General features: G+C 38.1%; 5 protein-coding genes and 3 long non-coding RNA genes across 16 annotated transcripts in view; 1 reads left to right on the top strand and 7 right to left on the bottom strand.

The window, feature by feature from the left end:
- Nucleotides 1–9595: 9595 nt before the first annotated feature.
- Nucleotides 9596–13031, bottom strand: LOC309511247. The gene is made up of 3 exons (XR_014210557.1): nt 12681–13031; nt 10689–10722; nt 9596–10440 (listed from the first exon to the last, which is right to left on the bottom strand). It is a non-coding gene; the product is annotated as an uncharacterized lncRNA (long non-coding RNA).
- A 15151-nt stretch (nt 13032–28182) lies between these two features.
- hoxa1a (homeobox A1a) lies at nt 28183–33091 on the bottom strand. Of its 2 annotated transcripts, XM_082185078.1 has the most exons (3): nt 30010–33091; nt 29842–29904; nt 28183–29636 (listed from the first exon to the last, which is right to left on the bottom strand). In XM_082185078.1, exons 1-3 carry the CDS (start codon nt 30473–30475, stop codon nt 29284–29286), a joined length of 882 nt encoding a protein of 293 aa, XP_082041204.1. In that variant the 5' UTR covers nt 30476–33091; the 3' UTR covers nt 28183–29283. The 2 variants fall into 2 exon arrangements, with proteins under 2 accessions (XP_082041204.1, XP_082041203.1); XM_082185077.1 differs by having other exon boundaries at nt 29842–33091.
- A 262-nt stretch (nt 33092–33353) lies between these two features.
- LOC309510340 lies at nt 33354–39821 on the top strand. Its single transcript, XR_014210318.1, has 2 exons — nt 33354–33599; nt 39703–39821. It is a non-coding gene; the product is annotated as an uncharacterized lncRNA (long non-coding RNA).
- On the bottom strand, nt 34574–36236 carry LOC309510341. The gene is made up of 2 exons (XR_014210319.1): nt 35982–36236; nt 34574–35370 (listed from the first exon to the last, which is right to left on the bottom strand). It is a non-coding gene; the product is annotated as an uncharacterized lncRNA (long non-coding RNA).
- A 213-nt stretch (nt 39822–40034) lies between the features above and the next one.
- hoxa3a (homeobox A3a) lies at nt 40035–59482 on the bottom strand. 7 transcript variants are annotated; one of them, XM_082185072.1, is made up of 4 exons: nt 59371–59482; nt 46089–46149; nt 42250–42808; nt 40035–41577 (listed from the first exon to the last, which is right to left on the bottom strand). In XM_082185072.1, exons 3-4 carry the CDS (start codon nt 42689–42691, stop codon nt 40784–40786), a joined length of 1236 nt encoding a protein of 411 aa, XP_082041198.1. In that variant the 5' UTR covers nt 42692–42808; nt 46089–46149; nt 59371–59482; the 3' UTR covers nt 40035–40783. The 7 variants fall into 7 exon arrangements, with proteins under 7 accessions (XP_082041198.1, XP_082041197.1, XP_082041200.1 ...); XM_082185071.1 differs by lacking the exon at nt 59371–59482 and adding an exon at nt 47848–48945; XM_082185074.1 differs by lacking the exon at nt 59371–59482 and adding an exon at nt 47954–48945.
- On the bottom strand, nt 52277–54935 carry hoxa4a (homeobox A4a). The gene is made up of 2 exons (XM_082185082.1): nt 53622–54935; nt 52277–53154 (listed from the first exon to the last, which is right to left on the bottom strand). Exons 1-2 carry the CDS (start codon nt 54031–54033, stop codon nt 52826–52828), a joined length of 741 nt encoding a protein of 246 aa, XP_082041208.1. The 5' UTR covers nt 54034–54935; the 3' UTR covers nt 52277–52825.
- Nucleotides 59483–60109: 627 nt separating the features above from the next.
- On the bottom strand, nt 60110–62357 carry hoxa5a (homeobox A5a). Of its 2 annotated transcripts, XM_082185080.1 has the most exons (3): nt 61988–62357; nt 61646–61870; nt 60110–61129 (listed from the first exon to the last, which is right to left on the bottom strand). In XM_082185080.1, the coding sequence occupies exons 1-3, from the start codon at nt 62184–62186 to the stop codon at nt 60879–60881; spliced, it is 675 nt and encodes a 224-aa protein (XP_082041206.1). In that variant the 5' UTR covers nt 62187–62357; the 3' UTR covers nt 60110–60878. The 2 variants fall into 2 exon arrangements, with proteins under 2 accessions (XP_082041206.1, XP_082041205.1); XM_082185079.1 differs by having other exon boundaries at nt 61646–62335.
- A 9035-nt stretch (nt 62358–71392) lies between these two features.
- Nucleotides 71393–72089, bottom strand: part of hoxa9a (homeobox A9a) — a 3093-nt gene continuing 2396 nt past the window's right edge. Inside the window, exon 2 of the mRNA XM_082185081.1 lies at nt 71393–72089. This exon is cut by the window's right edge and continues 301 nt beyond it. The gene's annotated coding sequence lies outside the window, so the exon portion shown is untranslated.

Here is a 72089-nt window from a genome sequence, read left to right as displayed (position 1 = left end):
AAACCTCTGGACACTTGCCTTTAGGTAAGGCATCCAACCCAAGGGACTGCGAATCTGACAGTGAACCACTCGGCCCGGATCTCAGAGACGGGGTATCCAGGAGATTATGACTCAGCAGAGCGCTTACAACCCTTGCCAGCGAGGGGAGTTTCTCTGCTTGATCAACAGATCTACCCAGCACTTGTGTTTCAAAGCACTGAGGAGGCCTTATCTACCTGGGAGGCCACACGAGAGGCCTACGACCGTCTGACCAGACTCAGGAGGCTGAGTACTCATAGTGACTCTCAGTGAGGCGAGCATATGGCCTGCCTGCTAGGCAAACCAGGCTGTAGGCTAGATAAATGTGGTTCCGGGAGGGAACCAGTAGCAGAAAATGATCATTAGTCATGTTTAGGCGCAAGCTCGCCTTCAGAAGCTGCCTGCTAAGGCCAGCTGAACTGATAGCAAGCGGCCACTAGCTGCCAGAACCCAGCGTCGCTGGGAGACCACTTACAAGGAGGCCTGGTGAGGCCTACTACCTGATAACCAGAGGGCTGACTACCTAGTACCCGTATTTGGGAACTTTCCTTTAGGGAGGCCTAGTGAGGCCTACTACCTGATAACCAGAGGGCTGGCTACCTAGTGCTCATATTTGGGAACTCGCCTTTAGGGAGGCCTAGTGAGGCATACTACCTGGCAGCCAGTACAGCTAGCTGTGCAGTTGCCCATCCTTGGGACTTCGCCTTCAGAGAGGCCTGATGAGGCCTACTACCTGCCTACAGGGAGGCCTGGAGAGACCTACTACCTGATAGCTAGCATCCATGGGAACTCGCCTTCAGGGAGGCCTGGAGAGGCCTACTACCTGATAACCAAAGGGCTGGCTACCTAGTACCTGTATTTGGGAACTCTCCTTTAGGGAGGCCTAGTGAGGCCTACTACCTGATAACCAGAGGGCTGGCTACCTAGTGCCCATATTTGGGAACTCGCCTTTAGGGAGGCCTAGTGAGGCATACTACCTGGCAGCCAGTACAGCAAGCTGTGCAGTTGCCCATCCTTGGGACTTTGCCTTCAGAGAGGCCTGATGAGGCCTACTACCTGCCTTCAGGGATGCCTGGAGAGACCTACTACCTGATAGCTAGCATTCGTGGGAACTCGCCTTCAGGGAGGCCTGGAGAGGCCTACTACCCGATAGCAAGCTACAACTGTTATTGCTATGAACCCTGATTTCGGGTGTCAGTCCCAGGGCGGCCTGCTAAGGCCTGCCAGTCTTGGGGCTCAGTCTCGGAGCGGCCTGTTAAAGCCGGTCATCTGAAAGTTTTCTTTAGGAAAAAAACTGACTGTCATGGCCATAAGGTTGGGGACCAGGCTACATGGTGGCCTGATAAGGCCAACCACCTGACAGTGGTCAATCCTATTCGGCTGATCTTAATTGGGGCTAGCCTCCAGAGAGGCTCACTGAAGCCAATTGTCTGATTGGCCAGCGAATTAACAGTCGAGCATCCCATGATGGGGCTCAGGGTCAGGGAGGCTTTGCTAAGGTCAAGACCATAAACACCACTGTTTGTATACACAGTCACTCAAGACTCGCTTAGAAGATTGAGAGCAATCAGTGCTGTGAGCCAAAATCATACTGCCAGGGACTCGCCATCAGTGAGGCCTGGTTTGGCCTGGTAGCTGATAGCCAATCTATTCTGCTACACACATACACCGTTGGGAACCATACTACACCAACACAAATATTGAGGCCACCCACAGGAGGCCTAATAAGGCTACTACCTGGTCGCAGCTATAATGTATGTCCCACAACGTTAGGACTCCCTTCCGAGGAGGCCTGTTTAAGGCCTACTACCCATCAGTGAGTCTACTGCCCAAACTACTAAGGCCAACCACCTGAGGTAAGCTGGTGCATGCTTGGTGCCGTCCCTCGAGCTTGCTCAAGCTTAATTTTCATTAGTCAACGCCAGACCATTAATCTTTTAGATTTCCAGGCTAGGGGTTCACAACTGTGAGATCAGAATTTGTAATTGAATGGGTTCTTGTTTTACATATAGGAGGCAGTTTGAATGGAGGATCTGGGGGAGGGAACACAATTAACAGACACATAACTTTTCTCATATTTTATAACCTCTTTTAGCTTTTCATTATGGTTGGGAGAATGAGATCATTTTACCAGGTGCACTGAGACACTTTAAATTATACCAAACATGTATAGTTACTTTTTGTACATACTTAACATTGCATAGGTTTTCAGTGAGATTTAGGTGAGGAGCAGAAGGGGGGAGAAGGGGGAGATGGTGAGATTGTAAAATTGAGGTGTGAGCTGCACTCTGTGGTACGCACAGAACTCAGATGTTGCTGTTACATATGCAAGAGAGAGTTCAAATGTTAATTCTCAGGAGAGTCTTTTGTTTTCTCGAGGGGTCGCTTAGACTTGCTGGCACCCGCCTTACAGTTGCACACAAAAATAACTCTTGAAGAAGACCAACTTAGCTCACCTATGGCGTGCAAAGTAAAGACTCACCAGACAGTTCTTTATGAACATGGGTTCTACCACCTTTACATGCCTGAAAGAGGCACTCTCACTAACCAAGCCGAGGTGGGCCATCAGAACATTGTCCTCACCATGGGCCCAGCCTCAGGCCTGAAGTAAGAAGCGCCTGGGGAGTCGGGGAAGAGAGAAGAGGGCTAAGATATTTTGTACGTTTGTAAGTCGCTTTGGACAAAAGTGTCTGCTAAATGACTAAATGTAAATGTAAGATATAATAACGCCCTCAGGGGAGGTGATCCATCACCGATGCTGTGTGCGTTTGTGCTGGATCACCTCCCTCAGATCCCTCTTCTTGCGGGAGTCGCGCCTCTTCTGTGACCTACTCCTCCACGGAGGCGGCGCATGAGAGGCGACACTGGTTGTCTGGCCCTGTCTACGGACCGTGGACCACAATGGGCCAGGCCCTCTCATCTGTCTGGGCGTGGATACGGATCTCAGCGGTATACATGGTCCTAAATGCAGCTCAGCACACCTTTGCCTCTCTGAACTTTCCAACCACTGCCTCCATGGAGGTGCCGAAAAGCTCAGAGGGCAAAACTGACGAATCGAAGAGAAAGCCTTTCTCTTTCTCCCCAATGTCGGCCAGGTTCATCCACAGATGTCTCTCCGTGGCCACTATCGCCGTCATCGACCGGCCGATCGCGGCAGCAGTCTGTTTGGAGGCCCGGAGAGCTGGTGTGCAGGGTAGCACCGGTCTGACCCGCTGGCGTGTATGCTCTGCCATTCAAACTGGCAGGGTTGAAGCTCTCAGTGTCGATGTCCGCTCTCCTATCGCCTCAACATCAGGGAGACTAGCCCAATGATGTCAGTGGATACGGGCAGAATATGGGTTCTTCCATGTCCTCTCGATCTCATTATGGAGATCGGGAAGAAATGGAAGGCTCACCTGAGCTGGAGCTTTCCTGTAGCTCAGTGGTAAGAGCATTGCGTTAACAACGCAAGGTTGTGGGTTCGATCCCAGGGGATTGCACATACCTATGTATAAATGTATAGGATAACGCAATGTAAGTCGCTTTGGATAAAAGCGTCTGCCAAATGCATAAATGTAAATGTAATGTTTATGACCGAGGAGAATCCGCTCTTATCGCGAGCTGCAGCTGCAGCCTGCCTGCGGCGCATTCCATAACATCAACCATGCCCAGCATACACAGGGCAGGGTGGCTGAAACATTCAGGATCTATCCGATTATCACCACCCTCATCAGCCATCTCCTGTTCGTCCGGAAGAGCACTCGCTGCCAGACTAAGTTCTCTTTTGTTAATAGAATAACTTTCATCATCCACCTGCAGCTCACCCTTGTCAGCCGCCGAATCGTCTGAGAGGATTACACCCCTCTCAAGGCGATTGGCGAGCTCCATCTGGGAACCCCATAATGCACGTCGCCGCTCTGCTTTTTCTTCTTCTTTTTTTTTTATAGCACAAACGTGACCTGAGCCACGAGGTCCAGAAGCCGAACCCTCTTCTCTCAAGAAGAGGGCCAGAGGAGAGCGGAGATTTCTCAAAGAAAAATGCTCACAATTTGCACAGGCAGTTCCCTCGAGACCTGCCTGTACGCGCTCTTCCTTCCCAGACAGAAAACGCACAGTTTGTGTGTGTCACCCGGCATCAAATATATTGAGCACGGATCTGCACACTTCTGAAAGCACTCAGCCTTCACAGTGCATTTCATAATTACCTGATTTTCAAGTGCGTACAGACAGAACAGTCCCTGAACACGAAAAGATGATTATCATGTTTGCAAGGCACCCTTATATACTTCCATGTCGCACATTAATGATTCATGGGCTGTCGCCGGTCGATAGGATTGCCGTGATTTGATTGTGATTTCAGACACCTGTCACGCCTGAGGCGTTCCCCTTAGCGTCAATCGACGCAGTGCGAGTTCCCTTTCGAAAGGGAACAATGAGCAAAGAACATTTGGCCAGAAATTAACGGCACAATTGAAGCTCACCGGAATAAGCAGCTGGAGGTGGCAGTCAGGGTTCAGAGAGGCGAGCTGTGCTATCTGCAGGTGCAACAGCAGGTGGTGCGAAATGGGCGCGTGGGCAGACTCTGTCTTTAATTGCTGGAACTGGGTGGTCAAGTCCGAAACCTGCGCTTTCAAGGCCTGAACTGCACAACCCGTAGCCATGATTTGCTCTTCCTGATGTTCTATACGAGTGTTGTTGCTTGACAAGATGTCTCTCAGTTCCGAAGCTCTCACTGGATCCATCTTGGTCAGATCATTATGTCAGGGTAAGAAACACAAGATCCAGTTGCAAATGCAATCAACAGTTTATTGTAAATAAACAGGAGAAATAAGCAAGGCAGGGTGGTCAGACGATATAGTGCAGGAATGGTAGCAGGCCTTGGCAGCGCGGAGACTGCAATGGGCTGGGATGTCAGTGAAGCAGTGATAATCCAGACACAGCCAGGCGGTAAATAATCCAGACACGAGCAGGAATCAAACACACAGGAACAAAAGACTAGAGAGGTGCTGATGAAAAACAAGACGGCAAGACATGAACACCAGAACGATCTGACAATGAACACAGCAAACACAAGACTACATATCGGGAACGGTGACGATCCGCAGGTGCGGCTGGTCAGATTAGTTAGTAGCTAGGCAACACTGACAAGCAATCAGACCAGTGACAAAACACAACAAGACAGTCAGAATGAACAGACAAACCTGCGAACCTAGGAAATCCATATTTCATGTTTCAGAGTTAAACAAAACCAAGTAATTGCTATGATACATAATAAAACACTCGGTAAATCTTTTTAACGTTAATCTACTCAGATGACATAGACACCTGAGTTTGTCAGGACTCAGGTGTCCATGTCAGTTGAGGAGATTAACGTTACAAAGATTAACCGAGTGTCAGACCTTGAACCACTTTATTGTTGTGATTACACGAAATACAGGGAGCTTTTCCCTCACCACTGATACCCCTTTTCCACCAAGGCAGAGCTGGTGCTGGTTCGGAGCCAGAGCCTAGTTTCAAATCGGTTCTTTGTTTTTCCACCGCCAAAGCACCAGCTCCGAACCAGTAAAACTGGTTCTTAAGTAGCACCAAATCATTGCAGGGTCTAGAACGGAGCCAAGAAAGAACCGCTTGCGTCAGAGGCTGGGGGCGGGGTTACCGTGGCCAACAAGACTGAAGAGAAACTTGTGACCGCCATTTTTAAATAGCAGCTAGTCGAGCTAATAGCAGCTCGATTATAATATCCGTCTATGTAAGTAACGGCGAGCTGCACGAACGCGTTGGATTCGCCGTGTTTGGATGCCCATTTATTTTCGCAAACCCATGAGCATCCATAGTAACGCAACGTCTATTATTGTTGATGCCTTGTTCGAGATGCATCGGAGCAGCGTGGACCGATCAGAGCTGCGGGAGTGTTTGGAGATCATACGACTCCTTGTGCTTTTTGATCGCTTTCGCAGTGCTTTGATTTCATGTGCTGATCGTTCTGCGAGAAGCCGATGCATCTCGAACAAGTCTGGTGTGTTTGTGTTTGGCGCTGCCGCACTAGCGTTGCTGGGCAACATGATACGTATGCAGTGACGTAAGATATAGCTCTGTTGTGGCTCTCTGGCCGGTGGAAACGCAAACCGGTTCTTAGTAAGCTCGTCAGTCGAACCAACTCCGAACTGGCAATAGCTCTAGCTCTGAACCAGCACCCGGTTCTTGTTGGTGGAAAAGGGGTATGAAACGTGCTGCTTTAGCAAGGTTCCGTGAAAAAGTTTCAGCTTTTATTTTCCTTTCACACCCCAAAGAAGATATGACTGGTCCATCAAGTTCATTGAAACTATCCATCCTCGATCACTTTTAGTCAGCTTTGACGAAACTCCTCTCAGCTAGAGCATCTTTTTGAAGTGACAAGCAGCCTTATCACCTGATCTGAATACTGCACGCTGATTCGCTAAAACTGACTTATCAGGTTGTGTTCACCAACAGTTGTCAGTTTCTGCTGTAAAACATGGGCCGTTTCTCAATGCGTTCTTGTCTGTACTTGTGTTCTTGTGGACTTGTGAAACGTCATCAGTCGCTGCCCAAGTACTGTTCCAATTCAAAGTTCACATCTAACCAAGTCCAGTTCAAACAGTGTTGTTTTTGGCAGCCCTTTTAGTTTTAGTCTTAGTCTTTTGGACGAAAATGCTTTTTAGTTTTAGTCACATTTTAGTCACTTATAAACTTCATAGTTTTAGTCAAGTTTTAGTCGACGAAAACGCAAAAAGGTTTTAGTCAAGTTTTAGTCAATTTTAGTAAAAAAAAAAAAAAAAGTAACTTAGTCTTTAAAGTCCAACTGAAATCAAAATGGACCATATTTACTTTGTTAGCGCATATTACTAGTCTTGTGGTGAACAATGAATCCGTGCAAGTTAAAACATACAAAAAAATGTTTTGCCTTTGTAATCTTTAATCAAAATCTGAAAATGCCCCTCCCCTCTGCATTGGAGGACCTTCCCTGATGACGTAGGTTTGAGGACTTAGGTTGGGAAACGCTTAACCACTCCCCTCAAATCGTTAGTCTGTAACGAGCGAGAGATGGAGAGGAGGAGCGCTAGAGTAAAACCCTGCCCTCTGTTCAATATTCCTTTTCACTGGGAAATACGTCACAGCACTGGAGAAAAGTCGTTTGCAACTTCCGGTTCACGCGGACTTTAAACATTTTTATTTAGGTTAAAAAGTATTGGACATGGGCTTAGGTTTGACAGGTTGTAGCAAGTGTTGCAATTCATAATTTTTTTTTTTTTTTTAATAACCCCTTAATGATGACTTCTGGTGAATATTGTGGAAACTAATTGATACATTTAGATAAATATATTTCATACCTTATAGCATATTATAATACAACTTATTAGGCCTATATAGGCCTATTTATAGAATAGCAAAGTAGGCCTAATCAATATACAAGACTGAACCACATAGATGTGAAATATAAAGGCTATCATGATCATTTTGCCAACAATGAACCATGGATTTGTTTAGTTTAATACGTTTTATTTTTAACTTAAACAAATACAACATATAACATTCAAAACTCACCGGCTTAGACTGCATTTGAAGAAAAATAAACAACAGTTTTCTGTAGCCTTGTGTGCGAATTTATTCAATAGAATTATTAGATTATCTCCTGATGCGTGCTGCTTAATATCACACACTCCGCCGTGACAAACAGAAAAAACGCGACGGCATATGGTACAATTGGCCTTGTATTCATTGTCCCTCACGCATTCCAGCCACGGGTAGTCATTTTACCATTCAATTTCACATTTCTGTGCTCTTTTCTTTCTCGCCGGCTGCTCGGAGCGAGGTAGTCATTTTTACATTTCCCGCTGTTGTCACTTGTCGTCATCGTTGCTACGATACGTGACTCACAATGCGAAACGACCAATTAAAAGGGCATTCTCTGATGATGTTCCAGGATGTTAAAAACGCTACGCTGATCATAGACAAACAGGGGGAGAAATTAGTATCTACCGCACCGTCTGGTTTTTTTTCTCATAGCCTACAAATGTCTTCGTTCATAGTCTGACATGAAGCTATGTCTGTCATGGATTTGCACTGAATTGATTCTCAAAAATACGGAACAAAGTGCGTTCCGTACCAGTTCAATACGGAACAAGACTTTATTGTGTCAAATACGGGACGATTCCGTATTATACAGAACGGTTGGCAACCCTAATTGAACGTCAGACTTATAATCATTTTCGTTCCGTCTCGTCTCGTCAACGAAAACTCGAAAACGTCTCGTCATATTTTAGTCACCTTAGAGCCATTTTTAGCTAGTCATCGTCGCGTTATCGTCATAAAAAAAGGTGCGTCAACGAAATCATTTCGTTATCGTCATCGTTGACGAAAACAACACTGAGTTCAAATCCCCGGATGTGATCTTGATCCGCCCCTTTTACCGAGGATGCATCGAGAGGTGACTTGTGCGGCCTTGAGACAGCCAGGTATCCCAGAATGCATCTCACACCAACCAGCAAGAGTCAATAGCAGATTAGAAAACCCGCTAATTTAAAAATGCTACTGTTATTGTGTCACGAAATGTAGTTTTAAGAGTTTTTCAGGCGAGAATGTAGTTGTTTAAAGCTCAAATCTTTGGTTTATTTATAAAGATAGCGCCTATTTGAACATTTTATCTGACATTTTCAGAGTTGTGAGATCCAGGCGATCACTGGACGCTCGGCGCTCATGTACCCCGCCGAGAACAGCCTTTCCTCGACTAGTCCTTCTGACGTTTGCCGCTGGCTCGGATGTCTCTAGTCTAGTGGTTTAACATGAGATATAAATCGTCTTGTGTAGGCTATATCTAACGGGCGATTTATTATTATTTTTATTTATTTTTTTGTCTCATTAATCTATAATTTGTTCCCTGGCGAAACGTTTTGGCTGAGGGCAAAGTGAAGTTTCATAGCTTTACATGTTTAGTCTATTTTAACTTTAACGTTGTAGCCTAGAGGGCTGACTAATGTTTGACTGAATCGTTTGCTTTATTATTGTATAGCTTCTTATACCTTTTACATTTACATTTATGCATTTGGCAGACACTTTTATCCAAAGCGACTTACATTCTATACATTTATACATAGGTACACTGTAAAAAAAAAAACCGTGAAAAAACGGTATTATTCCGGCAGCTGGGGCGCCAGAAAATTACCGTAAAATAACGGCAAAAAACAATCTCGTTAAAATACAGTAATTTTCCATAATTAAATAACAGATTATATCTTTAATATTACATAAAATCTTATGTAATTATTGGGATTTTTAACGTTTAAAAAAAGTCATATACACCTTTAAAACAATTAAATACTGTAAATTTAAGGTTTTATACAATATTTTATATAATAATGCTGTCTATCTACAGTAATTTTCTTTTAATATAGTTTTTCTGTGTAAAATAACAATGAAATTATGTATAAAAAATGCACACAAGTACATAAATTCAAATACAAATGTTTGTAAATTTACAGTTTTTATTTTTATTTGTACCGATCCAATTTCACAACATCTCTAATTAAGTTCTTAATAATAGCAAATGTACAGTCAATTTCTTTTAAATAACTAAATGTATGAGTACAGAATACCTGCATATTTACAGTATTAGTAATTGAACAAACACTAAACATCAAGATAAGTGATTGATAGGAAATAGATGCTTAGTATATAATTTAGAACATGTAAATATATCCACAATAAAAAGCAATTACCGTATACCTTTACAGTGTAACTTATTTTAACATTTACAATTACATTTTATCCAAAGTGACTAACCAATTAAGATAATAATTAAAGATAATAAAAAGCAACAAGTGCAGTGACAAGTCCCAGTTAGTCGCACAGTACACATAGCAAGGTTTTTTTTTTTACAAAGATATAGTATTATTGGGTGAAGTGTTTATGAAAAAGATGGATCTTTAGCAGTTTCTTGAAAATGTGTTGAGTTGCGCCGGTCATTCCACCACCAGGAAACAGTCCAGGTAAATGTCAGTGAAAGTGGTTTTGTGTCTCTTTGGGATGATGGCACCACAAGGCGCCGTTCACTTGCAGAACACATGCTTCTGGAGGACACATAGATCTGAAGCAGTGAGTTTAGGCATAGGGCTACCTTTAAAGACAACTCTTGCTACAGCATCTGGATCAGTTGCAGAGGTTTGACTGATACTGGAAGAGCTGCCAGGAGAGCATTACAATAGCCCAGTCTGGATAGAACAAGAGAGTTGTGTAGCTCCGATAGGAAGGGCCTGATCCTAATGATAAGGCAAATCAGCAGGATCACAGCAAGTATGTTTTGGCTGAAAGTTGAACCATAAGCAGTTCTGTCTTGGCAAGGCTGATTTGAAGGTGAAGGTCATTCATCCAGCAAGAATTTTCCATCAGGTAGGCTGAGATGCGAGCAGCAACCGTCAGATCATCTGGCTGGATTAAAAGGTAGAGATATGTGTCATTAAGATATTAGTGATAGGAAAAGTCATGTTTCTAAATGACAGAGCCTATAAAAAAAAAGAAAGAAAGATGGGTGGAATCTAACACAATCGTAATCTTGCTGTAGCAAATCCAAACCTTGTGCATACTTTTAGTGCAATCATATGGAATCAGAAGACTGTTATGAACATATGGAATCAGAACCATTATGATTTTTATGTTTTAATGAATTCTTCCCGTACCTTGTTTGCCATGATCATCTGCTTTCCACGTGACCTGAAATCACACACACACAAGTTATTTTAAAACTCAGTATTAGATTTACACATGTCAGAATATGTTCCATTGGGACAATGCAAAAACTCAACTGACTATGATCTTGAAGCTGAGCTGGAAAGGCCAGCAGTAATATTTTGAGCTGCCATGTGATTTTAGCTAAGTTACATTTATAGAAAGTAACATTAAATGAATATGATTTACTGTGACCTAGACCTAGATACACCTAGGGGTTCATCATGTTGTATTCATATTCTAGTCTTCCTGTTCTAGGCTTTCCTGTATCATCAACAAGTACGTTAAGTTACAGACAGTATTTCGATTTCTTAACGGTCTTAATAAAGTTAGTCATGTTAACTATTACGATATAAACAAAAGAAACACAGTAGGCCTATTTTTAGTAAAACTGTGGCTATTACAATGGTAAAAAAATCAGCTAAAAACGTGTTTACTACAATTTTACTATAATAAAATAAAAATAAAATGTTTACAAAAAAAAAAAAAATTTGAAAAATAACGTTTTCAGCTTCCAGACATGGTTTCAAAATGTCCCGCCATTTAAGAGATTGGTTTAATGTTACTGACTATCATAACGAAGATTTTATACACAATTATGGACTTTAATATGAATAACAAGTCTACTAAAGATTGTTTTAGGTCTATAAGTTAACAAGTAAGTTAGAGTGGGTTCAACTGATCTTTCTTAACACAGATCGATAATTGAAAAGACCCATGCTGCATTTGTGTTTTGCCCTCAACGCCAGTTATGACTGAACATAATTTAAGAATGCTAACGTTAGCATGGAAACAGTCTAACCACTTAACACAAATGTAATATAAAATATCATTTACATGTAGTATTATGGTGCGTTCACACCAAACGCGAATATGCGTCTGGCGCGAGTGATTTCAATGTTAAGTCAATGGTAAGACGCGTTTACGCGCGTCTGGAGGTCTTGCGGCGCGAATGAGGCGTTTAGCGCGGCGCGGTAGACGCGAATTCGCCTCATTCGCGCGAATTGAGCGTTTGGTTACGCGCGAAATTTATTAGTGCTATTTGTGCATTCACGCGTTTGACGCGAATTCGCGTCTGCCGCCCGAGTTGAAAAATCTGAACTTCTGCGTCAATTCGCGCCGCGTTAACCAATCAGAAGCCTGCTTGCTGCTGTCACGTGGTGAAGTGACAGTTTACAATGTTATTTTATGTTTGGCCTCAATAAATTATTTTGTAATATGACTAAAATGCACAACAAAGCAAATCTTTCACATAAAACTCGATTTCAATATATGAGAGATACTCATTTTGTATTGAATGCTATTTATTCCATATCTATTCTAGATTATAATGAAACATTATTATTCTAATGTAAAGACAACAAACACAATTTAGTGTATAAAAACAAAAATCACAGGACAGGTTTCACCTTTGGAGGCTGACTCCATTTATTATCAAAACAAAAATAAATGACAGATTAGGTGGGTGCGGGCGAGGGTGAACCTCGCGCCGGGCTGTAGAGCGCGGACTCGTCAGGCAGCGACCACTCGAGGCCGAGGCCTTACGGCCTACGCGGTCCTCGTCAGCGTCCTCACCGTTAGGTCCACCAAACCTAGCTCCTGGAGCAAATTGTGAAACTCCTGAAACCCTCCGGAGGGTCTGGTGGACCCGAGTACAGCGACGATGATCCCTACGCCGCTGTTCTGCTCTCCAGAGCAAATACAGAGCGGCGACTCTCTCGATAAATGACCGATCAATAACAGACATCTTGTAAAAAGATGGCCGCCAACGGGGTTCGAAACTTTCGCCTCTGACGCGCGTGACGCGCGTAAATTTCGCTTCAAACTTATTTCGCTCTTGACGCGCGAATGCACACAAAGTGGTCACGCGTATAACTAGACGCGGCAGGCGCGAATTTTGACGCAGATTCGCGTTTGGTGTGAACGCAGCATTAGACTCTTACCTCAGCCGTTGATCGGTCGGGATGAGGTCTGCTGTGACGAACCAGGCTCACTGAAAAAGGGCGCGTTATTTCCGGACTGACACCAGACTACAACTAATATGTGTTCAGCAGCGCTCCTGCTCACGGCTGCTTCTGTCGAATACGATTATAGCTCTGAATTCAAATCTCCCGCTTGCCCTTGACACAGATCGACGACAGAGACAGATTTGTAGCTAACCGTTGTGGGCTGGGCGGGACTAAGCAACGAAACGTAATGGCGGATAATTTGAATCTGCGCGCGGCCGCGCGCGCGGGCACACACACACACACACACACACACACATTCAAACGCACACAAAGCCACGCAATGTGCAGCAACGCAGATTTGGAAAAACGATTCATAAAAGACATAAAATATAGGCCTAAGTGAAATTTACGGGCAAATACAAATGATGATCAAAATGAACATCTATTTGCAAGACAAAATTAAAAGATTATAAATAATTAAATAGGCCTGCCTAATGTGTGGACAAATCTTAAAACTCACTTTAACCCCCACATGCTTAATAATCTTTAAGGAAAACATGTTAAGTGACTGCTGATTTCTGCAGTTATACCTTATTTTCTTTGTTTTCTAATTCCACAGAAATAATCTGTAAAATATTACTTAATTTTTTATGTAAAATTACACATAACCCTATAAAATTACAGATAATTTCCTTTAAAAAACGTTAAATTAATGTAAAACCACAATAAAAGCAATTACCTGTAAATTTAATAGTGGATCTTTAAATTACAACAAATATCTGTAAAATAACAGGTATTCACTGTATAATGACAAAACGGCAAAATTCTGTAAAAAATACAGACAGTTTCCTGTAAATTTACAGTTTTTTTTTTACAGTGTATGTGTAATCCCCTGGGATCGAACCCACAACCTTGCGTTGTTAACGCAATGCTCTTACCACTGAGCTACAGGAAACTTTTTAGGCTACTTATACTTTTATAATGGCTATTATTGATAATTAAAACTGACATTTAAACAAAAAGGGTTATGTCATTTTATTGTATATATTTAAAACATATAAAATATTTTATAGGCTATATTTATTTTATTATACATGTTGCCTACATTCTCTTCACTGTATGTACATAGCCTATATAATAAAATAAAATGACACAAACCCTGTCTCTTTTTGCTAAATGTCAGTTTTAATTATCAATATTATAATGTTTTTTATGTATCATATTTTTTAAATGATAACAAAAAGAGTCAGGGTTGTGTTTTATATTTCGTGTTGTTATAAATAAATGCAGTGAAGATAATCAATTGCGTTGCCTGAACCACATTTGTGTGGCCATTAATATGTTTAAGATTTTTTTAAATGAAAATGAAAAGAGGCAGAGTGGTGTTTTATAACATATTTTGTTTTATTGTAGCCTAAATATACATAAAGAGATAACCGGAGTAGCCAGAGCGAGCTGAGTGACGCTATCAAGAACGCCGCTATTCCATTTGCAGAATTATCGGACTTGCGTCCTTGCAAGCGGGTTTTCTAATCTGCTATTGACGCTTGCTGGTTGGTGTGAGATGCATTCTGGGATACCTTGCGTGAGTCGAACTTAGTCCGAACTACCAAGGACTCAAGTCTGAAGTTTGCGTACTTGGTATTGAGAAACTGTCATAACTCGCGATGCCTTGACAGTGACCTAGAGATACCGGCTTTTGTGACAAAACTTGTTTAGGGTTCAGTCAATCTTGTCAGGCACACCGAAACACACCGGCAGACAGTAGGCTACGGTGAGTAAACGAAAATGCGTGCTTTGGAGGAAATGCGGAGACGGACGTTATGTGAGGATGTGGAGAGTGTCACAATAAAGGTAGGCCTACCATATATCAATATAGACGTTTGATAAACTGGTCTCTTACCAGTAAAAAGCCAGATCGCCTTTGCTTGTGTGAACAGCATATTTGTGTAGGCTATTTACTAGTAAATTCATTCTGGTAATTTTACGGTAATTTACCGCGATTGCGGTGTGAAGTGGCTATAGTCATCTTACGCTGACCAATAGGTCCACGACCACATCAATTTAGTCACAGTGACACCTATTGATCGGAAGTGATAAACCATTAAATCATATTACTAGTGATTGTATTTAGCCTAATTATGTCTTTAATTGCTCATTGTTTCAGTTGGTCTAATGCTCCCAGCCAGCCACGCTGGCTTGATTTATCGTGCCTTCTTTGTGCTTGGCCTCTTTGCTGCTTACAGCTATAGGCCTATTTCTTCTTCTTCTTCTTATCATTATTATTATTATTATTATTATTATTATTATTATCAACTAGTCATTCTATGAATCCTATAAGCTTTGAAATAAACATTGTAAACTGGAGGTCCAAATATGCAGCAACCCTATATCAAACATAAAGCCAATAATTTAAATAAATTTAAACAGCATATTCTGTGTTTCACAAACTGGGCAAATAATTGCATTCTATTTCATTATTTTCAAACATTTATTCATCCAATTGACCACTGAATCATTAGTGTAATTACTACAAACGCCTATAGGGGTCAGTGCTAGCAGCTCCTGCGTTAGCCTACTTTCTAAAAAAGGTTTTGGATCCATTAATTCCCTCTGTCTAGTTGTGAAATAGGGCAATTTGGCAAAGATTAAAGGATAGTGTCCTGACCCTTCTTTCCACTTTTTACATCTAATGTATCCATAGAGCTGTATAATAGAGGTGAAATGGTTTCAAATAAAGCACCATCTGTTCTAATTCCACCACAAATGAAAGAATTGACTTGTCAAAAATGGGTTGTCAAGGTAACATGCAATCTGGTGGGACAGGTGTCATGGGACATTTTATCAGAGTGTTCTAGGTTTGTGTAACTGAGGCAGCATGTTTTGTATCAGTGTCAATGCAAAGCCATTTTATGTTGCTTTCACAGAATATACATTTACAGAGGTGATTTGTTAATTTGCCTTAAGTTAAAAAAATTGATTAATATTTTAAAGAGGTATCTATTGAAACATTGTGTTACATTGTTACACAATTTCAAGGTTATAGGCTTTAAAAAAATAGAACACATGCAAAAATACACACAGATACCAAATATACTAAATAGACAATAGTCTTTTATTTGCATGTTCTTATGTTTGTCTATATGTGCATAAGTGGCAGGTTGCCATAGCAATGCCCTGGTACCATTCCATCACAGCTGGGATGAGAGCAAAGACAGGGGCCTGACCCCTGTTTGAACCTGGTGGGGTGTGATGCCTTCAAAACACAAGCCGGTCACTTCACAGTATGAGCCAACATATGTGTTCCACCAGCCATAGGGGGAGAGCTGGAATATAAACAGAGACCTTCATACTGGTCCTTTACAACCTCTGTATGTCCTTGGACTTAAGACATAGTTTTGTTATTTAGATAGAGTGTATCTAAAATGCATTTCAGTTTATTTGGTATCTTTTTGACTTCAGTGTCGCATTCTGGTTTTCATTTGTAATATTATATACAGCCCTATAATATATGTATATTATATACACAAGATGTGTTGAATTTTATTTCGCAGGATCATCTCGGGCTCTTTTATTCTCTCTCTTGCATGCACACACTTACACACAGATGGTGGGTTTCCTTAGACATAATGAATTTTATTCTGTACAAACTATGCATTCTATCAGCTAACTCTACCCTAAACAAAACCCTCAATGCATTCTGCGTTTTTACATTTTCAAATATGATTTATAAGCACCACCAGATCAAATATTTCTGGTATTATCCTTTTGGGTACATTTTGTCCTCACAATGTAGGGAATACCTGAACCAGACACACAAAAGACAACATCCCATTTGTAAGATCAAGGTGTCTACCTCTATGAAGCCAATATCAATATGGCTTACAGAAACAACAAATAATATTATGGGTGAGAGGATGTGTTTGTTGATGAGATCTAACATGTAGACATATCTGACTTAAAAGTCTGTTACCATTTGCATCACTTCACCTGTGCAGTGTTTATATGCAGCATAAAGTAGATGCTTCATTTACAAAGCACACACACATTATGATGTATTTTCAACACAAGGGGCAGTATTGCTCTCTTTGTGCTCCCTTTCACCCTGCAGTATTTTAGAATAGAATTTGTGAGAGAATGTTTTAGCAAATTTAGGATGTTCTGATGGTGTATTGATGGTACCATAATTAGCCTATCTGAGGTTCATAATTTGCAACTTAAAGCCTAAAGTTATTATGACACGCTGTTAATACAATATAGCGGAGACAACCAGTAAACTACAGCCCCTGAAAACATTTACATTTGTATAGGTTTTTAATCTTCTTTGTCTGTATATACAAAGCAGGCTGGAATAATATGATGTATAATATTTCTTTGTCAAACATGATGTGATTTGGCTTTGTGTTATCTCTATCAACTGGTATTGAAAATGCAGAAAAGTTTTGTTCAGGTTATGACCCACTGGAGTGATGACCTCTCATGGTTTGCTGAACGCAATGGATATCATCCTTACAAAACAATACCCTCATGGATACATGCACACACAAAAAAACATCCTGGCAAAGCACAACAAAACATTTACATATACTCTGATCAAAAAAGGAAGTGGAAGAGCAACTGTAGCTCCGGGCTGCTTGGCAATAATTGACTTGCAGTCTCTGCATTCCAATTCATGAATAACTGTCCTCAAGAGATGTAATGTGTCATACGAGCCTGTGTAGAACAAGAGAAAGAGAAAGTATGAGAGACTGACAGACAATGGAATCTTGTATACTTAGCACTGAATACTGATATTAGTGAATGAAAATTAGTAGTATATGAAAAATATTTGAAAATACTGGACAATGCCCCATATTCATGATGGTCATTACTTGAGTTGAAACAAGTAAAGTACAGTGAAGAGATGCATGAAAACCACATCAAGGAATAATCATTCAAAAGACAAAGAGGGGTTGAAATGAGGCATGTCCCTAAGGCATCAGACATCACAGCTGCTAACTTCAACAAGAGTCACTGTGGGTCACCAAAATGTATGAAACATATTACCTCCATCTCTGCATTACATGTGGCTGCAGGGCTTTGAAGAAATTCCCATTTGAAACTGGTTCAGAGGTGTGGGGTTGGTTGTACAGTGCATAGTTTAGGAGCATTCAATCATTAAGATGGTTCCTATATGAGGAAAAAAAATGTAATTTAACTCTCGTGTTGGCCTGTCACACAATATCAGTCTTGAGAACATGAGCTATGTTGTCTTCCACTAGTATATATTAACAGTGAAAACTGTGGAGCCAGCAGTAAAAACTCCCGGAGCTAATTTAAGCATAGATGCATACTTTTTGTTTTTCTCCTTTTTCCTTTAGAATCCTGTGAGGACCTGTTATCTGGACACAGACATCACACTGACAATTGCCTTCAGCATCTTCTTATGGGGAAACTTTTGGTTGTTTGAATGTGTTTTGTAAATTAAGGTTTATTTATTAATGTAAATTCTACAAAAAAAAAAAAAATGTATGACCGATTTAGCTATGTTCTTGATAAGATTTGAATCCAGGATGTTGTAACTGCGGAGTGTGAGGGGAATATCTCTGCTTAAACCTTCTTGTTTAACTACAAATTGATTGCCGTTCCAAAATAGGCCCTCTCAATTGTGATGTGAACCTGTGACCTAAGGATGATAAAAAAATATCCTAACCTAATGAGATGTTGGTCATCTTGGTCAGCCCCCTGAGACATTGGGAAAAGATTAAACCGCTGTTTACGTCGCTAAGCTAACAGGCTAACACCATGCTAATCCCACTAAGCGGCTGTTTATGTAAACGCTCGAGCCAAGGAATCCCTGATGAGGGCTTTATTGACCTAAGGCTCAGACATGTGCGCGCACACCTCCACGCATTTAGATCACTTCACAGTTCCATGGACGTGTCAATGGAGGGATGGACAGATGGTCCCAAAGGTACTGAAATGGACACACACACCCTGTTCCTCTGACCCTCATCCCCATACAAAAACAGAGAAAATAAGACAAAGTTTAAGGGATAGTTCAACCAAAAATGAAGGGATAGTTCAACCTTCATACACAGAGAAGCTATTTTGAAGAATGTTGGTAACCAGACAGTTGACAGTATAGCCAATGACTTCCATAGTAGGAAAAAAAATAGGGTACATCAACTGTTTGGCTACCAACATTTTTCAAAATAGCTTCTTGTGTTCAGCAGAAGAAAGAAACCCATACAGGTTCGGAACAACTTGAAGGTGAGTAAATTATGACAAAATTTTCATTTTTGGGTGAATTATCCCTTTAAGTTAAGTTGATTTCTGAAAATCAGGGACATTTGTAGTTCAGGGGTCAGTGAATATATAACTTTCAATGTCATTTTGTATGTATTTAAAAAAGAAAGACAATTCAGGTTTTGTATACTTTGACCATAATAAATGTACTGTGATGAACTTTGGTATATCATACATGTAGTCTTAATATTCAACAATATCATTGATCTGCCTGCATTGACACCATTATATGAGAACTGAACTGAGTTGGACGATGACATCACTGTTTTGTCCAAACAATCTGTATTGTAAAAAGCGCTATATAAATAAAGGTGACTTGACTTGACTTCATCAATGCACACTATGAACAGTTCGAGACTGTTTAGATTAGTTCGTAGAGCACTCTTGTTCCCCCTACCTAACCATTTTTGCTCAAAGAATGTTTCAAAAATGTTTATGGTAATGTAAAATGTATAAAATATAAATTCATATTTGTATCAGAAAAACACTCCCTGCAATGTTCTGGAAATGTTAATTTATGGGGGTTTAAACAATTTATCTGTATATTTTATTAGTTTTTTTTTATGTAAGTAAAACTTGTAAGTAAAAGATTTTTCTTTGTCAGGATCAGCCTCAGTAATCTTAAATATGAAGAATTCAAATGTACTGATCTGTAACTTTAACTGTAAGTTAAAGACAAAGTTATTAGTTTAGCATGATTACATTTCCTCTGTGTTCTTCAACCTATTTAGGCAGAAATATAATAGACTGTCCTAAAAATGACCTCTTGATAAAACTCTGATTAATAGATTTATCAAACAAATGGTATCTTTTGAACAATATGCATTTAAAAAAAAAAAATTATACGACTTTTTGAAGGTTTTTTTAATAATTTTTTTTATCTCCTTCAGCAGCCAGCTGCCAGTTGGCTATTGGCGCTTGTGTCTTCAGCCTCTCCCTGTCCTGTCTTAGTATTGCCGTGACTGCGTTAAGTTCCTGTCAGGATATTGGCTGACGGAGTGTTTAGCATGCACGCTGGGGTCTGGTGTCTAAACGACCAAAATGCCAGTCTATAGATCATGAGGGGACTAAAGATCACATCACCGGCCACACAGACACATGGGTGACACGTCACGCTCCGATGGAATGATCCCTGCCAACGTCCGGCAGTGATGGTCAGGGTAAAGACAGCTCTGTCATTAAATGCTCGCTTGTACTGGGAATCACTTAACCACTGTTGCACGAATTATAATGTGGGGAGATAATAGTGCACAGGTGTGAGCCTAAAATCCCAAAGAGGTCAGGATCTGCAAATAGACCTAGGCTGTCTATGCAAAGTTTTTAAAAACGAGGAGCCTACTGAGGCTTTCTGGTCCAACACTAAACAAAACAGCAGCAGAGTATTAGTTTACTCATCCTCATGGTGAGCTATTTGTCTGTAGGATGAAATGCCACTAGACTTTAACCTATAAATAAGTGACAAAACAAGGGAAGGAACTGCCAGACGGTTTCTATTAATCGCAGACCTCTCAAAAGTTGATAACTTCATATTGTCATTAGACATATTCTGAGGATCATGGCGGTCAATGGCCAAAAATATCACAAGCTATATTTACCGTAAACTTCCGTAATACTGTATACACCCATAATTTTCTCATGCACCCTTGTGTTGTCCCATTGACTTTATTTCTTCTGTCGAAAGCAAATAAGATGAACTAGGAATCCCTCTCTTTATCTTATTATCGACTTGTCTGAATTTGCAGACTTAACCAGTTTAATGTCTCTAGTGTCCTGTCTTCCAAGTCTACATCAGCACCTGGTGATGATTCAGTTTAGTAACCTGTCCATCATATCCAAGCCATCAAGTCAACTATGAACAGCCAATGCCTCGTGGGAGATGTAGTTTGCATTTCATTCCGGTCTCATGCAGGTGTGTGTTAGGTGCGACTTGGCTTTGCCTAGAGGGGACAGGCAATAATTACTCTTGCATAGCTTCACTGTAGATGTCTGACAGCTTGTCTATCTTTGCCTTTCTCTGTTTTGTAAAAGACATTTAGTGTGAGAGTGAGTAGGTGTGTGAAAAGACATGATGTTTCAGTTCATAAATATACGAGTGTCACAGTCTCCCCGGGTTGCATTTCCATTCTTCTAAGAACAAGAATATCATTATTACTCAGACCTTGACAGTGTGACTATTGTTGGCATTAATAGGGAGCAGAGAAGCAGTTGTTGAAAACCATGATGTACAAATGATAACACTAATGTACCTCTAGCCCTACAGTCATTCTTGTCATTGAAGACCATACCTTAAAATGAGCATAACTGACCGTCATTTTACTGGTCTCCGTATTATTTATATGATCTTTATGAAACAAATGCATTTCCTGAAGCTTATCTAAGCATATATATACACATACACATACACATACACATACACATACACATACACATATACACATTGTATATATATATATTCTATCTTGAAAAAGCAAGATATATGCTTTTAAATGGACTGATTACTCTACTGATAGCTGAAAACTCTACATCTCTGTACAACAGAAAAAAAGAATAATCATCAAATCATCAATTTGTCACACCGAGGACTAATTGCACCAAATCCGCATACAATGTTTAAATGGTAGGCCTGTCAAAAGGCGTGTGAGTGTCATTTTTCATTTTGATCTTGTATGCCTTGTGTATGTGTGTGAATTCTTTGCTAGGAAGGAAGACTATTTCCTCAGGGCTAATTGGTGCAGGTGAGCTGAACTTGAAACAGAATCAGTATTATCTGATGAACTTTGGTTTTGCTTGTAGGAAAAACTGACTATGGAAATTTCCCCCGCATTTCATCACCTATCCTTTTTGTCCCCCTCTTTCTTGCACTGAAGGGCATTAATAGAACTTTATATTATATTATATTATATTATATTATATTATATTATATTATATTATATTATATTATATTATATTATATTATTTAAAGTTGCTTATCCATATAGGCCCTTTGACTGGACTGTTGACTATTGTAAATATATTTAAATCAAGAATTTGCAGAAGCTCCTTCAAACACATTTCAGAGCTCTGTGGAGTTTTGGTTTCAAAAGTTGTATATAGTTTTGAAAATCATAAGGCTTTAATTCAGCTTATTGTCAATTCACGATTACTCCTCTCAGTAACAGGCACAGGTATGGCTAAAATGTTTGCCCTATAGCCATTCTTATGCCATACATTTAAAAAAGCATCAGACAAGTTTATTGCTAAATGTATAATCGGTTTAAGCATGAACCTTTCAGATAAGAAATATTCTAAAATTAATAGGCTATATATGGGCCATTCTACAGAGTCAGAGTTGGAAACGTCTTGAAAAAAAGGTGTCTTTTCCCCAAATTTTACAGTGTCCTTGTTACATTATGTTACATTTACTTACCATAGAAATAACAGTTAATTATGCATAATTACATGCAACTTTCCCTCAACCAAATCCTAATCCTACCCTAACCCTATAGTAAGTACATGTAGTTATTACTCAGTACTTAAATATATAATTACACTGTAACAATGACACCTTAAAATAAAGTGTAACCGCAAACTGTATAATATCCAAGGTACACATTTCTGTTGTATTGCATTTTCAGAAAGTTTTGGAATATTTTTCCTCTCCCCAAATTTGTCTCTACCGAAACACAATAATAAATAATTTAATAAGAAGGCTTATATTGACCTATTCATATTTTGTTTACATCTACCTTGTAAATTGTTTTGTTTGTTGCTATTTTAAAAAGAAGTTTTCACAGGTAAATCAATAACAATTACAATTTTAACAATATTTCAAGTGTAATATATAAAAAAAAATTGTATTTTGAACCCAATATTTCTTTGTAAAAGGCATTAAGTTAATCATACTGATTTCAAAGTTAAGTATTCATTAGTTTGAATATACATTGATGCAAACACTATAATAACATTCTAGTTGATAATTCAGTATACTTTATTTTAGACAAAACATCCATTGTGACGGCACATTTTCTGTAGTGACAGTAATGTTTTGGAAGCGACCACATCACATTACAGAATTTTAACTCGCATACTAAAACACTACTAAAACATACCAGGTACTAATGATTTGCATAACTGTACACATTTTTTGTTTATTTCCCCCAAATAAATGATTATGTGTTCCCTTTTGTCACTACCAAAACAATGATGACATGTTTCGGTCATGACTGTTTCGGTAGTGACAAATTTAGATACTTTTGAGCCTAACTCAAAGATGGTTAACTAGCACAGTTCTGAACAGTTGTAAAAACTATTTTTTTTTTTTTGCTTAATTGCAGAAAAAAAGGTGTTTGGTAGTGACATTACTTAAAGTTACACACAGATTTTCAGACTTTTGAACACATTACCCTCAAAATTATGGTACCTATCTGTAATGAAAGAGAGGCTATGAGAGAAAGGCACACAAGAATATTTCCTGATCAAAAATGTAGGGGTGTGGTTAAAAGCAGTCTCAGCCAATGGAATAAAACACACACTGTTTTGGTAGTGACATAAAAATGCAGGACACATTTTTTAACATAAAGTTTCAAAGTTTCATGATTTAAAAATAAAACATTATATATATATATGTGTTTTTTTGTTTTTTTTACTTTACTTTTTAAAAGAAATCTAAAAGATATTTTTAAAAACAACAATGGAAAAAATAGAAAAAAATATTTCAATATCATTTTCACAAGTTGAAATTTAGGGGTTAGGGTTCGGGACATCCACCTCCAAATTAAAAGTACCCAATAAATTATGATTTTATATATATTAAGCTTACTTATATTTTTAATATTATTGTGGGATTCAATAGATAATAGAAGGATCTTAGTAAACATCTAAAATGTGAATACTTAAATGCTTTTTAAATGTGTTTTTTGGTTGTCGGACAGCAGTTTGCACCAATTCTGTAGAATGGCCCATTAGTTTGTGTGTGCATGAGTGCATTCCTTTCCCCCCTCATATAAATGGTTGTGTTCGTATATGGATATGATCTAAGATGCTTTGTGTATTTAAGTTATTGTGGGTCTAGTCATTTCAATCAAGTAGTGGCACTCACATCCGTTAAGTTGTAGCGAGACGTTCTGGGAGGTGTTGACAGATCGCACAAAAAGAGCATGCTAAAACGTTCAGTCCATCTCCACGGTTACCCGATCTCCTGCACAGAGGAGAGGTGCCTCATTGGCTGCCAGGCTGGGGTCACTGTGAGGTTAAGACAGTGTGATGGATGGACCTCTCTCTTTCTGTCCTTTTTACTCTGTCTGTCTCTCTCTACCCCCCATTTCTTCCTCTTTTTCTATCTGATTCTCGCTTGAACACCCCTCTGTAATGTTCTTCTTATATCAGCTTTTCTCTCATCAATTTTAGGCTAAATTATAGGCTTCATGTATGACGAGAATATGCCTATGTATATGTATATGTCTAATATGAAAATTCTGTGTGTGTTATTACACAATTTGTTTTACTGAAAGGACGGTTACATAATCACAAGAAAGGAAGTGGAAAAGTTAAGGTGTTTACTAACGTGATAGAACATGTCTTGTCCATTGCTCTCTAACATGCGGTTTCCATTGTCAGCTGCAGGGATGGACATTTGGAGATGTTTTCGTATATGCTATTGTTTCTAACACAGGAAAAGTCTGAAGTTTAAGTTGCACAAGCATCGTTTAAGCATATAATACTTGTTTTTTCCCCCCTCAAATTATCTTAGAGATGTTTTATATTTATTTTATTCCGTCCCTATCATTCTTGCCTTAAAATGATGTAATTCTTTGTTGACATAATGGAAAGAGCAGAGACAAGATAAGTGCATGTATTTCCATTGCAGTCCCAGTATTTCTTAATTTTGTGTAAATAAAATAACAGTAAGTGCATTTTTGCTATATGTGCATGTGTTGCTTAACATGTACTTTGTTAAGAGTGTCTCTGTGTGTGTTATGCTTAATACTCTACCACTTACATTAGGTTAGCATTAGGTTGTTGCTGGCTGGATGTTCTGACTCTTAAGGCTAAGTGTGTTGCTAAGAGTGTGACTGATCAAAGTAAGACCTCAGGAAAATTAAAGGTTTTAGTCTTGATTCTTCAGTTTTGCCTTATTTACACGTATATGAAAACTAATTGATTTAGAAATTTGGGCTCATACCTTTATGAAGAGTGAGTACATTATTTCATTTATATTTTCCATTTAAAAAAAAGAGAGAGAACAGATTAGAACTGAGTGAAATGTAACTTTTTATTAACAAAACACACAGACAAAAAACTATAGCAATTTTTGAGGTTTAGAGTTTTCAAAAGAATGAATACATTTTAGGATCAGTCCACTAAGATAAAATTAATTTATGTTAGACATTAGTTTTTAACATCAAACCTATAACAGGGTCCGCATAAGATGACCTTACTGTTTTTTCCCTCTTGCACTCTCTCTCATGTGCATAATCCAAAGTGACCAACAGGTGTTCCACCTTCAGCAATACAGACAAAGAAAAAGACTAGAAGACATGTGATTTCAAATGGGTCAATGCCTGCAGTACATGTGTTGCAGTGTTGTTGTTATATTCATTCATAATTCAATGGTCAGTCACATAAAACCTTTTAATTTTCAGTCAGATAGAAGAGAATGTTAATTGGCAAATATTTAATTAAATAGGAAAGGGTAATGTATATAAATATATCATATTTAATAAATAGGTAGATTTGATTTATTTATAGGTAGCCTATCATATATATTTAATAGCTAGAATCATTGATTGCCATATATGGAATTGCGTTAAGTAGCCTACTATAAATGTGCCATGACTTTTCTTTGTAAATTTAATTTATATAAATTCCTTATATAAAGAGATGTAAATTACGGCCTCTTTCGCTTGATATATATAATGGTATGATTGCACTCACTCAGTGTAAAGATCTCAAAAATATTATTTCTCAGTGACCGATAGGCTAAATGACCCCGGGGTTTTCTTTCGAAGGTAAGGTCAACCTTTAATGCAAAGCCGCAACTATTATTCTTTAAATAAATATCCACGTGAAAGAATCCATTTTTACCGAAATATTATTTTCTACAAAACAGAAAAATTATTATTATTAGGCTATATTATTATCATGGGATAATGAATAGAGTTGAATTTGCTCTTGTTAGTTTTTTAATAGAACTGAATGTAATAGGCTCATTTAATATTTTAATTTAAAAGAGATATTTAAGTAAAGTAATTAATAAACAAATGTATCACTTATAAATAATAATAATAATAATAGTCTTTCATTTTTTATTAATATTTCAGTGACATATTTCAGTTTTTAATCCTTTGTCATCAGTCTCCTTAAAAAAACGTCAAAATAACCTTTAATTATCGCAAAATATGAAGATTTATATAGGCTATAAAGATAACACAAACGTTTTTTTGTTGCCCGTTTTTTTATTTATTTTATTGACGTGCCTAAACGGAAAAGAATATGATCACATTTATGTTTTCACAGTTACGAGCCTTGCTGCTTAAGTCTGGCGATTAGAGACGCGAAAGGAAGACATTTAAATCTCATCATGGAGATCACTTGCACTTTAAATTGACTTGGCTTTATTTCCTCAGATTCTTTCTTCGGTTTTATATAATTGTAAATTAGGCCTATTTGCCAAATGTCGATTTTTATTGTTTATGGTTATTTTGATCAAATGATTTGGGTAACTTTGTTAAACTTTAACACAATGCAACCATGCATATTAAATATAGGCTATTAGTATTGGTAAATGCATAAAAATGGCAAAGTGGGTCATGTTTGCGTTAGCCTATAATTTACTTTTCATCACTTCAGCATTACCAAACAAACCAAATCGATAACTATTCAAAGTATTTTCACCGCGTTCAGGGGTGTGCCCAATTTCAGAAAAAAACAAACAAACCTTATTCATAAAGTTGAATGGAAAAGTTTTCTGTCATTTTATAGTATTAAACTGAATACTAATACTTAAGTGTTTTCAGTTAAGAAAATACATTAATAAGATTATTGTTTTAAACAGACAAACACACGTCTAGTTTTAGAAGAACTTATGCAACCGGACCAGCTCCACACGTAGGCTACTCACACGCAACCCTCATGTGCAGGTGCTTTTAAGGTAAAGGTGAAGCTCAATCAAGACCGTTGTGTAGTGTGCGTAGTGAAAATGCTCTCTGTACTCAAGGAAGTAAATAAGTTAACTAAACGAAACTTTTAAGGTGTGTGTGTGTGTGTGTGTGTGTGTGTGTGTGTGTGTGTGTGTGTGTGTGTGTGTGTGTGTGTGTGTGTGTGTGTGTGTGTGTGTGTGTGTGTGTGTGTGTGTGTGTGTGTGTGTGTTGTGTGTGTGTGTGTGTGTGTGTGTGTGTGTGTGTGTGTGTGTGTGTGTGTGTGTGTGTGTGTGTGTGTGTGTGTGTGTGTGTGTGTGTGTGTGTACATAACTATTTTTGGGGGGACAGATTTGTATCCAAGTGACCAAAACCTGACAAAATCTCCAAAAACCTCCCTTTGGGACGTCCCATTTATTTACAATGACGTTATTTATTTATTTATTTTATGTAAAAATGCAGAATGTTTTGTGTGATGGGTAGGTTTAGGGGTAGGGTTAGTGTGAGGGGATAGAATATATAGAATGAATGTGTGAGCATGGGTATTACACTGGTATTACAACATAAACGTGGTGACATTTCCTCGTAATGTCCTCGTAATTAAAATGGCTTAAAAGCGTTGCAAACAATGTTTTATTAAAAATGTAAAAATGCTGAACGTTTTCTGTGATGGTATAAGTTTAGGGGTAGGGTTGGTGTAGGATAGAATATACAGTTTGTGTGTGTATATATATATATATATATATATATACACACACAAACTGTATATTATATCCCTCTACACCAACCCTACCCCTAAACTTATATATATTACGCATGGAATGTCCTCGTGATGATAAGTGTACCAACGAGAGAGAGAGAGAGAGAGAGAGAGAGAGAGAGAGAGAGAGAGAGAGAGAGAGAGTGTGTGTGTGTGTGTGTGTGTGTGTGTGTGTGTGTGTGTGTGTGTGTGTGTGTGTGTGTGTGTGTGTGTGTGTGTGTGTGAGTGTGTGTGTGTGTGTGGCCAGATTTGTTGTTCAGACTTTATGCTCTTTATATGCTCTGTTACTGCTTCACTCGAAATGATATGAGGAAACACACGTCATCAACACGGACGGGGTCAGACCGACTCATAGGCCTACTTGTCGATAGTTGAGATGATTTAATCGATGTTCACTTTTTTTTTTTTTTTTTTTACCCCTTGTCCTTCGTTTGCCTTAATTCGATAAACTAACAGGTCAATCGGGTTGTCATCACGAATGACGGTGACAACACTGCGCATCTTCTTTCGTGGATAAACATGCTTACCATGTGCCAATATATTTTTGTCCCTGAGGAAGAAACAACGCGCGGACGCATACATCAGTTACGGAGCCAGAGAGTGAGGTATTGGTAGATTATGCAAATCGATGACTCAAACATAACAGTCCAGACAAAAAAAACTCTATAATGAACACATTTATCTAAACGTTATATCTTGTAGATGGCCGGGTTCAAATGTAAAGCCTATCATATTGTCAATAATATTTTTGAAAGTTAAATGTGGCTGTGTGCGGGATATGACAGGCATTATACAATCAAGAGTAAAGGACCAGTGTTCAAACAAATTGTATGAGAATTTTTAGTTCACACATTTAATTCACCCGTATCTTGATCTTTTTCTAAAGCATGTTTCTAACGGAGACTTGTGCTTTCATCTCCGACTGATAAAACTCAGTATGACCAACGACAACTTAAAAGAATTGCGCATCATGTTCTCACAACACATTCACAACATCAGGGTTAACACTATTCACGGTCCAGAAAAGTTCAAACAAGCATTTGCCGAGAGTTACAGTTGATTAATCTCTCTTAATAATACTACATTACTTAAATATATTGCACTAGGCTATTTCTTTTGGTTCTTGAGGTAGGCATTTTGACAAGTGGTGTACAAGTCCGACAAAAGACATGTGTAAAGGTGCAGCATTTGCTACTGTGCACGGAAATGCACAATCCACTTGTTCTATCTAGGTGCTTGACAAGGTGCCCAAGACTATTAACAGTCATTTCACAATAACACAAAGTAGCACAGGTAAATACACTGAGTGGTCAAAATGGTCCAGATCGAAACAAAATTGTGCAATGGTCTCTGTATGTCACATGATGATTTTGACAATGACCTTGAAACAAGAGTAACAGTTCTGCAATAACAGGTTGGCAGAACAAACGCCGTTTTAATTCGAGGAGTAGGCATCAACAGGCGGGGAAGTGGGAGAGGGCGTGGAAGGTGCGGAGAGCGACTTTTCGGATGCGTCCTCGGGTTTTTCGAGACCATCCTTCAGTTCGGGCGGAGATTTAGGCAAACTACCTTCCTTTTCGCGTTTCTTTTGCTTCATACGGCGATTTTGGAACCAAATCTTCACCTGAGTCTCGTTCAATTGGAGCGCAGCCGCGATCTCCACACGCCTCGCGCGAGTCAAGTACTTATTGAAATGAAACTCCTTTTCAAGCTCTGTCAGCTGTTTTGTGGTAAAATTGGTGCGTACAGTGTTTGGCTGCCCACCAAATCCATACTCCCCAGCTTTCCCTGAAGAGAGACGAAAAACAGATTTAAAAAAAATGAGTGCGCATGCATTTCATATCAGTCTCTCAAGTCTAGCCCCCCCCCCCCCTCCCACACAATTTTACACAACCAGGGTGTTTGGAAAGTACTTTTCTTTTTCAATCGTAGCATAAATATTATATCAGTCAAAAAACAGACATTGACATTTGAAAGTTCTCCAGGCACTCACCTGTTTTTGGCGGGTTCCGTTTAACCTTCATCCAGTCAAATGTCTGCCCTGTGGACACGCCATCTGATAGAGGTGAACAACAAGCATCGTGATGAGATACATGCAGTGGGGACAGCGGATTTGAGCAGCCCGCCACAAACGTCAGGTTCGCCTGATCTGGACTATTACCATATGTGGCTGAGGCGTACTGGAACTGGCCATGGAGGTGAACGTTTCCGCCACTGTAACCATGGCGATGGTGCTGCACAACAGTGGAGGAAATATTTCCAGAGTAAACTAAAGGGCCGCACTGGGGAAAGCTCACAGACGAGTCCACATCCTGATTTAGGGCATAGTGACTGTATCCAGAGCAAAAACTTTGAGTCCCGTAACTTGGATGGGCGCTGTAGGTAATTGACAGAGTCCCAGGGGACTGATACGAGCCGGCTTGATGTGGCTGAGGGTTAATTGCGTCTTGTGATGATCTACTGGACATGAACCGCTCGTCCCCGCTGCAGCTGTTTACCCTAACAGCACACGATGACTGGAATGTTGAAAGTCCGTGGTCGCCATGGAACGCTCTGACTGAGCACGAGCCTCCGCCACCTCCGTCTCCACCACCACTTATGGACGAGAAATCTAAGAATGTGCTCATTGTAGCATCTTCCTGTGCGTTTCTGCGCGTGGCTGCCACACTGACAGATATTTGGGCCCCGGGACTGATTAACGTCTCACCACTCACCCGGGGTTGTGCCGAGCCACCCTTCTGCCTCCTTCAATCAGTCGTGAATTGGGGGTGTCCGCGCGCTAGTGATATGAATGACCAGTGACAGTCACGTGGGCCGGGTCAGCCAGTGATCAGTTGCTCTGTCTCATCTTGATCTTAAGTGGCCTTGCACTGACAGGTTGTCGTTAAAGACCAGACTTATGTAAATGCCGACCTCTTGTCGATCAACGTGACGTAGGCCAACCTTAACCCCCAATTGAAAGGATGGATTCGCTGGCAGAGGAGCAAGTGTCTCACAGACAACGTCCAGGCAGCATCAACATACTGTTGTGGGGAATTATGTTGAAGAAATGCGTAAGGTAAGATGAACCACAGGAAAATAATGTAAAGGGAATGTCTTTTTTTCCTTATGCGCTGCTTTTTGAGGCTGTTAGGCTGTAGGCTAAGCATCATCTTTTGTCAAAAAGATAAAAATGCTGAACTGATTGTATTATTTTTGTTTACTATCTTTTCATTAGAATGTTTTCATAATTTAATAAGACTGAGCCTTACTTAATAAAAAGTCTGTGCTAGCCAGCCTATTTATTACTGCTATAAGCGATTTATGTCTAAAACCTATATGTGAATTTCAACATCCGGCAAAAAGGAAACGGACTTTGTTACAAAGGCTACTCGATGAGATAAATTAACTTTATTGCTTGTTTTTCTGAATGTGTGTATTGTGATCAGTGGTCAAAAAGCGATCAGTTATCATAAGCAAGAGAGAGTATGCTATAACTATATATCTCCTACCCTGATGGAGCAGGGAGACATGCGCCCCCTGTGGATGAAAATGGGAAAATTTCTTACAGATGTCCAATGTTTTTTTAATCCTCAAAATGGCGCTTTCCACAAGGTTCTGACGGCCTAGTATTTCTCATCCCCTCTTTTTAACACTCTTTTTTTAAATCACGGTCCTTCATAAACAAGCAAGCCAGAGTATTAACACAGTATAAACAATGCATTTAAGCAAAAATGTGACTACGAAACCGAAGTGAAAAAATAAATTAAAAATAAAAATAAAAAACTATAGTAGGCTATTGCAGTCAATTCACATTTTTCTGGAAGATGTTTAGGAACATGAAAATACTGCTTTTATTATAACGATATTTTATAAATATTAAAAAACATTTGAAAAGGGTTTTTACTATTATGGTTATAAACCATTTCTATGACAATAGTCAGGTTAGGAGGACAAGAAAAAAAAGCTTAAAAGAGACTAAGACAAACTGCGTATGGTACGCACAATGAAATAGTTTATGAGTGGTTTGTGCAATCCTAATGCCGGGTGTTAAAACGGCAATAAAAATGAATTATTAACCGTCCACGTGGGTTGTACTTCATGATCCAAAATCTTCTCAATGATAAACAGAGAGTGAAAACGCTTATTTGGGTAGACGTTTCACATGCAGTGATTGTCTTGGTGCTGTCAGCTTGCCTGAAAGACTTTGATTTATGAGCTCGTTGTGGAAAGATATATTCTTGGCATTTCCCCGCGCGGAGCGGAGAAAAGAGTCTAAGACAAAGAGCGCACCATTGGCGAAGAAACCATACTTGAACACGGTTTTACGACTTAAAATATAACATTTGAAAAGTTTACACCAGTATGTATAATATCACATGTGGTGGGAATAATTAGCGTTTATATTAATTTGCATCATTTAAGGGGAAAACAAAACAATATAATATTTACGCAGTGCACATTCATTGAGAAAATTAAATAAATCATTATATTTATTAAATAAAAACGAAATAAAAAAAATAAAAAAAAAATCCTAGCGCTGATTTCATGGCCCATAATTACATTGCTGCAGCATGTAAGTGAGAAAAAAAAGTAAAAATATAAAATCTGTGTGCTTTTCTTCATTTTCTTCTTTTCATGAATCTGATCATTCATTTTAATTTGGTTCAAAGTGTAATGATAACGTGTTAACATTTCGTATCATATTACAAATAGGCCTAATAGGCTAGTTGTTGCTGTGTGTGTGTTTTTTTATTTTAAAATATGATATTGTCTTGAAACTAGTATTTACAAAGTGTGTTTATTCTTACAAAAATAAGCAACAGACAACATACAAAAATACAAGGAATCAAACTACCCCTTCTCTTATGAATTAGGCCTATGCAATGTATTACTGAATACAGCGGCCAGGTCTTATATCTTACCTTCGATATGTTATGATAATCGTGTCGGTTATCACCCCTCTTGAAAATAACAACAACAACAACAACAACAACTTTCAAAACTCCTGAATTATCCGTCCATTTGTCCACTGATCCACTTTGATAATCATTAGTTTGCATTTTGTAAATCAGATGTGGTAAATTAATCCGTAAAAAAACAAACAAAAAAACACACAAAAAAACCGTTGGTATATCATCTTGACATTCCAGAGACTTATTGAAAAGTGTAGGCAAAGTTGCATCAGACAAACGTGAGTCGGTCAAAAAAAATGTGGAAATCCTGCACAGCCGCGTCCATAACATGCGGGGAACCGCAGTTATCCGGTCTGACACATCGGTTGTGTGTTATTGTCCCCTTGCCCAGAGCAGTAGGTGGCTTTCAGACTTTTTTCCATAAAGCTGTTAGAAAACAATTCAAAAGTTTGCATGTCGTTATCATTACAGGGCTGCCCGGAGAGTGTTGACAGGTCGTTTTGAAAATAGTTTGACTCTCGTTCTACACCCAGTCTACCATGAAGCAGGCCACAAATGGAGACGTCCTCGTCGCTCAGTTCACCACTATCATCAACGACAGTCGTCTTGCTTAGCTCCCCATAGATGTCCGAAGTATGGGTCTGGCGTTTATGTTTCATCCGTCGGTTCTGGAACCACACTTTGACTTGGCGTTCTGTAAGGTCAAGCAACGCGGCTATATCCACACGGCGAGGTCGGCAAAGGTATCGCTGTAGTGGAACTCCTTCTCCAGCTCCAAAAGCAGTGTGTTTGTGTGCTGTTCTCAAGCGGCGCGAACCTCCTTCTTCACTAGACAAGCCGCCTTCGGGAAGCTCGGGTAAGCCTGGAAAAATTAGTCCAAAAAAGAACACACGAATTGTTTTGTCTCATAGTCAAAAATAGATACAATAACAAACAATGCATAACATGAAAATACCTAGTATTTTTCTATCGAAAAGTTAATGTAATGTTACCTGTAAAATGCGATAAAAAGCTGATAAACTAAAAAGCATTGTGAAAAACACTGTAGACCGCAAACAGCATCGCCAGTGTGTGCGTGGTACCGACCAGTATCTTCTAATGAATGCCTGAGCGTCCCTTGCGCCACAACAGTAATCTATCATTCTTCGTTAGACGTCAGACATCAGAAAGACCTTATTGATTCGAATTAAACTAGATAGTCAAACATTTTATATAATTTTCACATAGACTGCAGCTACGAGGTAAACAGCGAGAGGATAGTACAGATGTAAAGAAGGATATGACGATGCTCATTTTTTTCTCTCAGACCTTAAATGACCTTAGTTCTCTTTTCGATTAGGTTTTCCTAAACTCACCTTTTGGAGAGAAGCAACCCAGCAAACATTTGGACGTTTAATGACCGTTGAAAAGACGTCCGTCCGAGACGTCCCGTCATGGTTGAAAAATAGTTCCAAAATGGAAGTTGAACCGACGTCTTTTCTGGCCGTGAATTCCACGTCTTTTCTGGCCGTGAATTCCACGTCTCTTCTGGCCGTGAATTCCACGTCTCTTCTGCGCGTCCCTGGACGTCTAAATGCGTCGTCATATGTGTTTAAATGTGTTGCTGCATAATTTAAGTGTATAAGCCTGCATATAAAATAATCACACACCTATTGTGTAACATCGTGAAAGACAATCAAGTCTTGAGGTTTAGCCTACACATCTTGACAAAGGTTCTAAAAAGGTCCAAAATTGGTCCAGTCAGACCTGAATGTCAATAAAACGTTTTAATCACGTGTACATCAAAAACAATAACACATTATTTGTGGATATAAGCAATAAAGAAGCATGTTCTGATTAAGCACAACATTTTATTGATCTTGAACAGCCAAAATTTCTCTTTATTTTTTTCAATGTTTAACATTTCGTGAGCTTAGAATTTTAAGGTTCTATCTCCACTTTTGGTCGAAATTGAGTTTTTGATAATCTGATTCATTAGGTGTTTATTAATGCCTGTGTGGTGTTATTTTTGTAAAAAAAATATTTTGTTAGTAGTTATTAATAAAATAAAAGGTTCCATCTCACAAAACATAAACCGAGTTTAAAAACTTTGATCCTCAATAAACTACAATAAACGGAGATAGAACCTTATAATTCTAAGCTCTCGATTTGTTAACCAAACTAAATACCAATAGCAAAATACTGAATTATTATATAAAGATAGTTCACCCAAAAATGAAAATTATGTAATTTACTCACCAAATTCCAAACCTGTATGAGTTTCTTTCTTCTGCTGAACACAAAAGAAGATATTTTGAAGAATGTTTGTAACCAAGCAAATAGAGCATCCACTGACTACCATTATTGGAGAAAAAAATGATTATTAATGGGAAGCGACATCTGCTTGGTTACAAACATTCTTCTAAATATCTTTGTGTTTAGCATAGAAAGGTATGCAGATTTGAAACATGAGGTTGAGTAAATGATGACAATTTTCATTTTTGGGTGAACTATCCCTTAAACACATTGTTTGGCTCATTTTTTGTATCCACCACCCCCAGCTCTTCCTGGAGTGTGTTTCAGGTGTTCTGCCATTGCTGCATCAATTTCAGAGTCTGCAGCATTTGGGCTCCACCTCTTCACAGCATCTAAGGGAAGAGAATATATTTCTTTTTAAAATAAATGAAAATTAAAAATTTGAGGTAAATGACATGCACTTATTTTCAAAATATTTGTATGGTCTTCAGCTAAATTCAAAACAGCATTTGTCCCCTGCCTCTTCAATACCACTGTGGTGCCCTTGAGAAAGACCCTTAACTAGGTGTGTAACAGTGAGAAAGTGAACAGGACATTTCTGATAAAGACAGGTGGGCTGTGATGTCCCCTGAATAGACATGTTTAGCTATTCTAAAATTACAAAATATTTTTAAAGCAGTTACTGAAAACATACATGTTCAAATCCAGCTAAACATTTCATTCTACTTCAGATAATTTACTTTCTGAAAGAAACTCTCAAAAGGCTACATTAATAATTTACAGTAATAACTTTGACTGTATCATTAAACATACTTTATACTATGGTATACCGTGGTCCGTTGTATAAGTTCAAAGCAACTTTTAGCCTACTAGCTAATTTTAGCCAAACTCAGTTAACGTTAGCCAAATTCAGTTGACAATGTGGGCATCATTTCTTTCGGTTCATTCATGTCAAACAAGTAAAACTCTAGCACGTGAATCTAATAATACAAAATGTACGTACCCAACAGTAGATTTTTAATAATATGGGCCTCAATTCCTCCTCTCTCCGTGGTTGTTCAAACTTCAGTGTTCCGGAGTGAGTCTATGGGGAAAACGCGTTAACATCTCGTGAGATAATCTAACCTATCGCGGGATTTGGTAATGTCGGGAGATCTTTTGTTACATCTTGGCAGCACAGTTTTGGCAATTACATCCAACTCAGACATAAATGGTGACCAGATATATTTCTGTTTTACATGCATACATTCCATAAAAAAAAAAAAAAAAACACAACGTATCAGGTTGAAATAATGACTAAAATGCAGAGGCTTTGCATTCACTTAACCACACTGGGAACTGTGAGATTATAATTTATTTAAACAAGATAAAGTAAATATATTTTCTTTGTATACAATTCGTGTATTTCATAAAGATAATTCCTGGGGGGTTTTTTTCTGTCTTGCTTGACTAGATGTGTAAAGGACGTCAGTGGACGTGTATTCACAGCCTTGACGTGTAAAGGACGTCAGTGGACGTCTTCACACCTCTTAAAAACTACTTGGGCAATTAAATTAATTTTTGCAGTATTAACCATGCAAGGATTAAGCACAGCTTTTGCATATTTCACAAGGATTCCATGATGGAGGGTCATGATGGACTATAAATGCACGTGTAAAAGACGTCGCCAGGTGACGTCCTCTCACCCGATACTATAGACGTGTAAAGGACGTCAGTGGACGTATTCACAAAACTTATTAAAACTTTAATTTAATAAAAAATTTAATTAATTATTGCAGTATTAACCACGCAAGGATTAAGCACAGCTTTATCACAATTGATTTCATAGAGGGTCATGATGGACTATAAATGCACGTGTAAAAGACATGGTGACGTCCTCTCTCACCCGAAACACAACATGGTATATATTGAACTACACGTAGCTAAAAGTCAAAATAACAATTATACATGCAACCTCAGATAACTGTAGACATGCACACATGTATCTGAATGCATTTTTAGGAAATGTTCTGTGTTACATATTTTTACCGATTTATGCCGTCATACCGCGACTATTTTTGGCCAGGGACACGACGTTGCCGTCGGACCAATGTTTGCTGGGAAATGACTGTACTGTAGTAGTCAAGGAGCCGGTTGGTGTAGTAGGAGGACGGTTTCTTTTCGCTCATCCACGGGTATTCCGGGGTCAGAGAATTAGTACAGCGGGCTTCCCCCATCTATGCTGTACCGGGGCCCTACATGGCTTGGCTGCCTCCTGAGGCTTAAGCTTGGGGTGGTGTGCTCGAAAGGAGGTAGGATAAGAGGGTAAGGGTTCGTGAGCGCTGAGCTTTTGACTGATGACTTTTGAAATGAGTCGTCAACAGGGGGGAAAAGAAGTAAGGCACTCTGCTAGCGATGGCTGACTATTGATGAAACCCGTCTCGCAATCTCAAACTCGTAATTCATTGTAAACCTGTTGTCTCTTGCCCCGAGAGCGCGGGTAGGGAAAGATTGGCTTCGTTGAAGTCTATGATTTTTCGCTCTCAATTAAATTATGCAGGCTATTAGAAGAAAACAATAACATTAAAACTATTAATTTTAATATAGCCTAACTATTCATGCCATATGTGGACCGCTTACTATTGACATATTGAATTCAAAAAGACAAAAGTCTGAAAAGTGATGTCACGTGATTACCTCTACCCAATGGCAATTTGGGGTTTATTCAAAATTATCCAGCTTGACAGATCGATCCGAAGAACTTCTTCCAGCAACTCCTCTCTCAAGAGGGAGGTCACTGCATGTACATCGGTGTCATGGTGAAGGCAATGGCCCTGAAGCTTTCTAGTCAGACTCAAAACCGGTCACCGGTGCCTCCTTTCTGCCACCGTGCATTCGGTCTGTGTAAAGTAGCCTAAGTGGACCAGTCTTGCTCCAATACATTAGCCAAATAAGTTACGCCTGCTATACTGACATAGACGGTTTTTTTTTTTTTCGGTTTTTTTTTATCTCATGTGACCTGAAAAGACAGCGGTTTCAGCCCAGATCCTCTTACCATTAATACTGCACATAATGCATTGGAATCACATATAGCCCTCCCCCACCCAAATCTATTGATGTAACGTTCCGCCTATCGATTCTTAGGATAGCCTACACTGGCTAGACAAAAACGTACAGTTTCATATTTAACAGAACATTCTGTAAGATGATCGCACTGAAATATACGTATTCTAAAATACATTATTAATCTATCCACTTATTTATAAAATACCGTGCAATATAAAATGTAAATTAAAAGTCTGTATATTTAATTATGCTCTCTAAGATGGGGACCTACGCCGTTCTCAGTAAATATTTGAAGTAAGCTTCCTGATACCAGATGGTTTCATATACAGGCTCGAATTTGTTTTTTTTTTGTTTTTTTACCGAGCAATGTTTGAACAGTGTGGATCAGAGTAAATAGGCTACTAAATACGTAATATCACATACAAACTCTGTATGCTCTTATAGCTCGTTCTACTAACCTTACATTAGTCTACTATGAAAATTGTTTGGCTTTCTGTGAAGTAAAAGTTTGAATTATTTTTATTTACAATTTTTTTGTGCTGAATACAGCATATATGCGGATTATGTTTAAAATTTAGGAAACGAGTAGCCTATTTGGTCGTTTGTTTTAGTGCTTATATACTAAACAAAGAGTTCTAGAAGCCTGCACGCGATCAATCTTACTTGCCAAAGGGTCTGACAGCCTCATGCCCCCAAAACACATTTAAACCCTCTAACTCTACGCGAATGAAATCCTGGTAGAACGAGAGGCTCCATTACAGAGTTTTGCCTCTATCTCTCTAATAAACACAAACCTAAAGTCCACATCCACTTTCGATTAACAGTAATTTGCTATCGAAGAGTAAGTAATTTTCTTTTATATTGCATAATTTGATAAAAGGATGCGCTATTTTTGTTGTGATAAAGGCTTAGTGTTATTTCTTAAGTTGTTATCGTTAGGATTGTGAGAGTAGAAAAGAGGTTAGGGAGTTAGCACTGACTCCAAGTCAGTGAAACATGGCCTGTTTTCATGAAACCTATAACTGGCTACATCTTTAATGTCCTTAAATCGATCAACTTCGATATGTTTTTCATACGGCGTGAACTAGATATCCCCAATGTCTCGCGCAAGCTCAAGAAAATCAGTTGTTCTGACTTGTCTTGCTTAAACGTATACCATAGAATGAGAGCATTTTACAATGAATTCCAAGTGTTGCAATGATTTATAACATTACATCGGACAGTCATGTATAGGCTAAACATATAGGCTAGTGAAAAAAAGCTCTTTGCCTACCAATATTTTCAAAGATGACACTCTTTTAATATTTGGACATTAAAGTTAGTATTTTTTACTAGCAATTGTGTTAGTGCGACTTGTGTTTAGATTGTTAATCAATCGCCTTTTCATGTAAAGTGAAATTACAAAACTACATTATTGATATTAAAGAAAGCGTCTCTACAGTAGACTTAAAATTGTTAACAGGAATAATTGTCTCGAGTACTGATGACTACGGTTGAATAACATTTCAATTGAATTGTTTCTGATACTTCTGCGTTCTTATTATTCGCATATTTTATAATAGCATTATCTTTTATGCAGTAACTGTCTTTTCTTTTTCTTGCACTGTTGTTGACCCAAAAAGGGGCTGGACTTTTTTTGCATTTCAGAGTTTTAAAGACTTTTTTTTTTACTCCCACAGGCACTGCTGGAGGCCTATAGGAGACTGCCATTACAAAGGATGGAATCGGTTGCACTTTTCACATACTGCAAGACTGCAGGAAATGACGGTTCACCACTCATTAAATATATGCAAAAGTTGCTTGTTTGTGTCCTTTTTCAAAAATGTCATATTTTTCATTAAAAAAATATAAAAAATTTTAAAAAAAGTTTTACATTTTACTTAATTTGAACCAAACAGTGACATGCATTACGCAAACTATCTGCTGATTATGATTATTTTGATTGCTAATTGTCTGGTTTTGATGCTTTTGTTGTGTAACCACTTTTCTACGAAGGCAAATACATAAGCTCGTCAGTTAGTTTCTTTTATTTTTTTTCAGAAGTGGAGCAGCATGGAATGTGTGACATCAAAAATATTCGAACAAATAAAAAGTATCTGATGTCTTTTTCGACTGTTTGAGCAAGACATGATTAACATTCGCAAACATTGATTAATATACGAACATAGCCTATGACCTTTGATAAACAGTCTTGCCTGTTAGCACTTGACAATATGTTTAAGCGCTGACATGACTGTGAAAATCCCCGGATGCATTTTTCCTTTGACCAATTTCTGTATATCTGAAGGGTTTGGGCTACATAACACAAACAATCTACTGTCCATGGAAACAAATAAATACATTTGAAGGACTGACAGACACGAGCTCACGCTGTATAACAAAACTGTTGGGGGAAAAAAACATGTACAAATGCATCCTTCCTCAAGTGCAAAATGCAAAACAGAAAAGAAATCGTGGACTATAGGGACAATTTAAAATCAAAATCAATTTAAAAACATCATAAAACTGTGTTCTTATACCCTGTTTCAGATTAACTTAAAACAATTCAAATAACCCTACATATGCCATGACATTTAGCCTACGGTTTTAGGAACTTTAACTTATTTTCTATATATGTAAAGTTGAACATAAAACAAGATCGTTTCAACTGAGGCTACGTCAGGAAAACTATGAACAAAATAGTTGGCAGAAAACGCAGTCAGAACGGGGACGCAAATGTGTGCCGTGGACGGGGAGAGAAATACATTGTATCAATCAACACTATAGATGCGTCAGTTTGGGCGCTTCCTGAATTCTTCCCTGAGAATAGTGCGGTGTAAGGTCTGTGAATGTGCATGGGTTTGGTTCGCACCCTCCTTGCTGATGGCTGTTTCCCATGGTGATAGCGCCATTGTAGTCTATATTGCCTTGAGGTGGATGGGGTAGATGTGTCAGGCCAAATACAGAGGCCCCCATACCTACCAAAGAATCCGAGTAGCCGCCACCGCCACTGACATAAACCGGGCTACCCTGCACTTGCGTTCCGTAATTGTTGTTGCCTTGAAGATGATGCGTGTCGTATTCAGGCGTGGCTGTGCCAGTCCCCGGATACCGTTTCTGAGGAGGCGGGCAGTTATTCAGAGGAGGTGGATATGACGTAGGCAGGCTATACGCATTAGGCTGGGGTTTGCTATACGATGCTGGAGAGGGTGAGTCGTAGGGCACGCTGTTAACCAGAGAATGCATTGAACTTAAATATGCAGTCCCACCCCCTCCTCCGCCACCAGATGATAGAGCGACGGGACTGTGAGGGGACTGTGCTCCAGGAGAGGGCATCATTCCAAGCCCCTTCTGGTCCTTTTTGTACTTCATCCTGCGATTCTGGAACCATATTTTAATCTGCCTTTCCGTAAGGTTGAGCAGATTTGCCATTTCCACTCGTCGCGGGCGGCAGAGGTAACGGTTGAAATGGAACTCCTTCTCCAGCTCTACGAGTTGAGCAGACGTGTATGCAGTACGAGCGCGCTTGGAGGCGGCAGAACCTGGGGGACTCTTGTCTCCAGCACAGCTCTCTACTGTTGAGGAAAAAAAGTAAAACGAAAAACATTATTGTGTATGCCCCACTAAATTGAGCTCACTGTAAATCATTCATCAATTTAAAGATTATAGAGTAATACTACCAGGATATTATTGGTAAAACAAGCACATGATTACTGTATTGAAAACAGCATTAACTGCTTCTTCACAGCAGGTATATTCTATACAAATAAGTATAAAGTGGGATAGTCAGCTCCGTAAGTGGGGCAGAGCGAGAGTGCAATCACCTGGCAACTTGTTTTTCCCCACAAATGTGCTATGACAGAACTTTTCAGCACTTTGTGTTTGCAATTCATAGTAGCCTATAGTAATTATCAAATAAAATGGTTGTCTACCGAATGAAAGTAAAGCCTGTAGACATACGTGTGTGTTGGATGTGTCATCTGTAAGTCTGACTGCTCAGAAGCCTTTGAAATAATGCTAAGGTCTGAATTGTCACTTGGAGCCAATTAAAAGTAGAAAATGCAAAATTCCATGTAGCATACAGATGCGTGTTTACATATGACATTTATGTTAGTTGGCATCATGTTATAAAAAAATAATAATAATAAAAAAAGAAAGCTGCGAGTACTCAACTAAGATTAGATGTGTAATATGGCTCGTATGAGTTTATCTTATTTTATAACATTTTATAGCCCATGTGTAATCACCTGAAATGGTACTACAGGATTTCTGCTTTGTGTTCTGACGGGACTCCTTCATCCACGGAAAAATGTGTTTCCTTGTAGCTGGCGTTGGAGGTGAGTGCCCAGGATTCTCGGTGGTGGTATCATTGCTCGGAATTTGGTTCAGGGCACTGGGGGATGATGGCCCGGAAGGGGCAGTAGGGGGCTGGTTGTTATCGGGGATGTCTGGTACTGGGGCTTGTGTCCCGTTACTCCGTTGGCAGCCCTCGGAGATTTCATTGGGTTTGTGCAGAGCCGCAGAGCCACCAGGGGACTGCAGGGAGCAGGCCGGTCGATGGTACTCACTTTCCACATGAAGGGCCTGGAGATATTGCTGCTGATTGGCATCATAACCTAAACCGTTTGCGCTTTGATAGGGAAAGCCACTGTAAATTGCCGAGCCGTCGCAGTAGGTCGCTTTTTGCATCTCGCCGTTTCCCAATGTTTATTTCACTTTCTGACAAGGTCCTGACACCTTCGTAGAAGAACATTGGTTCAACGTAGTCACGTGACACCTCTTCGCCAATGGGCTCTACGGGTGAACCTACGGTGAGAGAAGATACGTTGAGCGGGTGAAATAAAGCCTATCCATCTTACTTTTCAAAGCTCAGTTGACACTGTGGCGAGACTTGGAGAGCCAGTCACCACTTACCTTATGGCCAGCTGCAACAATAGCCAAAATAATTGAAGAGAACTGAGAGCATGATAACTGCTTGAAATATTTAACTTAATCACACTGTCCAATCAAAATAAGATATAGTCAATATTAACAGGTTAAAATAACTAAACAAATTAGCACATAAAACTAATATTTCCTGTAAAATAGAGCATTGTGTTAACGTAAATGAGTAGTGTGAACCGAAATAAAGTATTAGGGCGATAAATAAGCAACAACCATTGCCGTGAATTTAATGCGACCTTTATTCCAACACGATCTCCTAGTAGGCCTACTGCGTATCTATAGCACGCATTGTGTTTGTCGTGCTATTTATACAAAGAAATGACTTTTTGCGTGCTTGTGCTGAGTTTGTCTTAGATAGCCTTTTAATTTTAATGTAGACTCTACATTTTTTTTCTATTCTAAACAAAGTTCATTAATCAAGTTAATCTGTTCTTAAGATCTTAAGGTGTTCCAGAACGTTTTAGTCTACATAAATTCAAGCCCCTGCGTGTATTGTTTGGGTTTGAAAGTTGTTGCAGGAAACCTGAAAAACCGGGCAGACGCGCGTCTCCATAACCACACTGAACTCTTCCTCGCCGACCAAAAATAATGGATAGTTAACTGGCATCAGTGGATGCACGAGGAGTCGTCAAGCCGGGAAAATGCTATCGCCACGGCCCAGATCTAATGCAGAGCGCGGCAGTAACCATTGGAACGAATTAGGCTACATTCGCCTGGTACAGTGTTCAACTCCGAAGTTTGATAATTGAAAGGTTAATACCCTATTAAATATATCCCAGAATTCGACATGCTTATATAAGAAACAAAACGAAGATAAGGTCACAAGAAAGAAAACCAAGAGAATCATGATCTACTTAGCGCACAATAAAAACCATACGTAGCCTAAATCATGGACTATTTCAGGAATTACAGCGTTAATAATAACAAATAATACCAGCAACGATAATAACAACAACAATTATAATAATAATAATAATAATAATAATATAGGCCTACCAATAAATGTCGGCTCAATAATAATAAAAAATAGAAAGAAACGTTTTTTTGTTTTTTGTTTTTTTTACAACCAACGATGTAACTGTAGCCTACTGATATCAGGCCCAAATTCCATAGCCTACATGAGACCACATAATTACATAAAACCAAACCAACAGGCCTCCTTATTTCCTAGATTAGCCATCCATGTTTGACTTCCAATAATTCACTCTCTGGCACTATCACAGGAAAGCTAAAAGAAAAGCCACTAAAGCCACAAAGCAGGAGACCCAGCTGCTGCACGGGAGGAATCTGGCTTGACTGTGAGTGAGTGTGTGTATGTGCGAGAATGAACTCTTCCTGAACCGAGATTTCAGTCGCGCGGTCATAAATCACAAACTCGCCATTTAACAGCCATGCGAGAACCCTGCCTCTGTCCCGCTTACCTTCCTCTCTGACGAGCAGTGCGCAGCACGGCGCGAGCTTCTCTCATTCAGCGGCAGAAATCGATCAAACAGCGGTCCAGGGTAAAGCTAAATCGGGAAGACAACAAAGCCAGAGCTGCACTTGCAGAAGTCATGGGACGTATCTGCAGTAAAGATGCGACTCCGTCGCGCTCGAGGATTCAAATTCCTTCCTTCTGTCTTTTTCTCTTTTTGACGTAAATCAGTATAGCAGCCAGATAACGAAAGTTGTCTCGTGCGCCCTGGTCGTAAAGATTAAGCACCTTCACACATACACACATATTACATACTACTAAATGACCGCCTGTGTTCTCGGACCTATACTAAATGCCACCATGGGCTGCGCTCTAGTGAGTCTTTCGTGTACCACTAACGTGCACAAACTAGCACGTTAACACATACTCATGCACACCCCAGTGAACTCCCTCGAAACAGAGCGTCACCGTAGACAAGAAAAATTATGCAAATGAAGCGCCTTCTCAAGCACAGAAAGCTGCTTTACTCCCCTGTGAACACAGTCAGGATGGAATACATACAACTTCATAAAATCTTTTAAACTAAGCTCAGAACTGGACTATTTGTTGAAACTATGTCAAACTTAATCGTAGCAACACTGTAACTATTAGTTATTAAAGAATTCAAAACTACAATAAAGGTATTATACTGAAAAAGACTGAATTACTAATTACTAATAGGCTACAGTAATCACAAATTGTTTAGGGATATTATACATCGCAACAGTAAACCACTCAATAAACATTATAAATATAGTAGCCTAGCTAATAATAAACAATAATAATACAAATAATAATAATAATAGTTGTAGCAATAGTAATAATAATATACTGCAACATTTCAATAAACTATTTAACAAATAATTGGTCATGAAGACTGAATCAAGGACTATCGGCAATAAAAAGCAAAGGATGCTTTTTTTTTGCTACACAGAAAAAGGTAATAAAACTCCCGGACCTCCAAAGTAGCAGGAAGAAAAAAAGGGAGCCGCGAGCTGGGGACGGGAGGTTATGGATCAAACTCTTCTGCATACGAATGAATTACCAACATCAGCTTGTGTATTTTCTCGGTCAGACGCGAAGATTTATGTCCTTACGCAGCACGGCAGTAAACACAGAGGCAGATTCCTGTTCTCGCGCGGCCCACTGGGTTACAGATTGCCAAAACTAAAGAGAAAAGAGCGGGCGGCGTGGGTTGGTGAGTGGGATTTAAAAAATCGTTGTGTATGCGGTTTTCCTACAATTTCAGCATTTTGAACATTTGCACCATTGTTTCCTTTTTTCTTTCATTAAAACGATGACTAAGGGGTTTCAGTAATGGCGCGGAAACTGATGAGAAATAGATTAAATGATCGGTCATTTTTGTCAAACATTTCAAATAAAAAATATTTTAAATCACTGCAATTTAACTTCTTATATTAGTTGTGTCTTACAGCAAAACATGTATTAATCCGTATGTTAATCCGTAGCCTTTTAAAACCATTTTCTCACGTTAGCTTAAGAACATTGTAGCAGACTCCTTCATAATGACATTTGGACCATAAACGTGGCAAGAAATAAATTCTGTGTCTTAATTTTACATGTAGCCTAGGTGTGTGGATGCGTGCATGTGTACGCCTTTAAATAAATGGAATGATACTAAATAATAAAGCAAGACATGGTGGTTGTGAAATGCAATTGAGAGCTCACCTTAAGCAAAACACAGTCTCTTGCAGGCTTAGTGATGGGACACATTCATTTATTTGGAGATCTACGACAAAAAAAATAAAAGTATTGTCATTTTTTGTCTTTTCTCATAACAATACCTTTGTTTTGTGTTTTCTCATATCAACAAGAACCAGGAGAAATGTAAATAGTTATGTCAATGACACTTAGCTGAACAATTCAGTGGGCGCACTATGATAATCTCTAAATAAAAATAAACTCGCTTGTGTTTGTCACTCATTTATGTTTTTTAAATTGTTTTATTTTAAAATGAGTATGTAATTCAAAATAATTTAGACAATAAATACTTTTTTCTTTTCTTTTTTATTTCAGATGGGTTGCACTATTTCTACTCTAAATCCATTTGAACTCATTACGAATGGTTACTACTTTAACTTCAACTTATATCTGACACAAATAGCGTACATAATAAACGGATATTAATAAAGAGTATTAGGCTACTACCGAAAACGATCTTGGTAACGTATCCTTAAGGTTTGTATAAACATGAAAAACAAACGAAAGCTAAAAAACATTAGTGATGAATATCACTTTTAAAATTGATTCTTGCCTTGCTAATATAATTAATTACACTACTAATATATCAAATGCATAAGATAAAAATAAGTGGAAACCCCTAGGATTAATAAATCAAATTAATGAATGTATTTTTACAGTTAAAGATAAATATTGATGCAGGTGTGAAAATAAGAATGCATCATCATTAGGAATATCATAAGGAATAAAATACTCGGGCAAATGCATCGAGTTCTCCTCCATTGTGTTTCCTTCCGAGAGAATTTAGATCGAATAGTCATTAGCTCTCAAGCAGCGGCCGCCCTTAGTCCCCCAGCCCATAAATCAAGACTCGAGCGTCGTGACCTCGCGAGGCAGCGTGCTTCTGGATGATACTCCTTATATTATATCCTCGTTTCCCATGCGAGCTCCGCAACAAACCGGCCGCCACTGCTCTGTTGAGTTTTATTCGCTGTCTGGTGATTTATTCTTTCTGGGAAAACCCAGTTTACACACCCTCACAACCTAGAGAGCTTTACAGCCACGCACAAGTGTTGCCGATTTGAGTCCACGTGCAATACAGATATATTATCATTAATAATTCACACATTTAAAAATAAAATGTTGGGATAAAAATTAATAGTTTTATTCTGAAAAACAAAAAACAAATTAAATCATAATGGTGTGAGAGAAAATGTTTTTGGGCAGCAGACAAATTTTGAAACGTTTGAAATGTAGCCTATTAGAAACTACATAAACTAGCAAGTCCATGAAGTAACATTTAGTTACATTTATATTACATTTATATTTTATTATATACATGCAGACTAGGTATTGACAAAAAAAACATTTGTTCCTCAGGTTTTGTGAAATGAAGCAGATTCATTCTGATGTATATGACTTTAATATATTTTTATTTAATAAAAAATCAGTGTAAGTTTCTTTACATTTTTAAACAATATTAGTTTTGTAAAGTGTTGCTTAAAGAAACGTAACATTCATGTAAATGTATGAAACACAAATAGATGTACATTTACGAGTGTAATGGTTGTTTCGGTGCCGGTTAAGTGATGAATAAAGGTTGATTCTTTAATATGCTCGAAGTTGAGTTTATTTGAATGATCTTGAGTCCTACTCTCTCCCTGTGTTTATCCGCCATTGTACGGTAACTGACCTTCTCTTTGAGCCGCAAAAACTCACTAGAGTAATGAACAATCAACGGAAATACCTCAAAATAAAATCCATCCTCATGGTGCGCAGGGCTTTCTGTCTTTTTCTGTGTGGAAAAACATATCCGTTCATGACAGCTGTATAACATCATCCGCAAAACGTACCAGGGTCTTTCGTTCTTTTAATTTTTTCCCTCTCTCTCTATCTCTCCGGCTTTCCAGCAAGTCCACAATGACCCAACCCCACTTTAGTAAAGTAGGCTAGCGCTATCAGCACAGCAGCAGACCGGGGTTCGCATGCCATCCACCCCCTTCATCATAATATCGCAACCATATTATGCGCCCCACTCACGTGACCCAGTGTCTATTAAAAAGGAAACCTTTTTTGATCTGTGAATCATTAATAGAGACTATTGTTGGTCCCCTTTGAGTAGGATCACAAAGATGGAAACGACGGAAGTCCTGTGCTTGGACTATAAGTCGAAATGTTATTTCTAGTCTTAATTTTGGGCCTTTTTTAACCAGAGGATCGCATAGATTAGCTGAAACGTTATAATGAGATTGGTTGTAGTCCGTTGCATGTGAGAACATTTGGTATTTTTGGGGTTTGTGGGGTGTCATAAACCATACCTCATAACATTAATAGTCTGCTTGTGTGCCAGTGCTACTCCTAAAGGAAATAAATGGATTCGCAGAGAACAAATGAAGTTCTTATTTCTTAATAATAATAATAATATAATCAGATTTCCCCCTACTTTTCCCCTCTGACTATCTTTTAAAACTGCATCATCCAAATGCTTGCTACCAACTAACTACATATATTAAAATCTAATACACCACTGTTATCCTACTAAATAGCCAACCTGTAAAGAACTCGTGTGTGCAAGGTGGCCCTCTCTCGGTGATTACGGTGTATCAGTCAAACAAGACTGCGAATGGAAGTTCGTGTTATCAGCGGATCTACGAAGCATCTGCTCTCTCTGACCTTATAGAGTTTGCTCTTGTCAACTCTGCAGTACTAAAAATGACAAATGCGCATATGCAATAGTGTATGTGTTAATACTAAGTTACTATTGTGGACATCATAAACTTTAGTTAGCCTACAAGAGTCATAGTCGCTGTAAAGTTGCATCTTTTTTTTCTTTTTTTACAGAGCAGTGATCTATCAAGTCCATACCTCAACAAACAAAAGAAAGAAGACCCGTCCCGAAAAGAGGCCTACTCTTTACACCATTTGGTGCTTGTTTTCCGGCAGCAGAGTGTTTACTGAAAGCTCATCCACCAGACGTGGTGAAGCCTTGTAGATAATTAATCACCTCAGTCAGGCAGGACCGCTTCTCCCCCATGCACCAATGCTTTGTTCTCTCAAAAGCCATAACTTGAAGGAGTTCAAACTTTTTTCTCTCCAGATTTGAACATGAGCTGAACTATGTTATCATTTTAACTCCATATTAATACAATAAGAATCTTTGGACGGAGGCCAGCGCTGTCCTTTTTTGAGTGAACAGTGCAAAGGCGATACAAAATACATCTTCATTTTGATGTAGATGAGTTACTGATGTGCGTGCTTTCAAGCGTGACTTATGAAAGTCAGATATTTTAAAGGAGTAAACAATGTTTCAAAAACCGCTTTAGTCGTACTTCTTTTGTGTTGCTTATACATTTTTTGTCGGTGTATTCACCTGCCTGTTATAACTAGAAACCCTGGGGTGTTGCGAGACCCAACGCGAACCTGCTGATGTCCCTGGTGCTGTCTGTTAGCCTTCATACATTTCAGCATGTCTCCATCCTACTCACCCGAGCACCAAGTGCACTACGAAGGCTTTAAAACAAACCATTCTGAACCAGGACAAAGCGGGGTGCGAATTTTCGTATTTTAAAAGGCCAATCATTTTGATAACATCACTTATTTTTATATGAATTTATTATTATTAAATTATTAACTGCATACCAACATAAACATATTTCAACAATTTAGTGTTTTTTTCTTTCTCCCCTTAACAAAGTGGCTTTAAAGAAGCCAACAGGCATGGCTGTATTGTCACTCTAAATGGATCGTGGAGAATCGCCAGGGGACAGAACAAATCTGTTCTCAATGCTGACATTTGGAGCTCTTCAAGCAAGCTAAGATTAGCTACTACCACACGCAGACGAAGATAATTCTTTTCCTTGGATTTACCGTGGTCATCATCAAAGCTAATAATGACGTACAGCTCAAAGCAGTTTGACCATGTTGCCAGTGAAAACGGCAATGATCTTTGACTGCTTATTGGATGTAGCCTATGAGTTCGGATGACGTTTGTTGAATGTGAATGGAATAAAAAAATTGAAATATATACTTACGCTTCTTTGTAACCTGTGTTTAGTTCTTAATAGGAACAAGACATTGACACATACACAGTGAAATTATTTTGTGGCTTACGAACAACACATTACTATTATCATTATTGTTATACGTTACTGCACTGTTTACAATTGCCATGTATATGAGTAAAAAAACACTACCACTTAAATGACAGTGATTCACTATTTAACGTTTGCAAATAAACTGACCATCTATAGCCTACTTAACCTAAAAAATCTCAATTATTCAGGGAAAAATCACCATGATAATTGTTGGATAATTTTAGTTCACATCAGTACAAACAACATCTGCATAACCTGTACTTCAACCATGTTCTGCATAGTTTTTCATATATAACCTTCACAATATTAGCTATATTTAAAAAAAGATTAGATTACTTACTCCAAAACCCCTTTTTGAAGACTGACCGGAAGAGGACCAGCTGGTCGGTTCTGAGAGGTCTGACTAAGTCGACGGTCAACTGCAAAATGAAAAATCCTACCGAACCTCCTGTGTCTATTTCTAACCAAGATGTAGCCTATCTATTATTTAATAAGGTCATGTGAGCCAGTCAATTAAATTTTAAGCATGGTAGATTGAGAGGTGAGGTGCTAGTGTCATGATGGAAGTTTAAATTTCCTGTCTGTCAAGATCTGAATCAATGATGACGGACTGTGACTCTCATAGTGGCTGCAGTTTAAGGATTTTCTTTCGAAATCTGAATATTTATACAAACATCATCCTTAAAGTCATCCTTACTGATTTCAAAAGCCACAAACAGACCGCAACAGAGATCGTAAAAAGACCAGATACTGTTCAAATTCAAAATCCAATGTTGTCTCTGTGTAATAATATTTGCTATTCTGGTGATAATTACACATAAAAATTATGAGTGCAGTTTAGATCCCTAAATTGGTATTCTTAAATGATCGACCATTCCTTTAGTTTCTTCGATCTGTCTATTTCACGTTGAAATCTAGATTTCTTGTGTTTTCTATAATAAACCTCTTAGATTAGCTTGTTCAAGGGCGAGAAATGTAGAAGATTTGAACATTTAAGAAATATTTTGTCAAATAAGGCACAAAGTAAACGTGTTTGGTCTTCCCTAAATGTTCAAATAGGCCATATTCAAGTTCCACTACTGCCCCATGCGTTCGAGAAATAAAAGGACCATGGTCTGTGAGGGTGCTGAATATGGCGAGGTCAGAGGTTAAGGGGTCGTACACAGTGCTTCAGTTTGATGATTGGACAGCTCATTTGTGTCCTTTGCTTGACCCCAGCAGTAGTTTACACCGGTAAGTAGCCTACTGTCCGTCTCTAATTTATTTCAATAGACTTCTATGGGGGAAAGAGTTAATGATATTTGTTATTTAAATAGCCTACATTTTGATTTTAGAAAGTGACTGCAAAAGAGATTTCGCTACAGTTGGGATCGAATTTAAAAAATGTCTTTACAAATAAAAAGCAAAAAGATTGGGTACACAAACGAGGTATGTTTATATTGAAAATATCACTGAATGAATATAATAAGTGAAATCACGAATTAGTCAAATTGTAAAACAACAAATGTATGGGATTTCATCACAATACCCTAACAGTTTGAATATTTAGAAAAAACTACAGCAAAATACTGCATTAATTTATATAATTCAACAAACAGCAATGAAAGCTCAGCTATCGGAATTTTGTAACGTTTTATCGTATTACAAGTTAGCTTGTAAAGGTAAATCTAAATATAACCATTAAAGCTTGTAAAGGAACACTAATATAACCATTATGCATATGGCGTTTTAATTATTTTATAAACAAAAACCCCAAATATTAGTCTGAATAAATAAAAACTCACGTTTGGTGGAAAAGTAATTAGATTTGTGAAGTGCACCTATTTATATAATGTTATAATGTCTTGAAAATCAAATTAACAAACATAAAACGTTGGTCTAAACAGTATTGGTCTCGCAATATGCGTAATAAAAATTTCGGAGGCAATGCGAAAATTTCCTTTCAGTTTTAGGCTATATAAAGTTTTGTTTTTGTTATGGATTATCAAAATACTTGGAAGGAAACGGTATTATGCCTCAGTCAACAGCTAAATAACAAAGGCCACCTTAGTCCTTTCTATGGATTAACCTAAAGGGATAATGCACAATAAAGTCATATTTATTATTTCCACGGGTAGCCTACAATTGCATACAGGCTTACTAAAACAACTTGACATCATTCACCAATATACAAATAACCAAATACACGAATATTCACAGCTTTGATGACGTAATTACACTTAACAATACTCTAAAATATGTAACTAAGACAAATAAGATATCTACTCCAGGAAGATTGTTCCTATACTTGTGCCTTCATGTTAAAATGTCAGGTTGTACACGCGTCACTATAGCGTTGATCTTCACAAACAAGACTCGGTATGCCTCGGTTAAAGACAGAAAACATAACGATCCATTGTCCAAGTTAAAGTACATTCTACTGTTGTTCCTTTAAGGGAGAAAAAAAACCTATTTTTACAGGAAGGATGTGATTTCCAGCTCAAATTAGAGTGGAGGAAGAGGTTGGGAAGGCAAAGTTAGGTTGCCTCGTCGGACACTGAATAAAAAGTGACCCTGTGAAATTCCGATCCTAATACTGCAATGTGTTCTTCTTTCTTGTTCAGTTCCGTCTGTGTCGATTTGCTTCTAGCACTATAGGTTCGAGGAACACGGCGTGGGAAGCAGCGTTTGCTGCTGCTGCTGAGTGGCATCCGTTTTCACGTGTTGGTTGGAGGGCGCAGAGCTCGAGGAGCGGATCTTTGTATTGGGCAGCTTGTGGTCTTTCTTCCACTTCATGCGGCGGTTCTGAAACCAGATTTTCACCTGACGCTCAGAAAGACACATAGTGTGTGCTATCTCCACTCGTCGACGTCGAGTCAGGTATCGGTTAAAGTGGAATTCTTTCTCAAGCTCAAGAGCCTGCTGTCGTGTGTAGGCGGTGCGAGACCTCTTGGGCACTCCTCCAGAGTAGCTGGCGGTCACTAAACACATAAACACACAACCAAGCAGGTGTTATTGACATTCTCAGGTATAAGTGAGATGCCGGATAATTAGTACACTTACTGAATTTTTCGAAGAGCACTAAACGAGTAGAGTATGAAACAATGGATACGCGTCGTTCGCCGACGACAGTAGGTTTGATGTAACTAATTTGGTAGCATTTGCAACATGAGTCAAAGCCTATGGGAAAATAGCTCAATTAAAAGGCCTGTTTGGTGTGAATATGGTCAACGATAAACTTTCTTTTGATTCATAAGAAACAAAAGGCAAATGGCCCGGGCGGAACATCGAGGGAAATCAAATGTGCGAGAACTCCTTATCACCGGGATCTCGATGGCAGTAAATCCTCTAAATGAGCAATTACAACTGGGTTTGTTCCCTACATGCCTTCCGATAAATGCCCTCCACAGGGCTCCTAGAGCTTTTATTGCCCGTGCACATTACTTACCAGTATTAACATGGACTTTTTTCATCCAGGGATACACCACCGGCTCTTTACCCTTCTGTGCGCCTGGGAGAGCCTCTGACACGAGGCTACAATCCTTGCTCGCAGTTGAACCAGCACAGCTCTCTGTGGTGAGGCGGGGTCCATGATTCTGCGGAACGGATTGAGGTTGCGCGTGATGACGGTCGGTGAAATCGTTGAGGCCGTTGGTTGACACATTACCGTAATCATAGCTCGGCTCTTGGTAGTTTGATCGCGGGTATGATGTCTCCTCGTGATGGGGGAAGCCCGCGTCTTTCTGCCGCTCATAATAATCAGAGGACACGGGCATGTATCCGTTCTGCTGATATTCCTCGCAGGGTGGGAAAGAAGGTTCGATGTAATTTGAATTGATCAAGTAGGAACTCATGATCATTAATTTGAAAAGTGCAACAATTCTAATTTTTATCGTGCTGTCGTTTTTCTGATCTCTCCAAAACCCACCTACTCCTCTGTCAAATGTACAAAGTTGGTCGGTCACGTGAGAAATGCGACCAATCAGCGCCTCCTGTGGGCATCGTGTAAACAAGCACCAATAGCAGGCCAGGCATCATCACAGCAAAAATGTGTTCGAGCGGTATATGCGTCTCTTTTTGTTATCGAATTAAAATATGAGAAATTAATTCGATATAGTTACCATATACATTGAATAGAAAACGAAACAGCTGGCTGAATGTATACGATCTATGTTAAAATGATATACAGTGATAAAGGATTGAGTGCAACAGAAGACGTGATTTATCACGAAAGCATCCCCTTCCAGTGTTAATGCCCTTTCTGATGACAAATGTACAAAAATAAATCTCGTTTGTTGTGTACCACGACCTGCAGTTCTGTAGGCCTACCCTACAGGAACGTTCAAATTTCTATAGGTTCCTCAAAAGAACCTTCAAGAAGGCCCATGACCACTTTCACAAAGCAACTAACACAGTGATAGTATGCACCTGTTAATGAATAGGACAAAGACTATTTTCAAGCCAGCAACAGCATCAACCAATAATTTCACACGTCTTTTGTAACAGTTTTTACAGACACAATAAACGGACTTAGTTGTAGAGGTTCTACCATTGGCATCGTCAATTATTACGAAATATCATCATCTAGACGATCTGCTCAAATGCATACACGAGCCTTTCAGTGTCACAAATTTGCATCCTTTGATTTTGAAATGATTTTTAGTACCGAATTAGTATAAGAAAAACCTCACATATGTCTTCATTAAAAGCAAAAATACATAAATCAAGGCTTAGTCTAAATAAATAAATATGGCATTCTTTAACAGAAGTCCCAAAATGAAATATGTTGGTCTCACACACACACACACACACACACACACACACACACACACACACACACACACACACACATATATATATCTATATATATATATATATATATATATATATATCTATATATATATATATATATATATATATATATATATATATATATATATATATATATACAGTATATATACATATATATATATGAACTAACTTTCCAGTTTAAACTGGACAACTTATAAAGAACTTTCATGTTCTGCACAATAGCTTATATTCAACTATGTTTGAAGGTAGCCACTGCTTGGTTGTATCAGTTGTATTTATTGCAGCAGGCTTATTATTGACAGCAATACATAGCAGTCTTGATGGAGTTATTTTGTATGAATATTGCTTGAATTGTAATGAAAATATTTCAAAATTAATAATGGCTGCAATGTCACGTTTATGGTCTTGAAATATCTCTATGGAACGCATCTCAATGTTAAGAAGTGTTAAAACTATCACTGATTTTTGTATATTTCCCCTTTCCTGTGAAATGCACAACAACGAATCTATACCATAACTTTACCATATTTCTATTGGACTTGTTGAATTTCAATGTTTATATGAACACTAAAATACTAGAAGGCCTACCTTGTTTAAGTTCGTGAGCAAAATAATATTCCTGACCTTGAAGCTGATAAGACTGCCCAGATAAACGAATATAAAGAAACATCCCTCTTGCGACAGGTAGTTCCAATGTAACGCTTCTTTATCCTTAATATTTCCATGTAGTGATTCACCAGCCACCCCGAACGGAAAACTCCTGTTCAAGCATCCACGCAAGATTCACGTTATTAGGACCCACAGCCTCAGAACCGCTCTGGCTACCTTTCTTTAGCAACACAGAGATAACTTCGGTTTGACCTCTCCGTGACTCAGCGTCCATTTCGTCGCTTATTAATCTTGTTCATTGACAGTCTTTGTTAAACAACAAGGCGTGCCCCGTGAAAAGGTGACATTTTCATATTTGTTAGACGCAGTGACCTTGCATTTACCCCGGCCTTGGACTTCATTTAGAACAGGGTCCTTCATATATATATATATATATATATATATATATATATATATATATATATATATATATATATATATATATATATATATAAAATGTAACATTTATCATTAACTTAATTTTCAACTTCATTATAACAACATATTTAATAATAATAATATTATAAAGTAGTTATAAAGTGTTATTATAAAGTAGTTGTATTTGATTTAACCTCTTGATAAATTAATATTGCTAACGTCTTAAGACTTTAACCCGCAAGGTTTTAACAAAAAAAAATTTGAAAAAAAAGAAGAAGAAAAGAAGATTTAGATACCATGTCGTCTGTTATTCATTATATAGCCTACTTCACTCCTTTGTGTAAAAATCTGGAGAACTCAAAACAAACACCAACAAGCTGCAGTATTTACATATTTAAATCAGGTAAAACAAACAATTTATCAGAGGATCAGAAGAAAGAAAATTCTGATTATGGATATTTAAATCTCACAACTACAATTGTTATTTATTGATATATGAATAAAATATAAATAAGAGAGATCGTGGTTAGTTATCACATTTTTTACTCCAATGAATATCTATCTCTCAGAGTATTGAAAGTCAATTTCAGAAACGGCGTCTGGTCATATTACATAGAATTATAAGTTGCCAATAAATTGACTATAAAGAAGCTTAACTTTAAACAAATCAACAGTGAATGAAACACGAAAAATGTAAAAGGTAACATACATTTCGCCAACAGATTAATCACCTTACTATGGTATTGAAATTTCCGATTTGAGGACAGAATTCCAACATAAAGTTGGCTGAAACCAAAATACAATGAAAAATCTAAATAATTTAAATCGCGAGCATTTCAGTATTTCAATTCAAAGCATTTCAATCTTATATTTACAGAGATCTCCGCAGTATTTCTCCGTGTCACAACTAAAAAGGGAATTTCCGTCTATAGCAAGTGTCATCGGGTCTTCTGTAAACCATAAACCTGAGGTAAGACCCGTAAATTAAGCTGTCTTAATGAATATAACCTTGGACAAAATTATTCGAAATTACTTTCATTAAACAAATTTTGCCGATACAAATGTGTGTGATACAGCTTTATTAATCGTCATATCATTATCATTATCATATCATTAATGCCATTTGTTGTTGAAATTTTCTGTAGGCTATTAAAAAATTATATTTTTTCCCCAGAAATGTCAGATATTGCACAAAATATAGCCTAGGCCTATGCATTCTTTAAAAAAAAGAGAAGCAGAAGCAATTAATAGGCCTATTAAATGACCCCAAAGAGATCCAATAAATATATTCAAATTCCAAAGCCGTATATTCAAAAATATCCAAATTCGAGGCTTGTATTCGCTATAACAGAAATATAGAGAATTAAAACATATATATGGCGTCGATGCTTCTTCGCATATCCAAAAGGAGATGGGGATAAGTAGCCTAAATAGCCTAAAATTATTTGTAAGACAATTCCAAGTATTTTATTACAAATCTAAATACAGTCTCGGCCTCGTTCATCCCTAATTAACCGGTAAATAATGCTAGACAGATTATTTTCCTTGTATTGTTTTTTTCCTTTTTTTCTTTTATTCAATTAAACTAAACAAATGTTTGGTTTTCAAGAATCCAGACAAAGAGAAATCAACGCTTCAGAACAAAGAAATGCTCCTTGCGGAAATATGATCAATCCTAAATGCAAATGTCTAGCAGAACTTTTGGTCATCAAATGCGATTTATTCAAAGGAAATTCACCAATCAAACCCCTTAATAAAACCTGAATGCTCAATCTCTGGCATAGGCGGAGGAGGTAGTCTCTTGGGGATGCTAACCCAGGGTCACCCAGCTTGCAGAGTTCATCGCGAGGTTAGACCAGAACTCACGGGATTCACAGCTATTCCATCTTTTGTGCCATTATAAAAGTGGCACTGCGCTCTACAAGAACAGATGACAGCTACTTGTTCTGACGTAAACTTTTGACCCCGGCCCTCCCCCTACCTTTACAATCGCACTCTCTCTCTCTCAGACAAACAAGCACAAATAAACAGATGGACACAAACAAGCCTTCGAGCTCATCAACTTTCTTTCGCCCTTTCTCTCTCTCTCTCCCTCTCTTTCAATCTATGCTATTGTTTTCCCAATGCATCTTTTATATCTTCCATATATCATGACCATTAATATTAGGCCAAATCTATTAATATGGTATCAAACAACCTTTCTATCTGCAGACAGCTTGGCCTGCTGTAGCCATCAATGTCGTTCTGCTGATATCCATGCTGCATCAAGATTTGTGAACCATTTCTATTCTACTGAGAGTCCCTGCAATTAAAGGTGTGTGCAGGAGTTATTATTCTTTCTCTTTCTCTCATTTGTATCCTTATAGGGAAAAGGGGCGCCAATACGGGTGACACTGAACTTGGCCAAAAGCGAGCTCTGCTGGTGGTTTACGGCGTGCGCACATTCATCTTCCTGCCGCCGCTGACCTCACGGTGAACCAGGAGCGAAGACATTTTTCTTCAGCACGTCTCTCTCCTTCATTGTCTATCGAATTCTGTCTATCTCCCACTCATTCTCACACATCGCTTTAAGTAGCCTATGTGGAAGTTATATGCGCATTTTCTCATCTCATCTGCATTAATGTTTTTTATTTTTCGACAATAGCCTATTGCGTTTTATGTGCCGTTAAAATAAAATAAAACAGCATTGCTGATCATGATAACTACAGTGTTCCTGAGCAGTAGTGGTGCTATAAGATTTTGTTGAATAATAATTACTCATTTTTAATCACAAGATTGTCAGTTGGTTAAAATATCCAGAAATATTAACAAATGATCCATATTGAGAGTATAAAATGATCTTGCTAACAAAGTAGGCAAAATAGCCTATATTTTTGCCATTAAAGATAGATAGATAGATAGATAGATAGATAGATAGATAGATAGATAGATAGATAGATAGATAGATAGATAGATAGATAGATAGATAGATAGATAGACAGACAGATTGAACAACTCCCTATCCTCTGTTTCAAAACTTGTAGGCAGGTCTGGCAGGCGGTAAATTTGTGCATCAACATCTACTACCAAAAAGTTTTGAAGGGTGTGGCTGATACTAGAAAAACTGACAAAAAAAAGTAACCAAAAACGTCTTTACAATTCGTAATTTTATGCAGTAGGAATGAAGCAATTATACAGTCAGAGAGCAATGCCCCCTACCACTCATCTGCCGGACAAGCAGGTCTTCACAGTACAAACCCTCATTAACACAGTTGAAACTGAGTGCATTCATGTTCTGCTAATTTTTTTCACTGAGGGCCTAAAGTAAATTATATCTCTTAACAGAAACTAAAAACCGAAACAAACCAACTTGAACTTACCAGGATCTGACTCTCGTCCACCCGAGAGAATCCGGTCGACGTGTTTCCAGTCCATAGCAATCTGGTATGTCAATAGAAGTTGTGGTAAGCAGTCAATGAACACCTCTAAGGTCTGCAGAGAAAGAGAACGAAGCTCCACGTCAGTGCGATTAAACTTTATATGCGATATAGTGTCGACTCCCCAAAACCATAAAACTGACTTTAATTGCCACCACGTGACTGTTTTATGGCCAGTGAGCCTATCTGCCGTTTTACGATCTAATTCGTGGAGAAAACCTCATTATTTATCTTACCCGACAATGTCACGGATCCAGAATGGCAAAGGGTCTAAAGTTTGCCGCTAAAACCCTTTTCAGATTTCCAGAGAAGAGAAGAGTGCGAAACACTGGGCGTGGACGCACACTCATGTTGAGAAGTTGGCAAGGGGAACATAAGTACCCTTTCCACATTGGGTGAGTAAAGTAGTGATTAGTGCGTCCCATACCTGTTGAACCACCCAAACTTTTACAGAAATAAACAAATTGTAAACAAACTAGAATTTGAAAATGTCTTGCTACATAGGCTATTTTATTTAGGTTTTGAAAGTGGAAACGCTGGTATTTTAAGCATTTTATGACTAATACTCACCCTTACATCAATAATCGAACAATTATGTGGTGCATTTGACTTTTATAGATACGCCTGCCTCTTTTATACACACACAATCCTTATGGGACAAACCTGACAACAAATTTAGATCTAACATTTTAGGTAAAAACTTTATTATTATGAACATTGCATTTATCGTTGGCCACATTGTTTTCTGCACTTCCAGTTATCATTCAAATTTCACAAGAAGGTAAATTAAATAATTCTAGTTGAACGGATCAGTAAAACACACAAACATATTCAAGTATAAAAATGAGGACACGACAAATATACGGACAAGTCTGAACATAACGATTTTATCAATACACAAAAATGACAGTGACACGAAAAAGAAACAGTCTTCTACTTCAACTTTACAATTAAATACAATCGATATTTAATATCGAATTAAAATAAATACATTAAATACATCAATTTATATGTACAAACAGGAAACATAAAAAACCAACAACAAAACGCATTTAAGTTATGCTTCATTTAGCAAGAGTCAAAAACTTTTACAGGTTTGCTTACCAAATGCACCAAAACATTTTTCGTCAAAACGTGTTATAATAATCGACACCTTCATGTGGCTTTTCTAAGACAACGCAAAGGTCTATCCACAATAGCAACATTACATGAAAACACAGAGGGGACTTGTTTTAATTACTACTATTATTATTATTCCGCCAAAGGCCGCAGAACAGGGCGCAACACTCTCTCACGACCAGTGGAAAGTTCTTTTGTGAAATGGGAAAAACCTTCATCCCCTTGTAAAACATACACTTATACGTGTGCGCGCGGGTGCGCGTACACACACGTATTGAAACACTAACAGATTTAATTTATTCGTTATATGCACATTTACAATATACACATTTTCAGGGCCGGTATCCGCTTCCTGCTGCCACCATATTCATACTCTTCAATTTGTTGTCCTTTTTCCATTTCATTCTGCGGTTTTGAAACCATATTTTGATTTGTCTCTCTGAGAGACACAGTGTGTGTGCAATCTCAATTCGTCGGCGACGTGTCAGGTACCGGTTGAAGTGGAACTCCTTCTCAAGCTCAAGTGTCTGGTAGCGTGTGTAGGCTGTCCTGGGCCTTTTCCCCTCCGGTCCGGTCAAATTGTCTGTTATACACAAAAGTGTGACATTTTCACTTTTATAATTTAATGTAGCCGTACTATAATACATATCATGTAATCACAACACAAAACATGGTTGAAAGGACATGCCTCATCGTCAAAGTATGCGTGCATGGCACGCTCTCAATGGCAGAAAGCATAACATTTAATTCGTCTTATTTCCTTAAATGATCTCAAATGAAATCAGATTTATATAATGAATTTAACAGCACAGCCAATTCATTAATGGATAATAGACAGGGCAATTGATAATAGCTACAATTGGGTTCTTTCATTTTAATAAAATAAAATCTATTTTATATTATGTTCCGAGACATGGAGTCAGTAAACAACATGACAGCATGCTGGAGGTGACAAATGTCGATATAACTGTCCAAAACCAAAGTAAACTACTGTATTTGCATTAGACGTCCCCAACTGAATTTGTGTAATTTGACAGGGGTTCATTACTCCGTCTTACTCCAACAAACATAAAAAAACAGAACTTTGTTTTCCATTTACCATGACTTAAATGAAGTTTTCGCATCCATGGATAAATCTGCGGCGCCTCGGATACATTCTGTGAAGCTGTCTGCGCACTTCCCGGCGGCTTTTCTTCCTCCATGGACGCTTTAGAGACGTCCTCGCGACTGAGAACCGTCCCGACGCTGTTGGTTGCAGAGCCAGCGGTGCTCGCTAGTGAGGTTTTCAGGGCGCGGTGTGACTGCTCGCTGACAGGAGAGTTGGCTAAGGATGAGCAGGGGAGAGGGTCAGAGGAAGTCTCGGCGCTGCTCGCGGTAACCGGTTGATTGTACCGGACAGGCGTCGCAGTTGGACTGTCTGTGTAGCTTTGAGTTTGCTCACCAGATGAGAGAAAGTGTCCGGTGGTAGAGCGCCCGGTGCTGAGATCCATTCCATTGTAGCCGTAAGCATACCTGCCCGAATGCATGCCCGTAGAATCTCTGCATTGGCCACTAGAGCTGTGGTCTCCATAGTTATGTAAGGGATAGTCCGCGCCATTTGGATAGCGACCGCAAAATGAGTTCACAAAATAAGAGCTCATTGGTTGACAATTACCTTATAATTATTTTTTAGTTACTACAACTACCTTGATGGAGAGAACAATGCTGCCGTCTGTGTTTGATTTGTATCTCTTGGTGGTTTTGAGCTTCTATTACACCCTTGCACAATTTATGATGAATTATGGAAATGAGTGAGACACAGACTTAATGCTCCCTTACGTAGGCTCCCAAATATGGGGTACGGCTTAGAGTCACGTGTTTTTGTTGACCAGTCGTAAATCCTATTCCGTGACCTCCAGCGGTAAACTCACGCGTAAGCAGGAAATCAGAGTGGAATTGTTTGGATACGGGAGCGCGCAACAAGAGTTTCACCGAACTAGCTGTTGTTTGCCCCGCTAAAGATTGGAGCCGCGCGCCACCCTCTGGTTAAAAGCGGTACTACATAAACCATCAGACTGGAAGCGAGCACGCGATGGGGTCATTCAGAGGGTAACGACTCTGCGGTAGAAAAATTGTATCTGGTGAAACAATGCACCGTGACCTGCACACAAAACACGCACCAGAATGTCTAATGGATTCAGTAGATCCAAAGACAAATGCATCTAAAGGTTTGAAATAAAGAACCGAAAAGGATATACAAAATATAATACCAAAGGATACCATTCTTAGGTCGATAGCATAGCCTACCCACTTAAAAATAATAAGGAATAGCCTATAAGGAAAATAAACAGTGGTTTATCAAATAAAGAGTTTACATAATTCGGTATCAGTTACACCACACGCTCTTATATTATCTAATTTTAACATATGGTGCATGATCATCGCTATTAATATAGTAGCTTATGTTATAAAACAAGAACATATATGGAAATTGTTAAATATGTTGAGCGTATGTTGTGTGTGTGTGTGTGTGTGTGGGGGGGGGGGGGGGGGGGGGTGGTCCTGGTAATCCCTACATCATGCTCAAAGATGGCAATACAATCATTTTTGACCTTGTGCAGGAGACCTTTTTTTTTGTTCCTATGAGGAAACAAGCTTATGAATCATACAGAATGATATTTTTTGAAAATCTAAAATAACAGAGCTTTCTGTAGTGGGGTTTAGGGTTAGGGTAGGGGGATAGAATATACAGTTTGTATAGTATAAAAACCACTGCTGAATTAAAACGTTTAATTCTTCTTTTAATACTGTTAATTGATGGCCATCTGGTCTGGTTAAATTAAATTAACTTAAATTGACTTATTGTTTTTTGTATATGCCAACTGTGATTCTTTGAAGTCTGTGTGATTATGCTGCAAACTTCCTTTCCCAATGGGGACAAATAAAACTGACCACTGATGTTTCAAATGTTGGCCAATGGCTTCAGAGGGAAAATGTATCTAATATATCTAACTATATACATTATAGGGAATACCACATTCACAAAATTACAGTTTCTTTTATATTATAAGAGGAAAAAATAGAAAAAAAGAGAACTTTCATATATTTGAATGTGTTTTACCGGTTTCCTTGACAAGCTGCCAATACCAACATGCAGGAATAACATCAGCAGGATCTTATGATGATGAAAAGAGCAAAGCAGTGACAAAGTAGCTGGCCCCTTTATGCTTTTTGTAACATTGTAACCTCGTAATTAACGATACACGGCACTATGTGCTATATAGCCTATCGTTAAAATTCACCTTAAAAACAACTTTTCTTCTCCGCAGCTGCTGGTTCTGCATTATATAAAACCTTATTTAGGCCTCCTTTGACAAGATGACAAACAACTAGTTGGCGTCCTGAGATATTCGCTTATGTTTCGGCTCTAGATCAGCATCTTAAGATCCGACAGTTCCCGTAAATATCGAGCAATCTACTTGCTGGTTTTATGGTGCTCGTCGTATAATTACGCACGAAGATAGTTCCAATGACCTTGAGGTCGCGATTCGTTACAGAAAACACATTGTTTTGTCTTTGGCTGAGCTTGATTCATTTAGCTAAGCTTCGATAATTATGGAAATGTGGTGATAAAGATTAACTGTGAAATGTGGCGCGAAAACGTTATAAAACTCAAACAGAAATAAAAAGATAATAATAATAGCCTAAGTAATAATAATAATAATAATAATTCAAATATAGGCCTACTTAGGCCTATTTACGTAGGCCTAATATGTTTATTTAAGGCTATTCTTGTTCTTCCGCATTCAACATGCAAATTGTTACATTGTGGTAAAACAAGACGCCTGCACATTCTGGCTATTCGAATAGGATAGATCCAGATGTTTCAGGCAAGACCATTCTCTGTATAAATGTAATACTGTTAATGCTATGAAAAGTAATGTTTTTGAACTGTATCATCGGCAAAGATCTAGATAGATTCCTTGCCGTTTCACTTCACATTTCAGTATGTTGCATTGTAACATAGCTTGAACAAGTGAACTTAAACCACTTGCTTGTGCAGCCAGTAAAGTAGATCACCATCTAGTGGTGGTTTTGATGTACCATTATTTACCTCGTCATTCGTTCACAATTGAAGAGTTATAGAATTATGCATATCTCTTATGAATTGTATTCGTTTGTAATAATAGATTATATGGGATAAATTAAACATCCCATAGGTTCCATTTCCGATTAGGATAGATGCTATATCTTCAACTCGTTTGGGGAGATTTTTACGCTTTTCTTGCATTGTTTATAACGTTCTGAAATAAAAAATAAACAACTAAAATGAAATAAAATAAAATAAAAATATGAATGATTTAAAAGTAGCCTACCATTATAGTCTACCCTATCGGATACTGTACGAAGGCTATAACCCGTTTTAAATTGAGGTGTAATTTTGCGGTTGTCCTACAGGTGACGGCATGTAGGCCTATATCATTATGCACTTTAGCACTCGTACGACGATTTTCAAAAGTCCTAATGATAATAAGCTTTTAATTACTGCATTTCTAATTTATTAGGCTATTTGTATTAGCCGTTTATATTATATCGCCTACTTAGACTTCTTTTTAAGAACATGATCTACAATCTGATTAATTAGCATACTATTAAGTTATATGACAATAATTATTGCTCGAAACCTCAAACTTTTCTGAAACAAGGACCACACCACAGTTCTTGCCTTAACAACGCATGATTAATTAAACTAAATAGCATACTGAATACTAGGCTCTTATTCGAATACAAATAGCTTATGTAAACATTCCAAATAGGAAAATAATAATAAGCAGCCTTCTATTCTTATCAAGTTACCATTTTTGCAACGTTTAGGCTACTGCAGTCAAATGACATACCCAACAGTTTTTAAGGAACAGCAGTAGACATTCTCTTGTGGATAACAAACAACAACAGCAACAGCAGCAAACAAAAACAGCATCATCCAGAACAACATCAACAACAAACCTCATTTAAAATTTTCCACAAAATGAGCAATATTAGATACATTACATCAAAATCAGTGCGAAAGTACAAAAACAACCCAAGTCCTTACCGTTCAAGAGTGTCTGTTGGTCGACGAAGGCAAGAATCAAAAGCTAGTGAAAAATACTTCACAGATCTTCGGAAAGCTTCTCTATCATGCCACAGTGTGCCAAACAGGATGAGCAGTTTTCTCTTTTCCGTCAGTCAATGCTCACTTCGATGGCAGCGAATGTAGAATATTACCTCAAAATTGAAAGACAAGAAAATAACAACGACGAAATTGTGTGTAAAAGCAGAGGTAAAAGAATGCTAGACAAAGCAAGGTCAGAAGAAGTATGCTGCTCTATTTGGGGTAGGGATACATTCACATAAAAAGTTAACGTTCATGTGGCCTCAGACACGTGACCAACGTGGTAGCCAATAGGAGCTAGCGGCAGCTCATAAAGTTGTATGGCAAAGTAGTAAATTTTCATAAACAACAACAGATTTATAGCTTCTCAAGGGAATAGGACAGAGGTGGGGGCTGGGAAAGCAATGTTTTCAGCCAGGCGCCATTTTACAGAGAGGAGGAGCTCACAGGAAAAGTAGCCTAACTCTAAAGTCTTATCCGCAGTAGCTAGTGTATTAACAACTTTTTTTCATCAATTTGTGAAATTGTCATATTGTCACATTTAACCATAATATAGACATCGATTAATAAAATAATTTCTTTATTAAAATAAAATATAAGTACAAAAATAATAATATTTGAAATCATAACGGAAACATAAGGATTTTAAATTATCCAAATATTGTGGAGGAAACCTGATCTATTCAGGTGTTTTTAAAAGAGAAAATAGATGGGACCACAATCATTTCACAATATGTTTTACTTTAACACATAGGAATGTCCAATTCAATTAGGGTATAGGTAGAGCAGGGTTACAAGAGAAAAGGTGAGAAGAAGATTTTGTATTATTTAATGGAAAAAACGATCATGTTCTTAGTGTCTACATTACCAGTGTAGTTGTTAAGTTTCCTTTATGCTCCCAGATTTTAGAAAATTCATATTGATGTTAACAGAGCAATAAAGAAGACGAGTTAACGCGTTAAATCTTAAATTGTGGCCATTTGACTTAGGCTATGATTGACTAACTGAACGTGTTAAGACAATAGCATCTAAATATCATATGCGCAAATATGCCCAGGAGATTTCACATTTGGTGTCCCTTGAGTCTATGGCGTTGGGTCATGTTGGCCTGTCGCCTTGTCAATACAAAATGGTAGAAATTTTACGTAAATTCGTAAAATGATCTAAACATTTCTAGATTTAATCATTTTAAACTGCACGATTACTCTAAAGAGAGACATTGATTCTTGGTTTTGTGTTAATAGATTAATTAGGCTATATTAGGCCAACAGTATAAAAGTTTATATGCCTGTGAGCTGTAAATAGTATTCTGGTCAGTTACTCGATTATAATGTAATGTAGCCATCTGTTAGCCTATAAGGCACAAAAACATCGGATATAGAATAGTTTCTTTAACAGAGTATGCTATAAATCTTGCAAGCAGACACAAAGAGAGAAATCAATTATGCAACCAGATACGCATAGGAGATCCACTAAATTAAGACACACTGAGTAATTAATTTATTACCACAGAGCCAAGACATTAAAACGTTTACGACTTCACACATGCATGAACAGCTGCATCGGCGGCTTTGGGTATGCAGTTACAGGACACGACTCTGTAGCCACTGACACAATAATATAAGTAAACCTACACAAGATAGACTACAAGCTGGCTCAAACAAACTGAAAGTCATACCTTGCGTTCTCATTTGAAGATACACATCCGACTGGTTCTGTCCGTGCCATATGAATTTGGGGCGGGATATATCCAAGTTCCTTTCTAAATCCACGATGAGCCACAGCTTGGCTATGTCATGTGTAAGTAACATTTTAGAAAGTCATTTCCTCCTGCTGTATAGACGACCATTTGTTTTACACAAAGCAACATTTCTGGCCAGTGCTGAAGAAGAAGAGTGAGGGAGTGCGCCCTGCCCATGCCTGTGACAAATATTCCAATTTAATTCAAATTCATATTTTTTTCATCGTGCAGAATTGTTGAGCAGGAATCCTTGGTGTCGTTTTTACGAGCCAGGGTGATATACAATCCCATTACAGCCAGAGTTCATATTAAATACCACTTCACTGGCATTGGGTCCATGAAGTCACATGATTACTCCGCAAGCACTTAAACAGCCAATAAGCATTGCTTTTGCCTTTTCGTCAGCTTGCAAGAGTAGTTAACATCCAAATCAGTCAATGGTCTGCTGAAAATGATCAGAAATCTTATGAAAATTAGTATTTAAAAATATAGAAATACTAACGAGACTTAGAAGAATAAGACTTTAGATCGTTTTTGACTTATTTAGAAAGTCTTAGAAAAAATCCATTGATTTGGCAGAACACATCTTACATTTTAATAGTCTTTATTTCTTTTTTCTATTTTTATTTTTATTTTTATTAGAAGTAGCCTACATTTATTTAACCGGTTCAAAACATTAAAAGGAAACGTTTGTTTAACTATTAAAATTCCATTGTAGTATTCGGTATGTATTTCGTTTTATAGGCTACATTTCATTGTTGTGAAAAGGAGGAAAAATGAAGTATACAGGATGTTTGCATAAAATGCTATTTTATTTTAAAGACGAGCCCTGAATACACGTCACATACAAATGATAATGGAAGGATATAAAACACAGGGTGTTCCCAGTGGTGTAGTCTACGTGATACGCAGGTATACGCCGTATACCCACTAGAAAAGGCCAAGGATTTGCGTATACCCACTTAAAAAAAGCGTGAGGACACGTATCAACTTCGTTTTGTGTCAGAACTTTCACACTTTCATTCATAAATTCACCCCGTCTGTGTTTGCGAAGCGACGGATCGAATCGCGGAATCCAGTCACAAATGGAACTTGCTATATAAAGCAGAACGTCACGGAATTAGGCTATTTTTGAATGAATAAATCAAAAGTAGCTGCTGTACAATGAATCAAATCTCGATATGGATTAGAGTATACATATTTTACATATATTAGAGTATACTCACTACAAAAAACTAGACTACACCACTGGGTGTTCCTAACAATAACATAGACCTACTAAGCTTTTATTTAAAAGTACAGGTTAAGCAGAGCATTTTCAAAAGTGCACAAGTTTAAAGTGCGATGTTTAAATGTAAACTAGATAGCCTATCTGCACTCTAAAAACGCCGGGTCGAGCGTGTTCTTTTATTTTATTTTATTTATTTATTTTCACAGTGGAGCACACAAGATAACGCCAAATAGGCATATTACGAATTGCAGTGAGATTGTTTTGGTAATGCTGTATATTTTTATTCGACGTCACTTTGCAATCGTGAAAATTATCATACAATTTCTTAAGAATGATCCTCAGATGCCACTGCTTTTATGTGCTCATTTCACCTCCGAAAATGTCAATGTTATGATTATTGTGTGGACTTTAATGCATTTTGAAAGACAAAGAAAACTTATTACAAAATAAAGATTTCAATTAAGTGTAATTTTGGGTGTGCATAGTAGACTAAATGTTAGTCTAAATTGTAGATGACTTGTAGAATAACTCAATGTTAGATCGATGTTAGTCTCAGAGGGAAACATCTTACTCTATAGGCTACTGGAAGGACCTCGTATAAAAATCCCAGAAGGTGCTCTTTAGTCAAACATCTTAGCACTTCAGTAGACTGCAAAATATTTAAAAGCCTTTACAGCTGGTCACATTTAAAAAAACAATAACCTATTTGAAAACACTCACACTGACACACTCTGAAGAAGGCTTGTGCCGATATGCATTCATAGATTTTCTACAAAACCGTAACTGGAGTAGTTTAATCCAACATGTGTTCTGTATGAAATTTACCCGATATTTTTGCGAGATATATATTTTTTTTTTAAGCGGAATGTCAATAAATAGACATTTTCTATTACCAAGATATATGGATAGAATATGGAACAGTGGATAGTTAATATGAAATTAACATTAACATAGGCCTTAAATGCAAAAATAAATAAATCTCTTTCGGTACTTCAATAGGCTTTCTGACTAATTAAAAATCGAGAATATAAACCAGGCTTGACTCATAATCCAGACGGTGCTCAAATGATTTTACTTCACTGTTACAATGTAAGTTGTAATTATTGCTTTACATTTACAATAGAAATAGAAGAGAGAGCATCAACAATTTTTTCTTATTTTTATTTATTTCTTTATTTTATTTCATCAAACAAAAATGAAACAAATGAAGCCATAAAAAACAAGAACATGGAAGCTATTGGAAATAGGCTAGGGCCACTCAAAACATTTCTCAATTATGAGGTTTTACTGACATCAAGTGGCCAAACTGTGTAACAATGCAAGCAACTGTAGGCCTCCATAACTACGATATAGTTACATTTTTTGCTTGGGCATCCACGATTAGACATTGTGTTATGGCCAAAATAATTCCCGCAAGTGAAAGCAAGAATATGAAAAATATTCATCATTTTCATTTTATTAGTGAGCACTGTTTTTGAAACTTCTTTCTGGAGAATTTGCACTGACGCCTCCATTTTACCACGTATAGGTCTACACAAAGGGTGCCGTATAGAGAAAACTGCAATTAGAGACCAATAAAACTAGATTATTTCCGCTGGCTTTTTGTGCACGAAGTCGAGTCTCCCTGAAAGCAGAGGGTAACTGAAGAAAATAACAGCACCTCTCCAAATGGGTGTCGGGCCTCTGGAAACGGTCTAATTGTGTCTGGACGGCCATAAAGCCATTGAAAACGGAATGCCAATGTCTGTTGCCGCGTCTGCGATTCATTGCCTTGTCTCCATGAGGAGGCCTTTGAAGTCAAAGTCCATCCGCTAGCCTATATCTGTGCCACTTATGGGCTTCCTCCAGGCTATAGCCTACAGTAGGCCTTACATATTCATATACTTTAAGGTTTGTTTAAACAGATAGAATCTAAAAACACCCCGAACTCCGTATCATCAATCACCTCATCATGGAGGTCCAAACGACAGGTCTGTTCTTTTAATTCCACAGATTCATGCGCACATGGTGCGTTGTTCACTTAGCCCAGCTGTCGAGTCTCATAATATCTCTGTTGTGTTGCGTTCTCTCGCCTCGCAGCGCTTTGCACACCATAAACGGTTATAGCAGTAATTGTCTTTTATGGCTGCATGCAGCTAACAACCTCATCTTGCCAGGCCGGTCTACAAGACTGCTCTCCCCGACTCCAAACTCGCCCGGCATACCCTAGCCTCAGAGAACATTCCTCAAGGGCTGACGGCAGGTCTGTGAAATGGGTTTGAGTAAATTACAGGCCAAAATTAGCGTCTGTATAAGACTTTAAGGTTTGAACACTCTTTTACTTCTACTTCTTCTTCTTATTATTATAATTTACATATCGTTTTGCGTTTTTTTCTCTCTCTCCAAAAACAGCTGCTCCTACTAGGCTTCAAAAAATAATAATAATCATCTTTCTCAATGAATCCTTTTAATTAGGACTGTTTACACAGCATCCATTAAAGTAAAACAATAAACCAACAGCAATCAATAAAAATAAAATAATTGTAATAATTATACAAAAAAAAAAAAATCTAATAGGCATAGGCGTATATTTCCCTTCCCTTGATGCAAAATACAACTTTACGAAAAAGTCTGAAAAGGAAAAGCACAAGAAAATCTACCAAAAATTACACAATCAAAACTTTATACATGTAGCCTACAAGCAATTTATTACATCGTTACATTACAACTTAATTGTTATTTAAAAAATGTCACGAGGAATACAAAATATAAGGGAGACTTGTTTGGAGATATGAATTGCTTTTATTATTCAATAAATAAAATCACAAATTACATCTGAGAAAATAGGTAAACAGTAAACAAAAATAAAATAAAAATAGAAATATGACGGTCAACAGACCATGAGGTATTTGTAAAGTTGCCTACAGTGCTTTTATATCTACAGCTCAGTATCTAATTTTACTTGTTCCCTGAAGTTCGCAGACTTCACCCATTATCACATCGTGTGATATGGCGTGAAAATGTTGGTCGATTCAAAACAAATAGGTAGTGAAGTGACTAGTGGTAATGTCATATTAAAAAAATAATCTAAGGTCACACGATCTCAAGTGTATTATCTTTACATAAAACTGGGCCAAATATTTCTAGACAAATTATAGGAAAAGTTACAGAACAAAAGAAAATGTTAATTGAAGGTCTGAAATACACACCTACAACCGAAGAAATAGCACATATAGCTCCGACATATTTAGGCTATTACTTTCTAATAAATTAGGTCTAAATTAAATACAGATTGTTTAAGGCTCCATGAGCGAACGTCTGAAAAATGGATTTGTGCCGTATTCATTAAAAGTGATCCACATATGACAAATAGCCTATAACTCAATAAAACAACACGATCCCAGCATGCTTTAAGTCAAATATGGTTTGTTTGAAAAGAATGACACCTAATGTAAAAT

Source organism: Leuciscus leuciscus, assembly GCF_965113295.1.
Source record: "Leuciscus leuciscus genome assembly, chromosome: 12".
NCBI lineage: Eukaryota > Metazoa > Chordata > Actinopteri > Cypriniformes > Leuciscidae > Leuciscus > Leuciscus leuciscus.
The sequence above is the reverse complement of the archived record's forward strand: the minus strand, read 5'-3'. Positions and strand labels throughout refer to the sequence as shown.

Bases quoted from the DNA above. Each gene is read 5' to 3' on its own strand.
- hoxa1a (XM_082185077.1), bottom strand. From the start codon at position 30,475: ATGAGCACATTCTTAGATTTCTCGTCCATAAGTGGTGGTGGAGACGGA. The intron at 29,637-29,841 runs GTGAGTGCCTGG...GTCTCTCTTCAG, and splicing joins ACGGAACCCGCCAAAAACAG to GGAAAGCTGGGGAGTATGGA.
- hoxa3a (XM_082185072.1), bottom strand. From the start codon at position 42,691: ATGCAAAAAGCGACCTACTGCGACGGCTCGGCAATTTACAGTGGCTTT. The intron at 41,578-42,249 runs GTGATTACACAT...TTTCCTCAACAG, and splicing joins ATCCTGTAGTACCATTTCAG to TAGAGAGCTGTGCTGGAGAC.
- hoxa4a (XM_082185082.1), bottom strand. From the start codon at position 54,033: ATGATCATGAGTTCCTACTTGATCAATTCAAATTACATCGAACCTTCT. The intron at 53,155-53,621 runs GTAAGTAATGTG...TTATGTGTTTAG, and splicing joins AAAAGTCCATGTTAATACTG to TGACCGCCAGCTACTCTGGA.
- hoxa5a (XM_082185079.1), bottom strand. From the start codon at position 62,186: ATGAGCTCTTATTTTGTGAACTCATTTTGCGGTCGCTATCCAAATGGC. The intron at 61,130-61,645 runs GTAAATGGAAAA...TGTGTATAACAG, and splicing joins AAAACTTCATTTAAGTCATG to ACAATTTGACCGGACCGGAG.